The sequence below is a fragment of the Ptychodera flava genome, chromosome 6 (genome assembly GCF_041260155.1).
Source record: "Ptychodera flava strain L36383 chromosome 6, AS_Pfla_20210202, whole genome shotgun sequence".
In the NCBI taxonomy this organism is placed as follows: domain Eukaryota; kingdom Metazoa; phylum Hemichordata; class Enteropneusta; family Ptychoderidae; genus Ptychodera; species Ptychodera flava.
Genome location: NC_091933.1, coordinates 47,075,383 through 47,147,471, shown reverse-complemented (window position 1 = coordinate 47,147,471; position 72,089 = coordinate 47,075,383). Strand labels below are relative to the sequence as shown.

Here is a 72,089-nt window from a genome sequence, read left to right as displayed (position 1 = left end):
TACCAGCTTGCGATACCTGCCAAAAAAGCGTTTGAATGTAGAGACAAGTCTTGCTCTGGTGTAACCTTGATTTAACAGTTTGTAAGAGAGATGGCCATGTCTCTCTACAAAATCACCATATGAACTGCATGCTCTTGCATATCGAATAAGCTGGGAAATGTATACCCCATAAGCAGGTGAGAGTGGAATATTACTGATGAGGTGTGGAAAATTGATTATACTAAAGTTGAAATCATCTCTCTTGTCATATAGCCTAGTAGAAAGGTGACCATTAGAGTCAAATTCAAGTAAATGTCCAGATATGAAGCAGAAGAGGCCGTTTCTGTAGTTTCTTTAATCTCCAATTCTGGAGGATAAATCATAGCGAGATATTTACTGAATTCAGAGTTATTCAATGAAATAACATCGTCTATGTATCTAAATGTAAGGTTGAAAGTACGAGCTACAGAGACCTTTTTCTGCTTGATAAGGTTCTGGATAAATTCTGCCTCGTATGAGAACAGAAATAAGTCGGCAAGTAAGGGAGCACAGTTAGTGCCCATGGGAATTCCTATACACTGTTGGAAAATGTGTCCTCCAAATTCAACAAATATGTTGTCAATGAGGAAGTCAAGCATACTGATAATGTCTTTCTCGGTATAAAACACTTTAGCGTTAGTAATATTTTTAACAAAATATGTAGAATTATACCCTAATACCACATATTTGTAACGGCGTGAACCGTTTTTGTAGAAAAATGCTTGGTTGATGATGTTTTTCAAGCGTTCTTTCAATTTATCATGTGGTATTGTGGTATACAATGTGGAAAAATCGAAAGTTTTAATAGATGTTATTTTTGAAACAGATCTTGATTTCAAATTTTCCAAGAGTTCCTTCGAATTTTTTAATATCCACATTTGATTTATACCACTCCGAGAAAAGACAACATCACAGTATGCCCGAAGTCCCCGTTTAACAGTACAAAGAACAGAAGTCAGTATCTTCGATAACTCTGTTGTTGAACATTTTGAAGATCCTGCGATAAACCTAGCTTTGTAAGGTGTTTTGTGGAGCTTTGGTATCCAGTATAAGCTAGGCAACTTATTATGGTCATCCTTTGTTGTAATATTAAAATTATCCATGAATGACGTATGGTTTGCCAAAATTTCAGATTTGTTGAACATTGATTGTCTGTAAGTGGAGTTGGTGGAGGTCTCAGTTACACCAAGTTTGTCTATAAGATATTCAAAATAATACTTCTTACAGACAAATACAGTGTTATTGGCAGCTTTATCAGCAGGGACGACAACATATTTGTCATGGATATCATTCAAACACTTAACAGCATCAGGATCTTTAAATACAGAATAGGGTCTTCTGCAAACATGTGATCTTAGTCGACCAATACGGCCACGCACTATTTTCCTCACAGATTTGACCCATTCTGACAGTGTGTCCAGCTCTACATCCTCCCTTTTAGCCCATTTCCTGGTATATTATTGAAAGTCATTAAGCATTTTCTCTTCAGCAGTGTTTCCGCTCCCCGCTCGCCAAATCGCAAATGCGAGAAAAAAGTACCGTTTGGCGAGAAGATTTTGGCAAAAGATAGCCAAACTTGCGAATCGAAAATTGCACTATGGCGTCATCAGTTTGTCTGCGCGCACATATCCTGCATTCAACTTGAGACGTAATACGTATCTCTGTGCATCCCCGACCTTTGTAACACATACAGTATGAATAAAATTGTAACGAAATAACTCACAAATCAATAATACCGCAAGTAGGCCTATATCATGACTAGTTGACTAAAATGTTGCGAAGTTTTGGGTTTGACTACACGCAATGTGTGCCTACAGATAACTCCGTGCAGTGACAGCCATGTCATCGTCAACACTGAATTGAATTGAAGGATCGTAGTGACGGTGAAACTAAGCAAAACTGCAAACTTTCCTTTTTGACTGTGGCTGCTCCACCAATATGGGGGGGAACCACCCCTACAACACACATTTTAAGTGCAAGTAAAGCTATGAAATGGAAAGAAAAATTATGATCAATGTAGGAAAGTCGACCGTGAATTTGGAAAGGAAGGTAGCGGCATGCATGGTCAAAACCCGGGGTCAAAAGCATACGCATGGCATTTTTTAGAACGTAGAGCGAGTAAGGCACTCCTGAATAGCGAAAATGTTCGTGGTGTATTGCTGCCAACAAGAAAATACCTTTACTGGCGTTAGAAATTTGTGTGAATTGGCTCCCTTAAATATAAATTCGCGACAATTTTCAGTGCATCACGGACCGTCGTGTATTGTGACGTGACATCGTAATACAGACTTTCAGAGAAGCGCTCGCTCGTCCGCCGAGTGGGCCTAGTTCCGCGTTCACAACGTGCAAATAAATACGCAAGTCTTGTCGCGATATTTGAGCATTTAACTTGATCGTCAGTGAAACAAAAAGATGTTTCTCCATATCAAAAGGGTATATATTTGATATTTTACGGTTCTGTATAGACGTGAACATTTGGATTTATGATCCGTGATTTCCGCGATCCTTGGCATGATTGAAGCTGGCTGTGAATACACACTGACGTCTTTGATGATGACCCCTGACCCAAGCGCCATTGATACGCTGTGGGCTGTCTGAGCTTCGCTTGCTTAACTTCAAGCGTAAAGCAAATGTATTGGAAGTCTAAAAAATGCACATATTTCTCAAGTCTGAGAGTATTTTACTTTCGAACTGCTACGAGAATGGATATCTGATTCGTTTGAAAAAACTAGTATGCTGAACCAGGTTTCGTGCCGTTGTCTGTAGCGATATGTACAGTATCGCACGATAGCGATTTCAGGTTTGTTACTGAATAACTTTGCATACGCCTAACCGTGGATGGACATCCATGGCCTAACTTTGGACAAGTGTCGCTTGGAATTCGGACAAATTTTATGTTGTATGTGTGGCTGATGTTGGCACCTTGTAATCTGAACCATAAATTGGTGTTACTTTTAGTATCCATAGTAGCACTATAACAGGGTTTATTTCCGTCATTCTTACGGAAAATGCAGACAAATATTTATTTTTGCATATTAATGAGAAAGAAATGACGTCATTTGTGATCAGTGGTATCGGCTTGGCTAATTGAATATCTGGTTTGGCGAATAATTTTTTAGGTCTTCTAGCCAAATTTGCTACAAGATTTTGGAACCCAGGGGAAACACTGCTTCAGCCAATTCCTAATTTGCATATTTAATGATCTTTCCTAATTAGAGATATATATCTGAATTGACTTGACCAAAGTTGACAAAATTTGCTACACATATTGCAGAGACCATGATAACTTCAATATATAATGAAACACGTGAGCATTTACAGTTCATATCTGGTAGTCTGTCAGTTGCATGGTCAGGAACTCTGCCGTCGATCATCGGTTGACGTACGACAAAGCAAAGAATTATTTTGTTCAAAGGCTAGATATTTAAATGACTGAATATTTCGATAGTCTGACTGATCTAAAGGTTATTTTGATACGTTAAAAGTGACAGAACCAGCGTGATTAACGATGGTACACGCTGTTTGGAATACGTTGTGGCTGCTAATTATACAATGCAAGATCGAGGTACATGAATATTCCACATTGATTAAGGGTCATTAGCATAGATTTTAATACCGAAACAATGCTCATTGGTGTAATCTGCATATTTGAATATCATTATACCTCGCATCTTGAACTTATAGCTGGTAATAGTGCTATGCTGGCCGGCATGAACTCAAATTACCCTTCATGCTTGCATCCTGACGCGACGTATGTGGTCAATGTTTCGTACGATGCTTGCAGCGTTTGTGCTAGCAAATTTGGAATTGCGGAAAATAACGTAGACTTACTATAATTATATTACAGTAGTCTCTTGCACACACAGGGATGGGGGATTTGCAAGCATCGACAGCAGGAGCTGGAAAACCACAAGGGACTGTCCTCATCCGCTGCGACTTCAACGACAACAAAAGGGAAAACCAAATTGTAACCTAACGCAGAGGAAATGACTGACAGGTGAAGCAGGACATAGGTCACGCAGTCACGGCATGGCCGGCGGGAAACAGTACATCAACACAACATGCCGACGGCAATGGAGCTTGTGATTGCTGATAGTGATGGAGCTTGACTACAGCAAAGTCTTGGAGGAACTCTGATATTTGTGCTCCAAAGACTTTCAGAGACAAGTTATTAATGGTTATGCCCACAGTTGCGAGTGGAGTGATACGTACCGGCCGCCGCGTACTATGCATATAATAATTGTATGATTTGAACTTGGTCATACTAAGACACAATACAAAGCTGTCTCCGGCCTATTCTGTCTCTCTCTCACCGAACCTACCCCCAAGTGTGTACCCCACATTTGTTGCAATTATTATATGCATAGTACGCGGCGGCCGGTACGTATCACTCCACTCGCAACTGTGGTTATGCCACTCCTGCCTCTGCCCTGTTCTCAATGTCATACAGCTACATATCTCATAATTAATGAATAGCAAGCCAAGTCCTGCAAGTGAGGACAATCCTTGTGCCTTCAGCACTTGCAGTAATACCTGTGGCATTCCCAGCTCCTGCCTTCGGCTCTATACTTGCAAATCCCTGGTACATCAATAACAGACAGGAAAGGTACAAGGGACTGTTGACAGTCTAATACCTTACATACTGTAAATACACACACACACGCATATGGTATATAAATACATAAATATATACTTAAATGTGCACACCTCAGACATGAATAATGTGTATGTAACACATGACACTGTACTGGTACAGTAACTCCCCCAGTATGAAAATTTCTGTGGAGAACACTGTAGATGGAACTGAATGTATCAATCTTAGATACCATTCTCTGATATTTTTCTTTGTTCAGCTTAGAAAATTCTAGTGACATAATGACCCTGTCACCACAGCAAGTCAAAGACTGGTAGTGACATGGTTGTCACGTCACACATATTTTCTGAGCTCAGTGAAAAAACAAATATACTTGGCAATAATATACTTATCTATACAAACAAGCCAACCATTCATTATTTTTGAAAAATAAAAGTTTTTATCTGAAACTCTCCCGTGTTTGAAGTCTTGAACTACTTTTGGAATAACATTAATACACCTCGCCTCATGTATGCAAAGCTGGGGTACGAAATCTAAGTTCCATACACTGTATCTTTTTGCATTTTACTATGATAAACATCATTCAATATTCAGAGAGGTGTTTTTGATTCCAGTTATTAAGCCATGCTGGCTGTTACCAACTGCATATTCAAAATATGCTGTTCGGTCAGTACAAACTACCAGTATACACAAACCCTATCCCACGTGAATCTTTTCATATGATGCTGCAATCATTGCCATAATTTGAGGCAAATATCTTAGGAAAATGAAATGTCCAGAAATGACAAATATGTAAACTAACTGTTGAGAGAATAATTAACTTCAGAAATAATCTACTACAGTATGTTTTTATCTGTAACAAGGGCCAAGTGCATGGCAAAAACTCTTGGTCCTGGAGGGAAATGTCTGTCTCAGACCACACCAACCTTACTGTAGCATGCTGCATTTGACCTGTTTGCAACCAGTACTTAATCTGTCAACTGAAGACTAATAATGTTTTATAAACAAATCTCTGGTAGCAGCTTGCATGGTTTTCTGCTCAGAAAACTTTAAATTAACTTCAAAAGTTACTATTTGAAATAATTTTGGAAAATCTCTGAAGTGTATTTTTCGTGTGTTTGCTGACATACTGTGTGTTTTTATGTCTACCTTTTTGTTATTTCTATCCTCTGAGCTGTATGATGATTATCCTTTTTAGGACAATAAAGTATCATGATAATAATAATAATAAATGCCAGGCTTACACTAAAAAAAATCCAATTAAGGTAGAACATGCCTCGGGGACAGATAGTCGGACTCTCAAATTTCTACAATTCTATTCTGATCTACCACTTGAGGAGGTTCATTTTAAAGCTCTTCGTCTTGGTGTAAGAAAACTTTTCACTGGCTTAGTTTTTCGAAATTCGAAAATTTCTTTTTTCTCCAGAGTTAACACAGGGCTGGCAGCCATTTTGAATTTTAAATATCTGTAAATCTTGAGTTATTTGTTTATCTAGTACCAAAACTGCACAAGAGAATGGTTGAAAGATTCCTTTAGGAAAATTTGAGCAAAAGTTTAAGTCTTTCACTTTCGAGGTGCGAACTACCTTACATGTAATATGGAAATGTATGGATTATCTCTAGATTATGGGAACAATCATTCTCCAGATTTGGTGAAAGGCTCTTGCTCCTATAGGATGGTCCATTCATACAATACAGATTGTTACCACTCTCTTTATTATCAAGATATTCTGTTAATGAATCATGGTTAGATTTATGCATGTGTAAATAATACAAGAAAAAAGATTATTGATTGGATGAATGAGGTTTACAACATAACTCCTTCAAGATGAGTTCTGCAATTACAGCTACTGCATAGACTGTTTTCATTCTATTAATTGCACACACATTACACTTATTATCATTCATTTGGCAAACAGCAAAATCCTCTGAAGTTCATGGAAATACCAATCAGAAAGAGCTCCTGCTTCAGTTTTGTTCTAGACTATTCTTATTTCCTTCCTTTCATATTGTATATATTACATAGCTTGGCCAATAAGATGATGACAGTAATGAGCAGCTAACTTAGGTATAGGTGGAATTAGATCTCTTCATCTGACTGTTTGATTGATTGATTGATTGATGAAACAAACTGTCAATATATTGGTACTGATTGTTTATAACAAGCTACATTATTAAGTATGACACATCTACCTGTAACATCAAAGTACCGGTACCATTCATACATTGATATTCATGTATCAATACATAGTGTATAGATTGCCAATACAACTTACACAACAAATCAACTCACGTTTTTCCACTGCATGTCTCACAAGTTCTACATCATGTGTATGTGATGTGTGTCATTGTTTCCTCTTAGTTGTGTTGTTGGTACGGACTGATGCAAAAACAATTTATGACATTTAATGTTAATTAAGGGAGCTCTGGTGAGAAATACATACTGTATATACTTTTTTATAATTTTGGCAATAAGATTAGGAAATATGTAGTGTGCCTGCAAACATTTGCTTGCTGCAACTGAGTTAAGAGTAGAACATTTACCTCTCCTGCTATTTGAAGGCCCTACAAAAGCAGAGATGCTGTGAACAGATTTTTATGGATTAAAGCTGCTATGACATAGCAAGCCAAGCAGGTGAAAATGTATATGGTTTTTGGCACCACACCACTTTTTACTGACTTGGCAAGATGATGGGGAGATGCAGGAAAAGGGTTACGACTGTTTCTGTAACCTGTCCTGAGCCAGTCCTGTCACCTACCATCTGTGAAATCAGTAGAAAGGTGTTCTGAGCCAAACCACAATTTTCCAACAAAGACTTGGTATGTACATGTATGTTAATGTTATGCCTCAATGGTTTTGACTAACTTGACCTATAAATAGTGGCAGATGAACTTGGTAGAATAAGTGTTAAAGGTGTTGACAAATATGTGACAGTGTGAGAAGTAGTTCATACTTAGATGTTATATCAGCATGCGTGTCATTTGTGCTGAATCTGACACAAGATGAAGTTGATTGTCTGACACAACAAATGACACACATGCTGATACAATGCAAGGAACAGACAATATTGGGTAATGACTGATTTATCATATACCAATGCTCAGAATTTTAGAACTGATAGGAAAACCTTTAATTTTGAGGCTTACTTTTCTGCCGCCACTCTCATAAGCATGTACTGTATTCTATATTTGTGTACACAGGCTTCATTCATAAACTATAAAAGTTTACAAGAAGTTTACTGGAATAAACCATGGGACACCATAACAAGATTCAACATCATTCCCTCATTTAGCTAACCAAAATATCCTTGTTCCTTGAAGCCCTTAAAATTATTATGTCGGCAACATGGCATCGTAGGTGTCTCATTGATCAGCTGTAACAGTGCGTTGTTTCTGCTTTGTTATCGTGTTTACTGTTTTTCTCTTGTACGTTTTCTGTTATGTTGTTTGTTTTAATACTTTAATTGTATTTTAAAATATTGTCAATTTTTATCGTCGACCTTGTGAAAGATCAGCCTTATTGGCAAAACAAGTAATTGACAGTAAAGTTTGATAATAACAGTAGGTGGAAAGCAGCAGCCATCTTGTTTGTTAACTTTGTTTACTATCAAATTGCAATGTAGTTCAGGAACACTCCAGGACTGATAACATTAATGGTGTATATCTTGACATTAATTGTAAACTATCATGGCTGATTAATTTCACAGTAAACGTCACCAGGATGGGGTGATATGGGCATGGGTATATATAATACTACATATTTCTGGTTGCATTCTAAATTTATCATTTCCTAGAAATCCTGACCATTTTGCAACTTACTATTTCTACAGTGAAAGTGTCTTTCATTACTGACAACTGAAAATTCTTCAATTACTCAATAATGAAGCACATTATTAGATGTTCATAAGCTGTGTAAATATCACACCTGTCTTTTTGTTTTCAATTTACAAAATAATCAGTATGCCCATGACAAAGATCAGTACCTTCATACAAAGTCCCATGACTATCCCTCCCGTTCTTCGAATGTTGATAAGTTTTATGTGCCTAAAATAAATTTACCACAAAATAAACATCACATAAAATATTCCGCAACCAACAGCTGGAATTCTCTCCCGAATCAAACAAAAAGTATAACTAGAAGACATATTTAAAGAACATTAAACACTTACTTAATGTATTAATAGTAGATATCGTAGTTTACATTTCTCAAGTATTTTGTTTGGCATGTAATACTTTATTGAAATGCTATAAATCTATTATTGTGTTTTTCAGCATGCTATTTTTATTTATAAGCTTTGATGGTGTAAATTCTCTTCATTACATGTACGTATTTCCATTTGTTTATAACAAAAGTCTGGGTATAGATTCTTCCAAATATTTAGTGACTTCCATGTTCTCAGTTTGCATCTCTTGTGATTGTAAACATCAACAGCTTACAAAGATGTGCAATTCTCCAGTTACATTTTATCACAGGACTAGCTATGGGTCCATAGCTGTGCTGTTTTCAGACAGTATTTCTGCCTTTTATGGGCTGGTTTTGACTTTCACGTTTTTAACTCCGCCACAAAACGTGAAAATCATAACCAGCCCGTTAAAAAGGCAGAAATCCCATTCAAAAACACAGCTATGGACCCACAGCTAAGACTAGACTAGTTCAGAGAGAACTATTTTCCGAGACCCCATTAGGCTGCGTTCACAAATAACGATTAGGGGGGGGCTGGAGGAATCTCGATTGAAATCTTATTTTTTTTCAGATCCCCCCCCCTAAGTACCCTAAAAAATTTTCAAATGCCCCCCCTCTATATGGTCAAAATTTTTCAAGTCCCCCCCCCAACTATCACAGGCCCGCATATTTGTAAAGGATGTGAGCGCAGAAAAAATAAACATGTATTACGCCGTTCTGCTCACAGGTGTTCAACACTACCTGTATTAGCACTTTGTATAGTCATATTCCCAAGGCAAGTTCTTTAAATGCATCAGTAAATTTTTTAAGATTTATTGGTCTAAAAGCCAACTTGAGTTAATCCAACTCTGGCCAGGTCAATTGCTCCTGTAGAAGAGCACTCAAAATGCAATCATGAGAGAGTAGGAAAATTGTGAATTCTGGCTAATTGCCGTATTGCACAGTGACCTACCAAAAATTGTTTCAAACCTACAAGACCTATATGAATTAGATGCTACTCAAAATTGACAATACCAGAAGGTTAAAATATTCCATCAAATAAATGTTTTAATCTCTGACATTTTGGGTGTGATAATTGCAAATTTGGTTAAAAAATAAATAATTCCATTTGGTCACATATTTTTTCTTTTAGTCTTTACTATTCAAAGTTTTACTTCTGTATCATTTTATAATAAGAGTGTGAAAATTTAGAAAATCAAGCATGGTGACCCCATCTTTTTTCTTTAATATTTGATTATTCTCATATGCCAGAATTCAAACATTTCTATGTTTTCTTCCATGTGTTGCTCTCTGGCCTGATCTTGTGTACTAGTGAGTTTCACTGTCATGAGTGTCATTTAACCAAAACTCTTCTTCAACTACCATGTACATCAGAGTCAGAGCTGTCTCTGTCACTGTTCAGGTACGCAGTGACAGTGACACTGCAGTAGCAGGGTAGTATCTGATAGTAACACTACCCGTAGGCAGTAGCTGTATTAACTTTGATAATTTTGGCAATATTTTTGTTCAGTTTTACAACTGCGTTCTTGTTCTACTCCCTACAGTATGTTGAATTGTCCAGTATTTAGCTTGTTATCACAGCCTATGTATGTGTACCATGCATTTGTATCACTGACAACTGACTGTCAGTCTGGACTCCAATTAAATTATCACCATATACATATTTATATTTATATATACAGGCTTTGTCGACAAACTAAATATTGTGTGTTTGAGCATGCTGTAGGGAGATAGCAAGAAACTGTAGTTGATATATTGCATAGAAATATTGCAGAAATCATTAACAGTTGCAGCTTCTGCCCTGTTACAAGGCTCAAGTTTGTTTTTTACGACAAATCACACGTTTAGATTTTTTCGAGATAAAAGTCATGAAATGTGACAAAATGGTTCTAGATTTTGTTAAATTATTACTAACATTACAACATTTTGATGACATAAAAAATGCTATTCATTTTTCATTGAATTACCTACAAAAACTTGGAATTGGAAAATGTAAAACTCAAAAGGGACCCAAAAAGTTTCAAGTCCCCCCCTACAGGTAGAGCAAAATTTTCAAGTCCCCCCCCCCTCCACTACCCCCAAAATTTTCGAATCCCCCCCCCTGAATTCCTCCAGCCCCCCCCCCCCCCCCCCCCACCATTTTTTGTGAACGCAGCCTTAGATTGTGTACTTTTTGACATTTTGATGTTTTGGTACTTTTTTGTTTTTGTCATCTGGTGAAATAATTATACAATCCAATACAATACATACCATGTGTAAAGATCTACATGACAAAGATATTTACCCAATCTCGTTCAATGGATCGGTGTAATATAACCCTAGGTTCCTTTCATTTATCTGGCATGCACCAGATTGTGGTACATGTTTTCACCGTCACTTCCCTACACACTCTCTGGAGGGCGTTGTTCATTGGTAGCGTGATTTGTGATTCAAGGGGAAGCAATCTACCCAAAGCAATCAGAACCAATCTACAATGAACAAAGACTCCAACTCTACACTTTTGACTGAACTGAGGTATGTTTGTTTGCCAAACTATTGAGTCAGTAACGCTCAATCGTAAAAGATTTTGAACATTCTGTCACGGCGGCATTGATTGTGTGTATGTGCATAATAGCAGCAGTACACTGCAGTGGCTTGTTTGGCCGAATCTGTTATGCCGTCCAACCCACACATAGGCAAACTCCAGCATGACGGTAAAACCTCCGCGTTTACAACTACACTTAGGGACGGAATAAGGAATAGCACTTCTTCCGTTCCGTTGACTATTTCCATGCTATTTGTAAGGAGGTCTTACTACCTTCCATGTAGCAACGATTCACTCTGGCACTGACTACCCGGAAACTGAGATGTCATGTCACGTATCTCAATTGAGTGCGCGATTTCAGGAAGTATCACACTTAAATTTCACAACTTCGTAAGACGTTTCTAACTTCGGGGTAGCATAGTAACATAATTCCACCAATAACTGAACACGGCAAGCTATCTAGGTAGTTTCATAAAAATCTGATAAAGTATACAACACAAAATTTGCTAAAATGGCAAGGTCACAGGCTCGCCGATTGACCTTTCCTGTACGCGACCACAGATATTATAACAGGGTGAGTACACTGTATTCGGTAATGTGTACGCCTATCACCAACTGTATGAGCCAAAACGAACATTCAATAGCTGACAGTTACTCACCGAAATCAAAGGTAATAGCTACCGAAGAAAGTTCAAGCTAAACAGAGTTGGTCTTCATCGGCGATACAGTCCAGAGTCAGGTCCCCGTCGCGTTGTCGACTGCCACTGCACACGGAAGTAAACTTTATAAAAGCGTCAGGCTTCAGGCTTGTCTTACCCTTTACCTTCAAACTTCGCAGTGACCCACAATGCACCTGTTTGGACAGCGCAAGACATTCATCAGCTGGCGGCTTCGATCGCACACCCGGGCACTGACCAAAACTAGACTTTTATTCTGCTGTGACATTTCTTTAATTCTCATCGATTAAAACGGGTGAGTAAACGGTGTGACTACTCAGAAGAGCTTCTGTCGAGAAAGGTCCCTGAAGAGACAACTTTGAGAGCCAGGACGTGGTCGTGACACAGTTATACTGTGCGCCCAATGCAGGCTTAGCTTGGAGAGGGTACAGGGTCATTAATTGTTTGTTTGTCTTTTTGTGTGCTCGTGTATTTGTTTATTTTTCACATACGATTCATTCAGTATATACAATAAAGAATCAATTGACTGTTTTTGTTGTTTGTTCGCTCACTCACTTTTTTGCCTATAAAATTATTCAACAAAATGGTACTTTATCTCATACAATCCCTTCTCTTTGCTGAGAACGTAAGCTTTGATATTATTGGCGAGTACAAAATCGATGCACCATTTCAAAATAAACAAGATGGATGTTTATACAACACACTTATTTAATTTCTGTTTCCGCCACTGACTCTTGCTAAGCACACATTCTGTTCAAAAATATGCATTTAGATGTGTTTTGGGGGAAGACATTGAATAGTTGACTGACTTTCTAAATTGAATGATAGCAGTATGAAGTTTAGGGACATTGATAAGGGAAATAGCATGTATAGGGCCTGTATTGTTAAATATTGGTATTTCCATACAGTCACCTGACTCATAAAAAGTGGTATTGTCGGAGAAACAATGTGCAGTCGGCTGTCATGTCATCTTCTGTATAGCGGACTTGCTGTACAATAAAATGCGGAGAATTATCGGACAGTGTGCATTTTCACTCCAATTTAATTCATTGATTCATTTTCATGAATAAATCAACATTCGGGCTTCAACGCCGCCTTCTAAATGCATGAACTGGGGACCAGCGAATGACCAGCGAATTCTGTGCATATGCAGAAAGGGACTCGAGAGAAATTATAGGAAGGGAGGGCCAGTATTTTTCAAAATCACACTGCACGTAAATTTGTAACATTAAAAATTGATCATTCAAAATTCTGTAGGCCTACATTGATTTGTAGACCAGATGTTAAGGTTGGTATATTGCAAATATCTAGGTCCTATGGTGTCTATCGAACTGTGACTGGTATGGGCGTAAGCCTATTGACAGGTATCAATCAAAACGTTGCAAACAGGTTTATTTTGTGGACAAGTCCACCATCCTGCCAACTTGTATCAATCAAAATGTTACCAAAACGCTGTATTTCGCACGCGTGCAAGTAAACCACAGTCCCACCACAACACATAGGCTGCGGGCAGGCCTACCATGAACGCGATAGGCATACTCGTGTCAGGCCAGGTCAACATTGATTTTCGAAACACGATACAGTCTTGGCCAGTCTTGGTGTCCTAATCACGGGCAAAAGACGACTCTCACTTTATACCTCCATGCGTAAACAAATGCATTTCCAGTTAACCACTGTGACGCTAACCAGAGACTTTCCTTTCTTGTTCAACGAATTTCAGGCTGGAACCACGGTCCCTCCACAAACGTACATGTGACTGAAGGGCCCACTATCGCATAACGGTGATAAAAGCCTGTCGATTCGATGCATTTTGCAGGATCAGGACTCTGCCTCAGCCGATTTTCAGTGCAGTGGCGTTCCAACGCATAGGGCGATACTATTCGTTAAGGGGCAGAAATCAGCACGTGTTGCAATAAAAAGCCGCTAAAATTAGAAATGTCATATGGACATTCCCATAGAACAAAGAGAATTTTCCCCACTCCAGACATGCCGCATATCAGATCTCGGGGGAATACTGTTGTTGTAATTCAAACTGGATTAAGGGATGGACCATTAGATCTTGGGAAGGGGTGGTCAAAAACAGGAAAAAAAATTCAGAGCAGAATGTTAGGAAAAACAAATCTTCAAACTAGTTTGCAAAATAAAAAAAAAAATAAGAAGACAAATGCGTAAAAAAAAAATCTGCAAAAATTTTTAAAATCTTGATTTTTTTTTAGATTTTACCGACAGGAAGCAACTTTCTGTATTTTTAGTACATCCTCCAGGCACATTTTTAATTTTAATTTATACATTAAGACTGACTGTATCCCTTATACTGGAAGTTGTGATTATCTTATCTTTTCAGGACTTTTGTATTCTGATCACTTGAAAATTATAAAATTATAGAGCCTGTTTTCTACTTGTTTCGTGCATACAGACCAAGCAGATACACTAGGTAAAACATTGAAACTATGGTATGGTTATCAAGACAGAAAGTTATATCAAGGTAGACAGATGCAGGCCACATCAGGTTCATTTTTTTCACAGCATTTTATTGCAATGATGAATGCAAGAATGGGTGAACAAGTAGAAACACGTCAATAATGATAAAACAACGTATCAAGTCATTATGTATTATTTTGTTTTTAAAAGGCATTTTCAATTCTTTTTTCTCAAAAAACAGCCTCAAAAAACAACAGCAACACATTTTTTAACATTCAACAATACACTACGTAAAATGCCATCTATCCAACAAATCCCAACACAAAAACACACAAAAGGGTTGAACTTTGAAAGTTTCTCGATAACAAATACTGAATAAATCTGCATGAATAATCGTTTGTGTGTAGCAAATGCTGAATGACAATTATCTGAAGAATTTTTCCACCACAAAAAAGAGCATGATTTAAACAAATCTTAAGGGACTTATATAGCAAATTTCAAAGAAATTGGACAAGCCCTTTAAGAGAATACAGATTTTTTGACCATAAATGGCATAAATTGCCCTAAAAAGACAAATATTGAAATTTCACCACATCTATACACATCCAATCAATTTGGACATGCTGCTACAGAGAAATAGATGTTTTGATCAAAAAAGGGTAACAATTGCTCTAAAAACACAAATATGCAAATTTCACTATATTTTCCAAACAGCTTCTCAGCTTGTCAAAATCAATTGTAAATCATGAGACATGCATGATGTTTGGTGTTGGTGTGAATGTAGGCATTTCACCACGCAGTAGAAAGGGAAGCCAGGAAACCAAAATAGTCAATTTTCAAAACTATAGGAGCTACTGAGGGGCAAGAAGACCATGTTTCAGAAAAAGATGTGTAATCTGGAAAAAATGCTCCCCAAGTGCCACCAAATAACACCATTTTAATCTCTCTTTTTCGAAAGCTCCAACGGTAGGAGGGGGGACTCCCGTCCTGACCTCCCCCCCCCCCCCCACCACAAAAATACTCCCCAAGTGCAACCAAATAACACCATTTAATCTCTATTTTTCAAAAGCTCCAACGGCAGGAGGGGGACATCCCCCTCCTGACCTCGCCCCACAAAAATACTCCCAAGTGCCACCAAATAACACCATTTTAATCTCTCTTTTTCGAAAGCTCCAACGGCATGAGGGGGGACACCCCCCTCCTGACCTCCCTCCGCAAAAATACTCCCCAAGTGCCACCAAATAACACCATTTTAATCTCTATTTTTCAAAAAGCTCCAACGACAGGAGGGGGGACAACCCCCTCCTGCCGTCCCCCCGTGACCACTTGCGCGGTCGCTTGTGGTGCTTCGCACCACATCTTTGCCCTCTTTATCCTCAGACAGCGACGAACTAAAAAAAAATTATAAATCTGAAAATTTACTCTGAAAAAAAAATTTGCACAGCTAATCTCAATTGCAAAAAAAAATTTTTAGAAATTTACAATAGTAAAAAAAAATTTTCACAATTTCATTGTGACCACCCCCCTCCCAAGATCTAATGGTCCATACCTAGGTAAACAAAGATAGAGTGCGTCAGTTATCACGGTAAATACAGGGGAATGTTGATAACAACACCAAGCGGTCTTCCTACATGAATGCTGCTCTCTTCCCTTGCAGTCCATTGGACGTTATGGAATACGATTTTCATTATCTCTGGTTTTTGAGGCCGGAAATATTTCTACTCTGTTTTTGTCTCGAGTAGACTATTTTGTGTTCTAAATTTTAGCATGGCTAGTAAGATTAGTGCTTGTGACAGAAAATCCATGGCTTCAAAAAAAAGCCATGCTGATGGTTTGCAGTATTCCACAGAATATGCAGCGTTTTGTGACGCAAACACGCAACATTGCGCCAAAGGCGGGAAAATAGAGAAAAACTAAAATTATCAGCCAATAGTATTTCACTTTGTCTTTTCGTCATCGACTTTGAGTGTGAATTGCTTCCGACCTAGCGATCACGTGAACGGATAGCGTATCCCGTATGTCTCCATCTATAGCCAACTTTTCTACTACACACCGTGTTATTACCGTAACATTTGTTGTTCCGCATTACTTCAATTTACTTTCTGGTAATGAAAACAATTACTGACACCCTTTCCCAAATATCACTGTGATTCACCATCAGTTTGTCACAAAGATCGCGAAGGTTTTGCGACAAAATGCACAATTGTACCAGTCTTTACATGCCAATAAGTTTGAATACAATGAGAACACGGCCGTAGGCAAACTTCTCCGCTCTGCGACAACTCGGCTCCGAGACAAAGTCGGCCTCTCTGTATGTAGAGGTGTCGAAATTGGTCAAATTCTAAAGACTTTATTCCATCTAATTAATTTCAATCCCCGACTTATGTAAGTTTGGCGAAACAAAGGTAGTGTTGAGATGGGTATTGTGGTGTTGCCTGAATATACTCTGGGCATGTATAAACTAACGCAATTCCTAGATTCCGTATACTCTTTTTAATTAGGCCCTCCCTCCCTCCCTATAATTTCTCACGAGTCCCTGGCACGCGGCGCGTGGCGCGTGGCACGTGAATTAGGCTTACCCCAGATTTAATATATACAGTTACTGGTCAATGTAATTTTTTGAGGGTGGATATTTTATTTGTTTGGTTTTTTAGCCATTTCAGAGGTCTGGACTCCGGCCTCACACTTCTAGACTACCCATCGGCTTTGAATACTGTACCCCAAGGTATGTTGGTAATCGACGAAAATTAAAACATGTCTGTCAAAAATACAGTCGCACAGAGGCAGTTCCGAAGACCCCCCCCCCCTCTCTCTCTCTCTCTCTCTCTCTCTCTCTCTCTCTCTCTCTCTCTCTCTCTCTCTCTCTCTCACACACACACACACAACCACACACACACACACACACGCACAGAGTAAAATTATGACCTGCCGAAACACAAGATCACTCGAGAAGCCAGCAGTGGTCGTATTAACGGTTCCCCTTTTTTGTTTTAAGACATGACACGACGCTATTGAATTTCCCTTTACACATAAAACATAACAAGTCGAGCCACAATATCCTAAAATGTTTCCGCATTTTATTGAGTTAGAACATTTGTCATTGACAGATTTATGCTTGCTGTCGAATTTTCATAAATATTTGAGTTTACAGCGTCATAACTATGAATACAAGCAAGCCTTTATCGAGTATTTTTAAATAACCGGGACACACTGTACAGTAACATTACGGTGAAAGCTGAAATATTCACAACTGTTAATTTGTACGTTAACAAGTTTTCGCGTGATATAATGATTGTCAGTCGATGAAGTGAAATATGTTTAAATTCGAACTTGTTCGTTAGATTTCCTGCTCGTTCAGAATAGTGAATAGCCATTTGATAGCGAAAGTTTTCTGCGGAAACCTGTGATAATTGTGAAAGTAATATTCGCCTCTGCAGCAGAGAGAGAGGTTTTAATGAAGAAAGTCTTTCTCTTCCGCGGCTCTCCCCATGATGCATTGTAACCAAGCTACAGACCGATGTCATAAAATAATGTAGGATAAAAGAGAATCCAATAATCCACAGGAAATTCACTGAGGAGACTACAAAATGCGTTATCCGGCTAGCTTTCCACCGAATATTCAGAGTATTTACAATTAACTACTGATATTTATATGATGGAATAAAATTACCATTGAATAATATAGCTTACTAATAAAAATATAGAAAAAATTCCTGAGCGTTCCCAAAACTGTCTCCGAGATGCTATGTTCACGTCATTCACGAAAAGCATGGCCGTATCATAGTAACCATTTGCAGTATTTGTTTTCTACTTGGTCGCTATGAAAAATAACTTCAAACCGTACTCGATCCCAAATGACTGTGTATGTCCAGGGAGCATGTTTTCTATATAAAATTCCGAGAGTAAAACCCGCCTCCCCTACAACTGAATTAACCAGCTCTATTAAAGAAGACACTATCAGATAAAACAAAATCAATAGAATAACGGCCACCATATTTAAAAGTATAGTAAAATTTCTGTTTGCTTGTTTGTTTTCTGTTTTGGGTTTTCCGTCTTGTTTTTCCCTCTTGATATTACCTTTGTATTGACCAAATGGTTTATTCGTCATGGCCTTGTAAGTGTACATGGTAAAGACTCTTATAATTGAACCTCCGAATTGCATTAGGTCAGTGCAATAATCAGTCTGGGTGTCTTGGAGAACATGCAGTCTACATCATACATGTAAATCAGACCGATTCGGACGAAATACCAGTACCCTACCGAGAAATAGTATCCAGAATCTGCCCATGATTGAGACTGTTATGTGTGATTCAAAAGAGGCCGTTTGAAGCTGCGTCGGAGTTCAAAATAACGATGGTAGACTTGAAATACAGAAGTTAAGCCTGGACTTAGTTTCTGGTTTCAATTGAAATATAGTATGTGGAGTCGGTGAACTGATTTCATAGGAAGGGGAAGAGTTACGATGACAATTAATAGCACGAGGGATACATCAGAGATTTTGTGAAGTGTTTTTATGTGATGCTTTTCTGTGGTCTCTTTAAAATGATAACCTCTCTTTCTGAACTATCGACGATATATTTCAACAACACTTCCCTGCATGACCTTCCCTGATGACGTTCTTGGCTCTGAAGGTTGACTTAAATCCTATACTGTGCCAACGAATAGACAGCAGACAGTAAAATCTGTCAGACTGTCAAGATTCAGGGGTTTTTGCGAATATTTAAATTCGACATCAATGATCTCAGCATAGAAGTATTTGCTGTAAGGTCGATTCAGCGATTTACAACGTTAAATTACCACAGCAAGAACGCATGGTCTACCACGAATAAGCATCTTTTATACCTAGAGACTTATAATAGCTTGATGTGAAACGAAGGATTCTGGGAGCACTGAGTGTTCAGTTTATCATCACAACTGTTAACAGAAAAATGGACGCCGGTACTTAGGATTCGACAGTTTGTTGCATCATCTTTGAGTAATAATTTCTACGAGTTTTGAACATCATAGAATGTAAAACTATTTGAAAGGCGTATTGATGCAGAGAAACTGTCTTATAGGAAGTGAAGGTGAAAATTACATGAGAGATGTCATCACTGAATTGTATTCATCGTCACTCAGTCTCTGCTATAACACGTTTTCCTGCCTGGAAGTCCTGTATTGCACTGATATGAACTGAGTGGCATCTTTCATTGTTCCACGAGTATTGTCGTCCATCATGGGATCATATTTGCCAAGGCATTCACTGGTGAAACGTGACCAATTCTCGCCGCGACTGAAACAAAGATTTACCCATCGTAGACTTCATATTCACATCCGCATTTTTCAGAGACAACGTTTAAAAAGTTGAGTTATGTTTTTATGTGTTGGCGAGAAACAGAGAGATAAAAACTGAGCAGTATTTAACATATATGGTAAGCTAAAGTAAAGTTCACCATCAGTTTCGGTTATATATTTATTTGTCACTTAGGATATCCCAAGACAAGAACCCAATCCTAGTATAAACGGGGATGTGGCCCAGTATCGTTTGGCTGAAACTTATACAGTTAGTAAAAAGAAACGCAGTCTGCCACGGTGAGCAACAATGTCAAAGGACGATGTATTCATATTCTTGGTATTCTCGAAACGGTATTGATACAATTACAGACAACATGCGCCCACTTCACCTGAAATAAAATCTTAAAATATTGAAATGATGTAACGATAGAAGACACTCATTTATACCCGTTCTTTTTCAGTATGTATTATGAACTCCCTGAGACGCTGCATCCGATTTTATCAAAGTGTTAACCCTGATCCACAACTTAAATAGAATAATGTGGTGAATCGTATTCAGGTAGTCTCAATTTCATCTCCATGTACAGTGCGTTCGGCAGTTTCCGTTGATCGTAGCGGCCTGTTCGGAATTTTTCAACAGCAGGACCCAGTCGTCAGTTGGCGTTATAAGGGATTTCCAACGCTGCAAATGAGAAAAAGACACGATGAGTAATTAATTACATGGTATTTGTACTTACGAAAAAGGAAAGATGTCCAACGTTTTCGTATTTTCACCACAAAAATTCACGATTCAGGAACAGCTGAGAGATGGTAATATCAACAACAAGGCGTGGGACTGGGATGTTCATAAATCACGCACAAATAAAATGACGTACTGCACCTATTGGTTTATTGGCGCTTTGTAACAAGTATAATGGTAGGAGTTGAAGGGTGAATAATGTGGTAAAATGGCTCAGTTAGGGGTTGTCCCTTGAGCTGCCAATAGTGCCACAGATTTCCTATGTTAAGCCGTATCTTTAAAAGGAAAATAAGTTTCAATGATAATATTTTATCGGTAAGCAATGGTCACATTCGATGGTCCTTTTTTTTCGAATTGAAACAAATCAAACAAAAAAGATTACGAGGAAATAAGAATTCGGCGTGCATAATTTGTTGGCGTGATTGAGGGCAAAACAAGAATTTAGCTTATCGATTTTTTTAAAATCATGATTGTTTTGAAACAGTATTGTGATCGACTGGTAAGTTTTATGGATTCTCCGTGAAATTGCAACAAGAATGTGCTCCACTTTTGGTCGAGTCTTAATTTAAGGTCATAAGAGTCATACATGGGGCTAAGCTTTAGTCCAACTATAAGTTTGTGTCAGTTTTACTCTGATAATTTCATCAGTACATGTAGGATTTACTATGTAAACGACATTATCTTATTGAGACCAGGCTGCTCTAATAACCCTTGGATGACAAACAGTCGTTGATTTACATTCCTGCAAGCAAGTGCCGTAGAGTGAGCATTTTTGTTCAGTGAATGCTCCGTCGTATAGCATTGTAATATTTTCTTTCAATACAGGATTTATTTCCTTAATATTATATAATGTATGTTAGCAATATGTTTGCTGCCGAATAGGTCATATTCCAATTAATCGGACAATATACTCAAAGCAGGAAAAAAGTTCTCGCCACTCTGTCGCCAAACATTTCTTTCACGGAGAAGCTAAAGATTACACAGAGAAGCTACGTTATAGTAACGATTTATTACACACGCAGGCTGTTTAAGCCAGGGTCTGATTTTAGGGCTGCTTAACGTAGGGTCCAATTACAGGCTGTTTCAGCCAAGCAACAATGTCACAAAGATCTATGTTAGCTTGCCGAGTTCAAAATCACCGATAAATCATGTAAAATTGGGAAATTATATTCAAAATTGTTGAGACTTCTGTAAATAAGCTTTAGGGCGTGTTCTCGATGTTCAACAAATAGGTAAGTTGTTTATCGGATGCACATATATACCCTTAAAGGCCTATGATTCGGAGGAGCAATTTTAAATATTTTCTTGACAAGATTCCATGTGGCATATCGACGTCATGGCATCGATTAAAGCAAGACGTTCGCACGGCAGCAGTGAATCGCGTGACCTATTCGCGTCACGGTTCTGGTTTGTCATTTAGGGGCTTAGCACCTACTCAAAGTGTGTTGGCATATAGCCATAGTTCTGTAACCATGCCGAAATATAAATTTACCTCGAGTATAGCGGGTCAAGGTTTTTATGCCGTCGGGCAATTGACCTCGCTTTAGTGTTGTTTATGAATAGTTTTATATTAAGTCGTATCAGGGAATGCTTGAAATTACTAAATGTAGTTTTCCACAATGACAGCACCATGGTCTTCATAAATTTGAAGTAGTGAACAGCAATTTTTGTGTGCTGTATAACTAATATTATGGTCGATTCTACGACACAACTTCATACAGAAAATGACATACACGGACTATGAAGCCTGCAATGATCCTACTTAGTCACCTACATGTCTCTAATTATGAAAACAGGTCACGTTTTTATTTGTGTGCAGACAATGGGTGTCTGTGTCCAACGAGTACCTAAACTGTAATTCGAAAGACAAGGGGTTGTTCTCTTTCAAAATTGTTTCTCTTAACTAAACAATGCAAAAGTAACTCCACGCACAGACAACATTGACAAGCAATGAACAAGTCAGGGAAAAGATTAATCGTCTTCACGACGAGTTCCTTAAAACAGTTCTGACTAATTTGGTTTGCGTGTGTAGCGAATAGACTAAAATAGCTGCCTAACGTCATTTCTATTCAAAACACTGCAGGGATGTAAAGGCCGTTAACAGGTAACATACCGGTGATAAATTATATCAAGGTAACAAATAAAAGATTTACAAGTGGTTGAACATAGGAATGCATGCTACTTGTACGCGGTGAAAGGGTACAGGTGGGATCCAATGAAAAAATGCCGTCTTTTAATGGGGTTACGATGATAACGCCTATCGCATTGTTTCAAACGCGTCGTTTGTATATTTTGTCGAGTTCTGACGGGCGGAACTTTTGATTTGTCACCAGAGTGACATTGAATCATCGAAAGTCGGCAACGCCTGCCTGCTGTCCCTCTCCAGGTCACCCGCTTCTTCGTGGTTTAATCCTGTGCATGTAGGCTGTACGTTTGTTTGTGCAAAGCTGCTATGTACGCTTACAGAATGTTAAGTACCTATACTTGAATTATGACATCGATGACTTTGCTGTGAAGTGTCGTGACAAGGCTTTATACTCGCAAGTCTTTCAAACAAACTCTACCAATCTATATTACTAACATATTCATTCGTATTTCTCAATAAAAATTCGACAACCTAACTAGCAAAACAATTAAACGGGCGACAAAACTAGTAAACAACACTTTAGTGCGATGAGGTGACTTCACCAGAAGGTCAGCTATGTCACTCTTATCATCGAAATTTTGAAAAAAAAACATCCCACTTCTGCTTTGAGTCAATGCACGTAATAAAAGCCTCCACCTCAGTCTTTCCTGACAATTTTCAAAACTGGAGTTCCGTCTCCTCACCTGGCCGAATGTACTGCCTTCTGAAGAGGTAAAATACTCGACCACCATCCACACCGGAATGATGACGACAGACGCAGATGCAATCATCCAACCAATCACAAGGGACCACTCTGGGTAGAGGTAGCTGCCGTAGACGATTGGGGAGTTGCCGACAAACATCATAATTAAAATGAACTGAAATAAAGCAAAGTACTTCTGAGTTATGTAGATATTCAATGGCGAACCATGATGCAAACGTACTCAAATCAAAATTGTATCCCGACTAAATAAAAGTGTTTATACCGGCGGAATCTATTAGTGAGGATGGACAAAATCTTAATTATGAAATCCCTGATGTCATGTATGTGGATGAGAAAATGTATTCATGTTTGTTACGAGAAGGACATAATCTAGATTACTGATGTGAAGTCTTCTGCACAAGACTGACACATGGCTCAGCGTTTACGATAACCAAACAGTGTTCGTGTATCTCGCGCGACATTGGCTCCCATTAATGATTTGAAATACTTACTGCTGATTCGCCCTACAAACGTTCAGCAATACGTAACCTTGTTTTCTTGCCTACATATCTCCAACGTTTTCCCGTTAGATGTGTAAATTGAAGTCTAATGTTATGAATTGGTGTATCAAATTTTTGCATCAACATTTATGTAATTCAAGAGACTATTTGTAATATTGTAATATGTATACCAAGTTATACAGTATAAATTATCATCCGGTTGAGTCTGTGACTGGTACAACAAAATTATTTTTCATAACGATGCATAGCGGAGAGATTTAAGAGTCAAAGATATGACTGGCTTATGACCTGACTCTTGACAAACAAAAAAAGTCAGCGGATGAGAGACCAATAGGGTTTGCAGAGCTCATTGTTTCGGGTAAAAAGAGATAAAAATAGCAACTTAGTCTGACCAAATTGATAAACTGCTGTTGTGTCACGGCAGTTTATCAATTTTGGTCAGACTTTGATCGCCAGGGCACGTCAATTAAGTGTAGATAAACGTTCCATTGCGGCCAGATAATTATTGCAATGTGATCCTTAGGTGCACCAGCTTATCTACATATACATGCTGTATCGTATTGTTTTGTTTTCCACAATTTCTGTATACCCTGAATTTGAAAACTGATTTGGCTCAAACTTACATAGAATAAATTGCTACATGTGGAGACGTATTTTCTAGAAAGCCTTATCAACTGGGCACTGATATTTAAGATGCACTTACTTTAGTAGTTCTCATATTTCCTCATTGTCTGACCCATTTTCAATGTTAAATAATGGAAATAATGAAACCATCGGCAATAACACATTTGTATGCTATAATTATTGCTATATTTTGATACCCCTTGAGACAACGTTTTTTGCATTCCCCGTTATAATATAATTTTACCCACTTTTTGTGCGGTTCATAATATCAAATTGATTAAGCAATTTCGCCTGATCTAAATCATAAAATATGTCAGCTTTTATGGACATACAAATGCATTAATCAACTCTTACAGCAAATAGCTGTGCGTTGACTTCCCCTTTTCATTCAATCGGTGTCATGGTGTTTTGACCCAGGATTAAACTTTGTTTGTTTCTACTAAGACACGATCTCTTTTTAACACCAAAAAACGCTGTCTCATCATGCCTTAAGTAGTGTATTTTATTGTTCTACGCAAAGGCGTGACTTATTTGAATAAAACCAACATGAATTACCAACATGAATTATCAACATGAATTATCTGTTATCTGTACTGTTCCAACTCCAGAAATACAGTATTTTGGGCAACGCCCAACCACATACAACATTTTACAGACTGATTCCAAAATCCTTCGACATCGAAAGGGCTGGACTTTCAGAGGAAACTGTCCACCCGTCAGACAACGATGACAGTACAAATAATAATTAATATATGTTGCCACCTAAATTCCCCCGCAAGAACCTAAAACCAAAATAGCTTCTCGTTTTTATAACTTCCGGTTTTTTCACACTTACTATTATGGTGAGTGGAGTTATAGCAGCCCAACAGATCTTCCACCAAATCGTCGGGTACTTTCCAAGCATCATTGCGATGTCATCATAGAAGTTGTTCACGCCTGAAATAAAACGATAAGCCCAATGAATAGTGCGCCGCCTACGACGGACATATTTTTTGGTTACTTTTATTACATGAATCCCGAGACCATCGAGTATCTAGCCGTTATCTATAGTTCAATGGCGTTAATAACAACAAGACAGAAACTATGGATTCAAAATAAAGTACAGTGTACCATATCACTGATGTAAAACAAATTTCCATGTATACATCAGATGTATTCTCATCTGTACTGTGCGTGAGACCACTAAGCACACACGGAGGCCAATACTTTTACCGCTGTTTCTGTCGATATTGATCCGAGTTTGCCGACAGAAACAATTAGACTACATCTGTGACTGTGACGAAATCGTCAAGATTTATTGAGAGGAACTTAGACTTTGCAATCTAGGTATCATATATTATTAAAAAGGTGTTTTATTATTATGGCTGAGTAGTGAATTCGATTTTTTTCTGCCACTAGTATTTGCACTGTTCTCCCCAAAAGAAGTGACATTTCAGCTCCCAAACTCAACACATTTTGATGGAAATCCCTGCAGCTTTGGTGGGGTTTTTCGGGGATTCAAAACTCGCAGTACTTTGTGAAAGTCAAATCACAAAGGATGAAAAGGAAATAATGACAAGAAGACAAAGACACTTCCATGTCACGTGCGTTGACCCGAGCTATATTCAACAGGAACTTCCTGTGTGTTCAAAGGCGCTGGTAGACTTCAAAACAGCATAGATCGACATCTTTTCAATGAAGTAAAGTCTTCCAAAGTTCCTCATATGACAAGTAACAGTACGACGTATACAAAGTGTTGTTCAAAAATAGAAATGCAATGCATCTTCAAATAGCTTTTCATTCAAAAATCTTGTACAAAGTTTATCCATGACGAATATAGGCCTACTAGATGTCGGACACATGTGTGAACATAATCTGATCTCACAGAACCATGGAATCCGGCTCATATTTTTAAATCAGAAAGCAAAAGGTTCCCCTTTCACGGGAAATTGAAGTGATATGTATAATTCAGGTTTCAAATCATTTGTTCTTTTGTTGAAACGTTGTCTTTGTAGAGTATCAAATTACGTTATTTCCTTTACAGTACGATATGACATACATATTAAATTGATAACATAGCGGGTTTACTCTGGAAAAAAAAACGTGTCCGACAGACGTTGACCAGATGCAGATGCATCTTGTACTACGAGAACTTCCGTGCATCAATTTGTTTATTATCTGCAATAGAGTTTCAATAGACAAAGAAACCGCCTCTCCACCTCGCACGATATGAAACCAAAATATCGACGTCGACTGCCAGCGATCTATTATTTGCTCGGAGTTTCTAACCAAAATATCAAAACAAACGAAGAATGTCATGTGGTTCCTTGGTATCAAAGTATCGACACGAACGGCGAATGTTTTCCTGTCGTGATTTTTACGTGGAAGGAAGACTGCAGCTAGCAAATCTACGGTTACAACTTATCTTGACGAGTGCACCGTGCTTCTCGGTCACGCACACCATAAATTAAATGAATTAAAAAAAATCATTTGTAGGCGACGTGTTCCGATATTTAAGGAGAAATATTGTTAAAGATAGCTCATTAAATAAAGGCAAATAATCGTCATAGTTAATAAACATTGAACTTTCACACTTCTCGAACGATTTCTGTTTCGTCTCTACAGGTGTAAATTAGTGCGTTGTGATGAGACTCGTATCGATTTTGCTACTTTACTATTCTCGGTTCACCTGGAGTTTTTATTCACACCTTTGCGTCAGCTACATCATGACACAGATAAATATAGACTACGCCTTCCCGTTGAGTATAACTGGTGATTGTGAAAAGGACTTTACGAAACATGAGACAGACAATCTACAATGACGTCACATGAAGGAACGATGGCAACGTTATCTATCTTTCTGACTACACCCCTTTTTAGAGCCATAATGGCAACGAAACTTAGACCCGCTGATTAGTGGAAATTTACACGCGAGTAGACAATAGTGGAACTATCCAGGTACCTTGTATACACTTTGACAGATTCTTCCGGCAACTTTTAAGAAAGTTTCGTTGCAAAGATGAATGCTGACAAGACAATCATGATAGTGCTATTTACGGTCCGTATACGATCCAAATTTATCACATTTTCATCTCACAATATATCTGTCCTAATGCTCTGACGACTGTCCGGTTGTATTTTTAGCACTGAGAGGATTTAAAGTTAGAATGTACAATCATGGTACCTTGTCGGTGATTTTTCTGGGCAAATAAATTACCGAATCGAATTCGATGAATTTTTACCAGCCCACAAGATAAAATTTTGCTGAAGTACCTCCCAGCAAAACCAATGGCAATGATTTTAACGGTGGAGTCATTCATGAAATATCTTTTAAATAGCCGAAGTTTAAGGAACAACGTAAACGAGTTGAGCTCATGCACAAATAGGTAAACAAGATAATTGGAAGGGTGACGTGTGTGTTGCAGAAGGAGGACAAATACGTGTACGTTTCGTCAGAAATCGAATGCATGAGAACATTCCAGGCAATAAATGAAGTCTTTTTTTAAACAATCAAATTTGGAATATTTTGTTTCCTGTTTGTTCATGGGCGCGGTTAGATATCTGAATAGCGGCCATTCAACATGTATTCACAATATTTATGTACAGTATATTGCACTGCAACTTACTTCCGTCTTTTCACATAACTCTATGCTGACAAAATCACTGAGTAACCGCCATAAAAATACTGCCTATATAAATCCAACGGCAACTGTCAACTATCTTACTTCCTCATACTGCCCTGTATCATCCGAAGCCAATATTCATACCATGAGTTCATAGCTGACAAGGGCACTTTTACTCACCGTAGATTACAACGAAAACTAGGCATTCCACGAGAGCAATAACCATCAGTCCAAAGTAACTGATCAACCAATCCAAAATAAAGAGAATGTAATTGCCACCCTGTAAATGAAAACAAGTCGTATTATGTTTCGTATGCTCACTCATCGATCATTGTGACATGCTTCATGGGATGGCCATGGGGAGACGGGAGTCACCGTGTCTTTATGTATTCTTTTCTTCTTCAGAAGAGCGCTCTTTTCAGGTTTTTTGTTTGTTTTGGGGGGGTTTGTTTGTTTGTTTGTTTTTGCTGCGAAGACCAGTTAGTTGGTCATTGACCTATCAGTTGCAAAATGACCGCTACGCCATCCAAAAGCTGGTCAATTGATCAACGACCGGGTCGGTGTTCAAAAATTGCCGGTCATTCTTCAATCGCTGGACAACTTCGCAATGACTAGCAATTTTACAAGGCTAGTCAATTGTCAACATCTGGTCGGTTGTCCTATGACCGATGAGCTGTCTAATGACTATTTATTTTAGATTGTGTGCTCAATAGTCCAGTAACAACCACTGGCGAGCTGTATAATGGCCGGTCGGTTACTAAATGACTGGTGTGTCGTCAATTGACAGGGAGATGTTCAATGACTGATGTGTCATATATGACAGGGCAACAATCAAATGAGCTATGGCTGTCGATGAAATGGTCTGTTATCAAGTTAGTTGTCAGTATTTAGTAACTGACCAGTGATTACCGATGCCTACGTGTATATTGCAGCATGTGAGAGTGTCAGTGGACGCAGCATGGATGCAGTGTAATGTGCGATTGTGTGTAGTATGCAGTGTAGTGTGTGAGTTGATGCAGTGTTTGAGTGGATGCAGTGTTTGAGTGGATGCAGTGTATTGTGTAAGTGGATGCAGTGTACATGTGTGAGTGTGTGTGGTGTATGAGTAGATGCAGTGTAGTTTGTGAGCTGGTGCAGTGTTTGAGTGGATGCAGTGTACATGTGTGAGTGTGGTGTGTGAGTTGATGCAGTGTGTGAGTAGATGCAGTGTGTGAGTGGATGCAGTGTAGTGTGTGAGTGGATGCAGTGTGTGAGTGGATGCAGTGTGGTGTGATTGGATGCAGTGAACATGTGCGATTGTGTGTAGTATGTGAGTAGATGCAAAGTGGTGTGTGAGTTGATGCAGTGTTTGAGAGGGTGCAATGTATTATGTAGGTGTACGCACTGTAGTGCGTGATTGGATGCAGTTTACATATATGAGTGTGTGTAGTGTGTGAGTTGTGATGTAGTGTGTGCGTGCAGAGTGTGAGGGTGCAGTGTGTGAGTGGATGCAGTGTTTGAGTGGATGCGTGTATCAAAGAGAGAAATCTGTAGTAATTTTGTCAGTACTTTATATTCAGCTATTCTTCGACGCGATAAGTGAAATGCTTTTATGAAATCTTTGAATCTTTGAATAACTCGCTCCGTCAAAGCGAATATTTACCCGTTGAGTGGTCATACACATGTAATTACATGACTAAGTTGTGTGGCATCTAATGTACCGAATTAATCATTCACGACAGGCGATTAATCAGTGAAATTTAAAATTTCTGTCGGTTTTTTATAACACAACAGTAAAACCTGAAAGTATCATTGCGAGCTTTCAGAGAAGCTGTGTATCCATGGTAACGATTTGCCAATGGGTGGGTAATAATGATAAAGAAACTTACTGGAGTTGTCATTGGTAATCCCAAAATGTAACACATTACACAAAGTCCAAGGACAAAGAGAGTCCTCCTCTTTCTCAAGACCGGGAAACAGTCAACGATGGCACTGCAGACGCCCTCAACCATAACAAACTGGGAAAGACAACGTGAAACCTGTTGATGCATATTATGCACGACCGTAGAGGGCAGACTGTCGTAAGCTCACAACGGGGTGGAGGTATTACAAGCTGGAAGTAACGAAGTTGTCACTCCTTCGATAAAAGTTGTGCTCATCTAAATCTAGACGTTCAGACTCCGTTAAGTAGTAGAGAGTAATTGCTCGCAGTTAACAGGTTTAGTTTCCTGTCACGGAGATTGCATATTTATTTATTTATTTATTTATATATTTATTTATTTATATATTTATTTATTTTATTTATTCATTCATTTATTTATTCATTTATTATCAGTGCTAGTTTTGCGAGATTTATTTGATGGACGAGTCAACCCTTACCTTCACCGATGACTTAAGCCCTGGTTTTAACAATTCATCTCAGAATAGGTAAGAAACATTACCTGACTGTCAAGTCCCATGGTGAGCATCATAAGAAAGAACAAAGCCGACCACAAAGGTGCTATCGGAATACGAGTCAACGCTTCGGGATACACTACAAACACAAGACCAGGTCCTATGGGAATAGACAGATATTCAGTGTAAGGTTAAGTGACGTGGCTCTGTTTGATTGCTTGGTTTTACTGACTTGGAAAGCTACAAACTGGAGAGTAGCAAAGGTTCTCATTACTACGTTTTATGCAAATGAGATGACGCCACTTGGCGGAAGATTGCACCTACACACGTTAAGATCATTGAGTGACCTAAACTGCATGGACTACCTGCTTTGACGACGTTTTCGATTGGTAAACCAGTGTCTTGAGCTAGGAATCCTAAGACAGAGAAGACAGCTATGCCACAGTAAATGCTGGTTGCAGAGTTCACAATGGGAACCAGTATAGAATCCCTGTTAAACGATAAACAAAAGTGAAATGCCGATAATGTTAGAAGTTTAAACTTCAGTGGTGATAGGGGTGGTGGTCATTATCCTGCCTTGAAGACACTGACTGTGTACAGGCAAGTCAACATTACGACGGAGGTGAGCGGATGAAGTTTTATCTTTGAGATGATGGCACAGACTGTGGGACATTACAGCGGTGAATGGAAGGCAATGTATGTCCTGTGATAGTTTTGATGGAAGTCGACGAGATAAGGATTAATTGCCGTGGCTGTGGTAATAGCTTTGTAATGCACAAGTATGAAGCCTTCCAATTAATGAACTCTCTGAAGAAAATTAAGCTCAAAACCCCATCAAAGTATATATTTTCTGAAAGCTTATATATGGCAAATACTGTGTTTTATATTATTTGGCAATTGTTGACCGTCATTTTGAATTACCTCTTAAAAATCGGTATTTTCCTTTCTCTGCACTAACGCTGCAGTATGATAAAAAGGTGTCGTGTCAATCTTTCAAAGAGTGTCTGGGATTTTTTAATCTGTCCTACTTTTTATGTTACATACTTTGAAAGGTATTGGACCATTGCCTAAAATGCTAGTGTCAGCCACAAATTTCATCATTCAGTTGTATTTTTCGGCGCGCCCTTCGGGCGCGTAACTTTAATAATCAGTCATATTTTTCAGCACGCCCAACTTTAACATATCAAGCATACATACATCAGAGATATCTGTATGTTCAATATTTTTCAGCGTGCTCTTCAAGCTCATTACTTCAATATATCAGACATTTTTCAGCATGCCCTTCAGGTGCGTGACTTTAATATACAAGGCATATATATCAGAGATATCAGCATGTTTCATATTTTTCGGCGCGCGGGCGCCATACTTTAATAAATCAGAGATATCTTGATGTTTGCTAAGTGAAAGTGTACCATTATGAAATCTGCATTCCATATGAAAAGGATGACAAATTCCTGATACTTTTCTGTTCTCTCTATGAGAATTCAGTATGAGAAAGCAACATGCACAAATATTTCACAATATATATTTGATACAGTGACTTATTTTAGAGATAGAAAAATGACAAGATATCTTATCTTCTTATTGATATAATTATTTTCCTTTGTGTCACAGGTTTTCTGTAGAAAGATGCTTTTTTATGAACAAAATAACAGTTAAAAAAGGCAGTTTTGTCATTATTAGCTGTGCTTTTATGGTTTCAATGTTACAAGAAAAGGTCATCTCAGACACTGTACACATCAGATTTGGCTAAAAAAGCTCTCTATGGCTCCTCAGGAGATTTAATTGGATGGTTGGCAAGTCGTAACACCCATCAAAGTTTTTGATTCACTGCTTTTTCCTCTTTGATATTAAAGATTGACATCCATTTCTGTACAACAATCAGGACATCTGGTTAAGCATAGAAAGTGTGAAATACATTGAAAGCTCATTCAAAATGTACTGTATTCAAACTTTAAGATTGACACGTTGAAATTCCTATCTTACAACTGACATGTCAACAATTTCATTAAAACATAGAATGATTATTTAAAATATAAATATATGTAAAATGTAAAATATAATATATACGTATATATATATATATATATATATATATATATATATATATATATATATATATAAATATATATATATATATATATATATATATATATATATATATATATATATATATATATATATATATATATATATATATATATGTCCACCTTTTGTTTTACCTATGTCGCGCGCCGGGGGTCACCCTGTTTCAAAATTTGGAATACTGAGGGGGTCATTCTCTTTTTGACGTCGGCAAAAAAATAATCCACCGCCCCCAGGCCCCCAAGTAACTGACCAGTCCCTATGCTTTCAGAAAATATTTACTTTGATGAAGTTACGAGCTTAATTTTTTGCAGAAAGTTCATAAATTGGAAGGCTTCAATACTTGTCCTGGTGGTTGTCTGGGGCTGGTGATTATAAAACGATGATTGCATCATTGGCATTAGTAAACTGTTAAATACAATAGTTCTCTTGGAAAAACATATTATAAGTCGCTTCTGTCGTCTTTGTAACTCATGATTTGTAGAAAAACGAAGGAACAACAAAATAACAAATCTCAAAAAGTTGACAAGCGAAGCTACAGGTTCTATATTTACAGCGTTCAGACAGTCTCAGCGTACTGTCTACGAAAACTCTACCTGAGACAATTATGATGAAACTTGTTGTAACTAGCCATCGTGAGAAGTCCTCCCCAAGATGGTCCCAGTGAGAAAAATATTTGGCTGGCGGCATCGCTCCATACCTGGAAAAATTAGAGTTACGTGGATTATGACAATTACTTAGCAAAAAAAAAACTGTTCTTTTTAAATCTACGTAATTTTTTCCCAGACTTTTATGTCCAAACCACAATTTGAAGTACAATCCCATGCTACACTAACATGACGCGGATGACGGTAATGGCCCGCCTGCTTCCTGAATTAATGATCAAACTTGTCCACTTTTCATGGAAAGACCAAGAAATACTCGTAAAGTTTTATATCGCGAAAAATTTCCGTGTTAAATGAAAGAATATATATAAAAAAGATACATTTCTGCTTCCAGTAACGAAGCGCATTGTCTTCCCATACAGAAAAAGGCCAGTAAACACTTCGTATATGACCCATTTTGTTTGCGTGACTCCTGCAAAATGTAATATCGCCTGGCTCTGTTGAGATGACCATCAATATTTTTCGGAATCGTCTGCGTGTATATTATGAGAGTAAAAGTACTATGCTAACCTTTGTAGATTTCAGGAGTTCCCATCTCGGAATGAAATAGAATTTCAAACCGTCCAGGGAGCCAGGTAAGGTGACACCCCGGATAATCAGAATAGTAATGACCAAATATGGAAATGTTGCAGTAAAATATACCACCTGTTGATACAGAATGTAATGATACGTACATTAGACAGAAAGACAAACAGACAGACAGACAGACAGACAGACAGACAGACAGACAGACAGACAGACAGAACTAAATTTACCTTGGTCTTCACTCTATGGTTACCATTTATACTCTGATTTTCGGTGAAGTTTAAATTCGATAAATGATATTTGTTTTGGTGGTTATATTTTGAAACAACTCAGAGCGTTTCTTTATCAGTCTTGAAAAAAATGCTTATTTTGCCCCTCATGAATAGGGACCAGGACTTTTATATATTATTGCAAATTATTGTCAGGGAATCGAGTTACTCTAACATGAGTGGCATACGTAACCTATAATTTGTGTATGGGACATATATAAATACGTTGATATACGTGACGTATATCTATGCAGAACAAGAGTATATTTAACGCAGATCTTTGCAGGCCAAATGACACACTGTATTTGTACATTTTATTTGTAAACATACGTGTGTATACAGAACGTATTTGACAAATGGACAGAATCAGTATATGTGTGTACATTGTCGTATATCAAGCATTTTGCTTACATGGTAGTCGAATTCGGAGTTACTGACCAGTTTGAAGTCGCCATCGCCCTCTGAGACAACTAATTTTTGTTCTTTTACGGGTTATGACAGGAATACATGCTGTGATCTCTATACAACGATGGAAATACATAATTCAAAAGCTAACTATTCTCAAATAATAAGTATCATCAAAGAGAGTTTCGATACAATAGTGAAATACAATACATCTATAGTAAAAAGACATGACAGGCACTATTTGAATAATAATAATAACATTCGAATGTTGACATTCCATGAATGCCTCAGGACAAACAACTCATACACATGCTTAGTACGTTATTGTTATTATATTCAGTTGACTTTCAGCTCAAGTTTCAACTGTAATTTGAAGTCTATATGCATTTCATGCGATTGATAAATAAATTATATCTCTCACCTTTCCCGATGACTTGACACCTTTACAAAGACATAGGAATATGATTATCCAAGCTAGCAACAAAACCAAGGCTAAGTCCCATTGGATCGGTCCCAGGTTCTCCAAGCCGTCAGAGATGCGCAGAACACGATTACTGAATTTGACAGAAAATTTTAAAAACGTGAAATGTACAGCTCTTTGCAGGTAAGACTATTAAGGTGTTTATTTGATCAAAGCAAAGAGGCTGGAAAGTCTATACCTTCGTATGATATGTTATATCGTCCAACGTAGTCGTCTCAAATATTTTCAGATAACGCGATTGGAACTAATTTGGGATAATTGGATTTTCATATTTTGCAAATTTCTCAAAAGTGTTAGGTGCCATATAGCTGAATATTGCAATTTTGCAAATAACTCATAAAAACAAGTGTGTAATATAAAAGAAAAGCAGATGAGATAACATTTGTAGATTAAATCGACATTACTTCACCATCAATTATCCCAAATCTATAGTTCCAATCGTGTTAGATTTGAAAGACGTGCATACGAGAGTAGAAATTACGATTCCATTCCATGTTTTGAGTGCAAATTGGTCAGATAATAGGAAGACAATTTTTATAATCATGTAATAAGTAGTAACCTTTTGGAACGACAATTAAATATCATTTTTAAATTGCATTGTTACTGATAAGAATGACGTAAACACCTATGGTTAATAAGTATACCCTGATATACTAACAAATAAGCACTAATTATCGAACAGGGGTTGTATTCTCTTTTTTAAGCGACAAGGAGTTTTGGTTATTCCCTGGCGTTTTAACAAAAACACCTCGTTACATGATATGAGAGTGGCATTGGCCATTTGAAAGGACAGTAGCAGTAATGTTTGATTGTTTTTCACTCTATTTGTTTGTATGTGGACTGAAAGTTATTGCTCTACTATACTCACAAAGCCTGTTGAAACGCATTCAGATTGTCAAAACAGCGTCTCAACGTGTAAAATGCGCTGTTATTGTTTACATTGAATTTTATTCCGAGCTGATACAATATATTGCAACATGCTAAGAACAGAAAACTGTAGCTGACAAAAGTTACGGCTACAGTCCCTTTAATCATTAAAAGCTCCATACTTCCAGTATTCTTCAGCTGGAGTGACGGGTTTCAAGATTTTGTCGTGTCCGGTGATGTTAGCCATCGACGAGTTTGATACAGCACCGTACAAGGAGTATGAAAGATTTCTGACAGGCGCAGTAGTTGTGCAGTCTGTGCAGTTTGAACTGTTTACAGCCTTGTGAAGAGACGAACATGCCTCGGTGTTCCACCAATTGTCACATGTCGCCCATGGCAACGACGGAATGGCAGTGAATGATGCAATGAAGAAATAGATGATGTACAGGAGATTAACGTTGTAATAGATAATAGTCAATCCAGTTATGATTGTCATGCTAATGCCAGCTCCTGTATAAACATAAGGAAGGTGATATCACTCGATCAATGTTTGTAAATATTTTACCCGTGCCAATCCATCCACCAATGATGTCATCCACTAAACTAACGTATTTCTCAACCCATCCATCCAGCCATAGGCCCATCAGCCCGGCAAATCACCCATTCATCACCCGTACACCCACTGGCAGTTGTGTCAGCCTAACAACCCATCCATCAGCCACAGGCCCATCAGCCCGGCAAATCACCCATTCATCACCCGTACACCCACTGGCAGTTGTGTCAGCCTAACAACCCATCCAGCCAGCCACAGGCCCATCAGCCCGGCAAATCACCCATTCATCACCCGTAAACCCATTCGCAGTTGTGTCAGCCTAACAAACCATCCATCCATCAATGGGCTCAGCTGACGACAGGACTGCGTGCGCAATCTCCAATTGTAATGAAAATTTGCGATCCTCACCTTTGAACAGCCTGCATACTTTCCATGCAGTGATGGGACCTTCACTGCAAAACTGACCAAAGGCAACCTCCAGGAAGAAGAGAGGCATCCCACACAACGCCATGAATAAGAGGTATGGAATTAGGAACGCTCCTAAAGGAGGAAATGAGTACTAATTTAGGAGTTGGAACTTATAAATCAAAAAAATATTTGAAATATATGGAGAATTCTCTTGAAAAGATGTAATAATTGTAACATGCTATGTTGACACCAGCAACACCATCTTGTATTTTCCCTGTGAAGCATTCTTGGTCCGGCTGTGATAATTAATGTAAACGTACATTTAAAGGGACAAAGTCGGCCATTTTTTCATGTATTTTGTTTGTATACGAGACACTATTTATATTGTTTGACATGTTGAAAGATACCGAGTGAATGGGTGACCATGAGTGTATTCGACCTTGGTTTTAGACAAGTTACATGAAACCATCGTGAAAATGAATAAATGGTCATGACCATTAATTCATTTTCGCGATGGTTTCATTTAATTTGTCTAAAACCTAGGTTGAATACACTCATGGTCACCCATTCATTCAGTATCTTTCAACAATATAAATAGTGTCTCGTATCAAACAAAATTCATGAAAAAATGGCCGACTTTGCCCCTTTAATGATTGAAGAATTTGTATGAAATAGTTGATAACATTAATCCAGGTCTGGACCTCACATCATCCACTGTAAATAAGATCCAAGACACAGCAAACATAACCATATTTAACGAGTCGAATACAAGGCCATGCATCGCGCTGTGATATGTCTCTGACAATCATAAAAAAGCCAATGATAGGCAAATTTCGTTTCTAAAGTATCAATGTTGTATATTTCGTTCAATTAGAATTCCTGCAGCATATCGGTGTCTTATGGAACCCATCCAGGCAGACTTACCACCCCCATTCCGATAGCATAGGAAGGGAAACCTCCAAATGTTGCTCATTCCAACGGCATAGCCGATTAACGAGAGTATGAAATCCAGCTTTCCCGTCCAGTTGCCACGTTCCTTGTTTTCATCCCCATTATCGATATCAGAGGGACTAGGAAGCTCTTCAGCTTTGTAAGTATGTGCCATAGCGCACAGATAACATGTACTGTGGTAGAAAGTCTGTCACTGGTGACAAAAATACGTATTAAACCTGGTTCTCAAAAGCCGTGCGACACACCGAGTCACTGGGAGGGAGTGGTCAAATCTTTACTTTCTATGACTTCTTTTATAATCGTTTTTACTTTTGTGTTGTTTACTATTGTTCCGTCAATAATTTTGACAAACGACTGCACTTGGGTAGTTCTGAATTCAATTCATGATTGTATTAAAATATTAATGTCCAGTATGCTAGGGAGTCTGCATTGTAAAAAACGATCCTTGTCATGAAAATTTGCGTGTTATGTCAACAACACCATACTTTTGTTCATTGTTCACATTAAGTTTATTCATTAACAAATCACATATAATTTGAATTGAGATGACAATACGACAAAAGTTGACAATGGTCGTACAAGGTACATGTACATTGAATGATAATGGTTACAAGGCGGCATTGATGGACGTTAGTCGTTACAAAGCATCTCTATTCTGGGCGATTCAATTGTTAAATCATTCGTTGTTACTTTTCATAGTTATCATATCTTCAAACGACTCTACTGACTGCCTTAGCCTATAAGCAGCTGAAGACACCTGCAGAGCAATTTTGGTATAACCATATCAGTTCCATCCTTCAAACGCCCCTTCTCTTTAGTAGTATCGTTATATTCTTATACAGTGACCAATGGTTCCCAATTTTGGAAATTTTCAAATTCTGTGCACAGTTATGTTGTATGTGTGCACGCGGGTGGGGGGCAGACGCACGCGCGCGCACACGCACACACACACACACACACACACACACACACACACACACACACACACAGGTGTGTCAAGACTTTTTCAAGTTCGTCAATTCTTCACAATATATCCAAAGCCATTCAGAAGGTACTGTTCGCGATCCCTGGGATCGCCTTTGTTCTAGTCTGTAAGAGGATTATGAAGGTCATAGCCTTTTGTTTTCCATTCAAATTACATCTACTCACTGATGCAGTGTGTTTTCTCCAATTTGATTGACAGCTAGTGGTTCATACAAAGTTTGTCCCGAAGCTATTTACTTGGAAAACCAGTTGTGAATAGACAACACGCCATTGTTTTAGTACATCATATATGCACAGTTTTCCTTTAAAATTTACTCCCGTTTTTCTATGATATGCCCATGCGTTATTAAGATCTCTTTACCTGTAAAGGTCATGAACCCGCAGTCATTCTTGGAATATCTGAATTAAGGACAATTAATTATGCAAAGAAGCATTAATTATGCAAGCCACAACTTCAAAACACTTTTAGTAATCGATTCTTGCCATTAGCGATTCATACGGCCGTTCTCGATTTAGTCTCCTATAATCGCAAAAGTTCATCGAATACGCAAATTCGAAATCAACTTTCATATCACCTCTTCATATCTTTCATTTCTGTAACATTCTAGTATGATCAATATTTGCAGCAAGTCTCATCAAATCTTGGGCAGCTGTTCTTGATTTATGACTGTATTTGAAATCATCAATTATGGAAATAAACATCACCATGCAAGCCACGCCACTACAAACTCATCAAACTTTTACCATTCCCACGCACAATCTATGAACCAGATTTGATGAATATCCAGTGAAATGTTCTTTATATATAAGTTCACATCCATGAATAAGAAATTCACGTAGTGTTTCCTCCAGCTTGAAACGCTTACAAAGGAATGTTTGGTTTCTAGAGTAGAAGTGGACGTTATTGCAATTTCTAGTAGTACCTAGTGAAGCGTAGACGATTTCCTTACTGAAGATATTATTACATAATCAGGTTTTCACTTGTTATGTCTATCTGTAAGTGTTATCGAAACAAATGTAATTTTAGTTACAGACAATCTCGCATAATTAGACATAATTACACAGTTTGCCAAGACCGTATCGATCGTTAATATTCCCTTATAGTGGTGTGAAAACCTATTTGCCCCACTGCCTCAAGCATGGAACTATGCTGTCAACCACTTCGAATCATATACTTTGGGTCACATTTTGGCAAAATATACGCCAAGAAACTTCATTAGTCGGGCCGTATCTATAACCGTGAAAAACTTGTAATTCAACAAGAACAACAAAATCAGGATTTGAAGTAGTCGATTTGAAAATCAACCTCGAAAATATTGTTAGCGGTCGAATTGATAGAGAGGTCAATTTCGAAATTTCATACAAAACAAGTGTTTGTTTCTGCGGTACTTCATGTGAGGTGAAACATTCTGAGATCCAGACATCGAAAAATGTTTTATGACCTTTTTTTATTCAATCATCCAGTAGACATACGTTGCTTTGCATCGCAAAAAATGTTCTGCTTGATACCTGCTCCCAGGTTATAAATTGTATTTGCTTGTTAAAAAGGACAATATCTTTCTTTAAAATAAATTTCCCTTCTATCGTATCACAGATTCTCTGTCGTACCAGACTCAGGCTATTTTGAATTTGAAAGGAGGAAACATGCCTATCTATACGACATACTATGTGATAGGAATTAGAGTATAACCATTTGATTTCTGGGGTAGCAGAGGAAAGGGGTATGTCAGCAATTTTTTGTCCAAAAATCTTCCTTTCCCAACCCCGAAATCAAACGGTTCTCCCCTTCCGCATAAACATCAACATTGTACAACAGTGTTTCCATCAACGAAGAACCATAAACATGTTAGGTTCTCCGAAGTTTATTTTGTCACTGCTTATCGATGCACGGAAATACAACTCACGACTTACAAAAAAAAGCAGACACGAAGCTACAACGGGACGACAGCTAAATCTTACTTCATGTAACATTATAAGGAATTTGTTATAGAAAGTAAACATGGTTTCTTATTCTCTCCCTAAATATACTGTTATTAAAATTATAAGCCTTGCACATAGTGCTTTCATTGATATATCAAACATAACGAATTATGTATAATATGCACTGCAATATCGTTGATAAATGAATTCTTGTCTGAACTCAGTTCAATCGTCAACAGTGGCGTCGGATATTATACATAAACAGATGTTGAAAAGTTGAAAACAATGCATTTCGACATGATCTTGGGAGAAGAACATGGGACTGAATTTTACGTAACAGATTTTACACAATTTTAAATGACGGAATATACACCAAAAGATATAGCTAACGGAGCTTTGGTAACTTCTAGTTTATTTGTGTCAGCAAAATGCCCTGGATTGACTAACAGGTCAGAAATGAAAGGAAAAGGCTGTTCTTATGAATTCCTTGCAATTGTCATGATACACAACTGAGCGATACAGATCATAATACTAATTGTTGTGATAAACAATTGAGCATTTAATTGACATTGTTTTTCACGCCTTTGTCGTAAAAACAAAGCCGAATTTCAATTTGGAATTTTTATTCGCAGCAGTTTCATGAGAGAATACGCTCATTCCTTGAAAAAATGTCATGTATGAGCGTCAGTACAATGCCTCGAGATATTTTTATAACCTCTTTTGATCGAGGTTTGATTTTTTCTTCAATTGTGAAAGTTTGTTCTGCCATAGACTCTCGAGAAAAACCATGACTAGTATCAAAAAACCCTCAAATTCTCTGTGTCATTACTCGGAACGTGCCATGCAAGAGCAAAGTGTACATTTTCAGAACGTCAGTTTGATCGATAATGAGATTCAGTGTTAAGTACGAAGTATTATTGTCGGGGACGGCTTGGCAAATAAACTTTAATGTATTCCAAGATAGATCGCACAAAGAAACCTCAGCAGTTGCCTGTCCCGTTTTTCTCTCGAGTCTATGGTTCTGCTAACTTGAATTTGTTTGACTCCACTAACTGACAACAACCTGTAAGACTAACACCCCACATTCCTTGCCAGGGGACACATTTTGATACACGTATCAACTCGTTTAGCAGAGCGCTCAGGATCAGTAAACTGGAGTCAAGCACGTATTTTCATCAAAAGTTTAGCGGTGCTATAATTATAAAGTTTGGGATGTAAAATACAAAAACATTTGAAATTCACCTTAAGAAAAAACTGCAACACCAGAGAACAAAATTATTGTTTCTCAAATTTTCTCGACAGTTTTTTTCTCTTTTGTCACAGTGAATTTATCTCTGATTTTTAGGACATGGAATACCCATTCATACTATCGTAACGTTAAAAAAATAAATAGTGTTTTGATAATGTTTTTGACAATTCTTTTATGGTACCCTGAAACAAAGGCTCCGGTCAATAATCAAAAACTAAGAGAAACTTAACTGCGGAAATGGGTGATTTGCGTCATATTGAGGGGAAAACACCCTAGTTCTCTGCGACCTGACAGATACGTAACTGGCTCGTTCGTATCTAACATTTCAGATAATATTCAAATCTAAAATTTTAGTTAACAGCAAAAGCGAAAAGAGACACTTCCGTCACGAAAATGTGACCTAATTACATTTCTTATGAATTACACTTCTAACACGCATATCCTTGCCGCTTCCATTCCTGGAGGAAAGCATGACTGGCTGATATTGGAACGACAGACACTGCAGGATCAGGACAGGCAAATATCATAATACTAGGGGGCCTTGCCATTCTGGTGATCAATACTCTCTAGATGTAGCCAGTCGGTTGAAACAAGCCTTAGGCCAATTAAAAATTGTGCGTTTCCGGAAATATGTGTCCGAAACTTTGGGTAGGTCGGAATAATTTTTTGATCTTTTCCTTTTAGTTTGCTTAGACCGTTAATTGTACCCATTCTTTTGAATTTGTGTTGTTTTCATGGTATCAAGAGCGGTCATATTTACTCAAATTTCGTACAGTAAAATTTGAAATGCAACGATGGATATAAGAATATTTTGTCGTTAGGAGTTTGGGGAATGCTAAAAGCTAAACGGTCAAAAAAACCTCTGATTTACGTAAGTCTGTTTACATTTGCTAGTATCTGAAATACACTTCTGAACCTAAGAAGTCGGCATAAAGTACAAATCAAGATCTTTCAGCTTTGTCTTTTTAACGCAAAACACAAGGATATAAAGCACAGGATAGACGACACATCATCTCTCATTTTGTTTCAGATCCCGGGAAACGTCTCTTCAGTTCCATGTAATGCACCTCTGGTTTGATAGTATTGGCGTAGCGGCCCCTTCGATATTTTTCCACAGCAGGGCCCCAGTCGCTTGTCGGCCGTGTCAATGATATGCACCTCTGTAAAGATGTAACAGTGCAAATATTATCTCTTTTAAAACGATGGAACAATAGTGAGTCGATGAAACATAATATGTTATATAAGGTATCCGCTTCAATCTTTTACATATTTGTATTATTACGATGACAAATACCACTAACTCTGCATTTACCATTCAGCCAACAGTGCTTTTCAACATCCATATGTCCCTGGTTGAACACTTGCACTATCGTCGATAAGTTACTCTTACAGCGTGTATTTCTCAACTTGTATTTTGCAATTGAATTTTTTTATGAATTACTAAACATTTAATGTATACTTGGGGTTTGGTAGCACAGTGAGATCAACTAAGTTTTTTGATAGGATGAGCTTTCGAAGACTACAGTCTCCTTCATCAGATGCTGAGGTGGAATGAGCAGGCGAAGCAAAAGTCAACTTTTGCTTCGCCTGCTCATTCCACCTCAGCATCTGATGAAGGAGACTGTAGTCTTCGAAAGCTCATGCTATCAAAAAACTTAGTTGATCTCACTGTGCTACCAAACCCCAAGTATACATAGGTTTGAAGATCAACACGGCTACACCTACTATTGTAAACATTTAATGAGAATTACAAAAATTTCGGGCATTAAGCAAACCTGTGGAGCGGACGTCGAAGAATAATACAATGCTGTGACTATGAAGTAGCTATGCCCAGGTTACGTGAACATCATATATGCTTGGGTTATGAAGTGAATATACTTAGGCTATGAAATGACAATGAAATGGTTATGCCAATGCTATGCCTAGGCTATCTTTTGGTTATGTTCAGGCTACACTCAGGCTATGAAGTGACCATGTATAGACCAATGATAGCAATGAGCAATGTTTAATCACGGGTATTGCAGACAATATTCGTCTATAAGAGTTGTGATCAAGAAATGTCATGTACTAAACTTTTTATGATCCAAGCTTTACCTGTGTCGTTTCTGTGTCTATTACTTTACTCTCGCTATCTCTGTATAGTCGCGGTCACCATGGTATTATAGTATTTCGAAGAAAACACCCTTCTCAATTCCCTTTATTGTTTTATCGATCAACAACCCAGAGGTGGAGAGAGGGCTTATCAACCTGACCAAACTCGTTAGCAGCACATAAGATAAAATGAGGGTTCTGTTTTCTTTGAAATACTATACAGAGATGGCGAGGGTAAAGTAATCGGTGCAGACACGACCCAGGAAAGGCTTCAACTTGTACATCAAAGTTGAATACGTGACATTTATTGATCATAACTCCTAAACGAATATTGCAAGCAAAGACTTAATGCATTACTATTACAACACATTCAGATGCAATAGTTACATTACCTGCCAGAAGGTGTCTCCTTTCGACGAGATAAAGTACTCTACCACCATCCAAACAGGTATGATGACGACAGAGGCAAAAGCAACCATCCAGCCAATCACTAACGCCCACGTAGGATAGGAGTAATTGCCGTAGAGGATAGGGGCGTTCTCTACAAACATCATGATGAGTATGAACTAAAAGTGGGAAAATCAACATATTTCGTTTTGAGTCTGCCACACGGTACTGATATATATTTACCCATTTATCCCTATGATATCTCTATAGGTAATGAACAACAGAATTTCGTTGAACTTCAGCGCTGAATGTTATGGTCCCACATTCTATAAACCATCGAGAAAAATTCTTGGCCACGGCAGTTTTCTTCTGTGTGCCAGGCAAAAATGTAACCACGAAAAAGAGCGATCTTGACGAATGCCTCGTGTGAAACTTTGTTTTTTGTTTGTTTTTTTATCTTACCACGATAATCAACGGAGTAACGGCTGCCCAGCAGATTTTCCACCATACACTCGGAAACTTCCCAATCATCATAGCGATGTCTTCATAGAAGTTATTCAATCCTTTGAAGGAAAACAGAAAGATTGTAATTGGAAATGATAAATCAAAGTATTGCTTTTATGACACTCAATCTTTGTAAATGGGCAATCTGATAGCAATTCGGATGGACCAAAGCTGAGAAAGTAAAATGAGCAAGTTTTATTCTGAACACAGATACCGAAAATGTCCACGTCGACTTTTGACACTGATAATGAAAAGGGTTTATTAAACTAAGAATTACGATCCGCAAAAATTTAATCCAGTAAAACTTATATCGATCAAAGTTCTCTGACTTAAATTGACAGACTTTCAAAAACGATATTTATTGATTACGATGCTTGTGTGTAAGAGTGATACCTTGGGATATGCTAAAAGTAAAAGGTTCTGTTTCCTTGGACGCGTCGATCTAGACTACCCGCGTCAGCTTTTCCGTTTTCTTTTTTGCACGTTCAGTCGGAAACGAACAATAAATAACAATATGTATAAAAGCTATGCCCTGTGAAATTGTAATACGTAATATCGCTAGACTAAACAGTTCTAAATAGCGAAGCTTTCATTGTCATCTTTCAGCATGTCAGAATTAACATATGTATGTTTAACAAAAAAAAAACGAAAATGAAATAATCTACGTCGCCTCATCATGTTAAGACCTACGATGAGTAACGAACTGTTGATTTGTTTTTGTCACAGTCACTTCCATTCATAGTCCGAGCAACTTTAAATATTCGTGCGCAAAAAATGTACAAATGTTCGCATGTACAGGGTGACTTACATATTAAGCTCATCGATGACAGATGTTGACCTTGACAGTGGCGTGGCATTATTCAGAACAGAAAAATATGCATGGCATCATTAGACATGTCTTAAGAAAGGCTTACCGTAGATAGCGACGAAAACGAAGCATTCCACGAGAGCAATAACCATCAGTCCAAGATAACCGATCAGCCAATCCAGAATAAAGAGGATGTAATTGCCACCCTGTAAAGTAAATCACGTGTTTTTATGAAGTTAGATAAGTGAGATAAAAATAAACACTTGGATTTCCTTGCCGTACTGCCCATGTGAGCTTTAAGTTCTAAGAAAGTTAAACACTGTAAACAGCTGAAGGCTAAAGCTCCCTGAGCCGGGTTGCATCAAGGTTAAAATCAGGGTATACGAACGCCACGGTAAAAGTGGCGTACGTTAGGCCGTGATAGAGTTCAATAACCTTACAGTCCGCCGTAGAAACAATGAATGACATTTCCGTAATATCCTGACCTCCCTCTTCAAAATCCTGACAAAATATCGGGAGAAAAAAGCACAGCTTCGTTCATCCATTCGAAATTGTGACTTAAGCCATGAAAGTCATCATTGCATCTCCAGTATAAAAGGAAAGGAAATTGGTCGAAAACAAATTGGAACAAAAGAAAATGGGTGAGACTAAAGCATACCAACCAGATCATACAAAATAATTTTCAAATATTGATAAACCTAGAGGTCAAGCTGCTTCACTTTGGCAAATGTATTGGAATGACTCTATAAGAAATCCAATGTTTTTCATGGCGAAATCTGGGCCCAGCATTCTTCAGGTGTTCCGAAGTTTCATTTATTTCAGATGTAGATTTAAACCGACTTACCCCCGTTGTCATAGGTAACCCGAGAAAATAACACGTGACACAGATTCCTAGAACAAAGAGTGTCTTCCTCTTTCGTAAAACCCTCGGGTAACTGTCAACTATGGCACTGCAGACGCCCTCAACCATGACAAACTGGAACAAAGATCGTCAAATACAATCAGTTAACGATTTAACTCTTCTTGCGCGCGAGAAATTTCATTCAATTTACAATTTGCATATCATCTATCATTTTGGAGAGAAAAATTGATGGGGTCTTACGCGTGCCTTTCCATAAGAGTCAAGATTTAAATCTCTTTCCAATATGACATAACAAAACACGAGTACGAACTGAAAATGAAGATCACCTGACTATCGAGTCCAATGGTAAACATCATTATGAAAAACAGTATTGACCACAAAGGGGCTAGCGGAATACGAGCCAGTGCTTCGGGATACACTACAAACACCAGACCAGGTCCTATAAATAGGAAGATATAGGAAATAATTAGATTCGGTCACATGATGTGCGCTTGGTAATCGGATACATTTCAATGCATGAATAACTATTTCTTCCCCTCTCTATATCAGATTGCACCTATGGGAAATGAGGTCACGGTGAGTATAGAGTGCATGGGCTACCTGCTCTGACGACGTCTTCGATCGGTAAACCAGTGTCTTGAGCTAGGAATCCTAAGACAGAGAAGACAGCTATGCCACAGTAAATGCTGGTTGCAGAGTTCACAATGGGAACCAGTATAGAATCCCTGAAAAGTGTGAGAATACAGTTAGAGGAGGAGACGAAGATGCGATCAGTCCACAGTCTTTTCCGCAGTACCGTCGTGTTATGTTGCCGGCACAAGATGGTTTTCAGCTCCATTTGCTGTCAGCGAACTTGCAGCTGTTGGTGTCGTCGACTATAAGTCTGCTTGTGCTGATAAACAAGATTTAAATGCAGTTTTACAAATTTGTTTCTGATGATGTATAAAGATAGGAAAGCAATTATGTGGATCTCATAACGAAAATACTAGAGTGCCGTCGTTATCAAGCTTACCTGAGACAATTATTATGGAATTTATTGTAGCTAGCCATAGTGAGCAATCCTCCCCAAGATGGACCAAGGGAGAAAAATATTTGGATAGCTGCGTCACTCCAAACCTGTCAATACAATTATTGTAAATAAAGTTTCATTTGCTTAAAGCCCAAGAGTATGCCAAAACATGTCCCGTGTGGTACTGAGAACACGACTTATGTAAATGCCTTATGCGATAATATTTCTAAAAATGGCAGGAAAGTTGCATCTGTGGGACTTGATATCACGTTAAACCAGATTCCATGTAGTAAAATATTACACCTACTTGGCTTAGATAATAGACTGAACTGCATTCCATGCGCATCGACACATAATTATGATCACATGTTTTGTACAGAAGATGGTGATCAAGAAAGTTACCTTTGTTGACAAGAGAAGTTCCCATTTTGGAATAAAATAAAATTTCAACCCTTCTGCGGCACCCGGTAAGGTGACTCCACGGATGATTAAAATAGTAATCACCAAATAAGGCAGTGTTGCAGTGACGTAAACTACCTGTTGAAACGAAGTTAATAACATAATGTCAATAAAATAATTACAAAAGGACGTTATCATGTACAACCACCTGTAAACAGTGTGGACATTGTTGCACTGCACTTGGCATAGCTATAAATAAAGAAGAAATTTATCAAGTGATACATACGTAATTGTGTCATACCAGTATATTGATGGCGCAAATGAAGCGATCTGATTGGTGAAGACGTGAAAAGAATGGTGGTATATTCACGATATACCAAGGTTGGCACACGCGCGAGCTCTCTTCAAAAGCAAACATCCTTTTTTGAACTTCCATTCTAGAATTTCAATGTATTGTTATGAGTATAAGGTCATTATAAAGTTAATTCTTTGTTTGCCATCATTGGATTTTTGAAAAACCTACCAGCCAGCAAATAAAATATAAACAAACACAGAAAAAACACAACATAGATCAATCGCATTAACTTTGACTTTCCATTGGTTACAAGTATAAAAACTCTACTATTATATTTACAATGTAGGGTTTCTTGTGCTCTACAATAAGCACGTTGAAGGCAATGCTTGGAAACACAAGTTATACTCGTATTGGTACAACAACCATACCTATAGTTAGGTGACCGTGAGTCTGAACAAAAATATATATAGTAAACACCATACAGTGTGATAGTAATCAACTGGTTGTGTTACGAAGATAGTTTGTCTCTGACGTAGGTTTATGATCTAGTTGGTCATAAGCACCAGCAAAATTATTAATTAAAATAACAAGATCTCAATAATGAATACAAAGCATATTTGCGACAAATACTAAACACATGCTAATTACTAGCTGTGATATCGCAGCGGTACTTATGGCGTATATCGAACGCGCTCGGGTCAAGGTTCATCGCCACAGAAAGCTAGCTAATTACGTATTACGAGCATGTTTACGAAGTTTGGACGAAAACAAGAATATATCTGAATTATATTTAGAATGATAAAGGTAGTAAACAGTACACTTAATGAAGAAACACGAGAATTTCCCGCGACAGGTTTGAAACTTATTACAGGAACATTTGACATTGTACATTTAAGATCGAGACTTGTATTGATGTTTACGATTGGACGTGTAATTTTATCTTTAATTCATATCTATCGTATGATCAAAGCCACGCCTTAAATATAACGTTTAAAATCCCATTCTAAAATAATACGAGAAAGGGAAAACAAAGGATAAGAGAGAACAATACAACAGGCAGGGCAGGACAGAAAGACCAAGAGAAGTCCAAGGCATTTAGAAAGAGAAGTTTATAGTCATTTGAAGATTCCCACTAACCTCTCAGCAAGCCAAGGCCAGCCCATTAGTAAAAGCATGCCAAGACGAGATAACGAGATAAACAACACGAGAAAAAACGAATAGGTATAAATAGCTGTTTTGACAACCTGTAAGTACACTATGAATTTCAAAATGTTGGGGAGAAACAAAATTGTCCTTTCAAAACCTGAACATTTTCAAATATTAAACTGCAAAAGTTACTGAGTATAACAAAGTTATGTTATTTTCACTCAGAAAGCAAATTCTAAACATCTTGGTAAAAGTTGAAACTACCGTCTCTTTCACACAATTATAATTTTTGAAGTAAGAAGAGTGGGCAGCTAAACAAATCATAACAGCCTTGAGTGTAAATCCTCCTTTTTAAGTGTCCCAAGTGTAAAATAATACAAGTCCCAAGCACAGTTCCTGTTGAGTTAAATGCTCCACTAGCTGTAGCTTTTGGCTGTTTATTCTGAATTCTGAATTCTGTGTATCAACTACTTTTTAGCCTACTTCCAATAGCGCTGATCGTGATGTCAGATTTGTTACTAAATATAGCTTCACGCGCGCGACTTTGGACACCGCTGCCTGAAATTCGGACAAATTTTGTTGTTGCATGGGCGGTTGCTGTTTAAGCTTGAAGTTTAGGCCATAAATTCATATGAATTAGTGTAACTTTTAGTATGCATTGTAACATTAGCAGGCTTCATTTTCATTGTTTTTGCGGAAAATGCGGACAAATATTTATTTTTTGCATATTAATGAAAGAAAAATGACGTTCAGTGATCAGCGCTATTGTATACTAAAATGCCGAATAACATGTATTCTGCTTGTCAAGACAGCTAACGCGAACGGCCATTGCTATTTTTGAAAACTGAATTCTGATCTGGACTTATGAAATGACCCAATCGTTTGTTAGCAGAAAAAATGTTCAAAGTAAGAACAACTTCAACTGCAGATGAACTATTTGTAGCATTCAACAACGAACATTTCACGGTACCTGCTTGCCCCGGTGCAGATCCAATATCGTGATCAATCGCGTATCGCGGAAAAGCTAATGGAAATTCAGTTCCATTCCTTATTTGAAGCCAAACCATTCAATAATTGTTTTCAATCCGTCTTTTATGGAGACCAAAATAATTAGACGCCCTTCCGCCGACATGAAAACTATGAGGGAGAAATCAACTTTTGAAACGGTTGATCGATCGTACGGTACACTAGTCCGCTACAACAGGAGGTGCACATGTACACTTTACGTACAGCAGCTGATGTGCCCTTTTACGATTTGTATTGAAACGATCGTACGACATCTGCGTTTTTTCGTTTTGTTTTTTTGTTTGTTTTTTTTGGGGGGGGGAATTGTGTGTACACTTTGTTTTTTGAGTTTTTTTGTTTTGCTTTGTTTTGTTTTGTCTTTTGTTTTGTTGACATTAAGTTAACTGTAGACCTGGTTCGAGTCGGTGAACTTTAAAAAAATAAAATCATTTGTAATAACTTCCCTTGTGTCTCTCGTATTTCATACAAACGTATTTGGAATTTGGCAGCCCAGGCCAGGTTTTCCTGGCGATTAAGCACCTTACCTTTGAGTCTGCGCGGTAATGATTCCGGGAGAAACTCCCCTGTATAGCGTTCACCCCACTCACGCGTTTCAAATGAAAACAGAACACAAATAATCGCGTTCAACCCACTCAAACATTAACAAATCACAGACTTGAACCAAGTCTAAGTAAACTGCTGCGTGATAGCACTCTTAATGTATCATTGCGGACAAAGGAAGGGAACAATGCGCCGTATTTTCTAGCAGACGATCTGTGTTTGTTTTTCAGATTTCGCCCAAAAACCTACCCGCACGCGGACGGCAAGCATAATTTATTTTACGGCGCCTAATAGTAATTGAGCATACCCAGTGACTGTATACCACGAGATTTTGACCAGTTCACTTCATATAATTCGTGAACTGGTCAAAATCTCGTGGTATACCGTCGCTGGGTGTGTTTTATTGCTTTAGTATAATATAATATAATATAATATAATATAATATAATATAATATAATATAATATAATATAATATAATATAATATAATATAATATAATATAGTGTGTGTGTGTGTGTGTGTGTGTGTGTGTGTGTGTGTGTGTGTGTGTGTACAAAAGTACATAGATGTCCTCATGGGAAATTACAGTACTCGATGCCAAAAGCAGAGAGTAAACTTCAAGTACAAAGCAAACCTGTTATTTATATATAATATCATCTGTGTTACCTTGCCAGAAGACTTTATGCCTCGACACAAACATAGAAATATAATTATCCACGAAACCAATAACAGCCCAGCCAATTCCCATCTTATTGAACCAAGGTTTCCAATTCCGTCTGTTATGCCAAGAACGCGGTGACTGAAATATGAAAGACGACACACAATGTTTCATTATTCTTGTTGATTGAGTCAACAAAAATCGCACCCAATAAACGAAAACGCCGAATCAGAGTTTTGGTAAACTTACTTCCAAAATTCTTCCGCTGCGGTAATTACTTTCATTTCTGTGTCGTCACCGGTGAGGTTGTTGGAGGTAGAATTAAATATGATGTTGTATACATCCTCGGTTACATTGCTGTCTATGTCAGTGCAATTATCTACGCTGCAATTTACAGCCTTGTGAAGAGAGGCACATGCCTCGGTGTTCCACCAATTGTCACATGTCGCCCATGGCAACGACGGAATGGCAGTTAATGATGCAATGAAATAATAGATGATGTACGTGATGATGACATTGTAGTAGATAATCGTCAATCCGGTTATGATCGTCATGCCGTATCCTGCACCTGGTGGGAGAGTCAGCAGTAAAGTCATACAATGTAAATATAATACGATGTAGATGTAGGAAACCTATCACATATTTACATTTCAGCCTCGGCAAAGTTCAAGAAAGTAACAATACAAACAAGAGGCGAATATTGATGTATATTAAGAGAAACGTTGAACTCATGCATGCTAAGTTTGAACGATTCTGCTGTGCAAAGTGCGACAACTTTACTGCACCGTAACATCCTATCCGAAGACAAGACTGTAAAGCGGCCCCTCTCTTTGTTACGGAGGTCATTCACTTTTATGTCACATTATCATAATACATCTAGACTTGTTACTTTTCACAGCTGGCCGATATGTCATAAGCTTAATTCTACCTAATGGCCAAAAATGGAAATGAAATTGATGTAACAGACGAAGGGACAACATCTTGAGAGAAGGAACTACCTGGCAATAAGTAGCACCCATTTATAAGAAATAAACGGTGTTATCTTTGAAGACTTGGAGTCTCTACGCTGTTTCTGTATCCCGATATCCTCTCGCATGGTGGTTCCCCGAGGAAGATAATTAACGATGGTAATATCTCACTGAGCTAACCATTCAGAGACCAAACTAACACAACTCGTCTGTCGCACTGGGGACGTTCACATCCTAAATGCGCCGTTGGCCGAAAGTGGAGAGGCAAGTTTGGCTGCTTGTCGTCAACATAAGAAATTAGTTTATCGCATTGTGGAAAACTAGAATTTACCGACTGTAAACTTTGACATTTCGACTACAAGCACCTATAGAATTCTGTATTATTTTGCATACCCAAAAATATACCAAACAATGAGCTTATCGATTAATTATAATCATAATATATGCTAATTAGCATAACGCAATCGTTGAAGGTTTTGTCAAATTTGAAATGAGAATATACCGTGTACGAGCAAACACCATCCTCCGACGGTGATTCCGGTTACCGAGAGTATTACGACTCACTGTCGGGGATAGTGAGTTCGACACTCGAGCATGGCGTTATGCCCTTGAGCAAAACACTTTACTCCTCATTGCCGTCTGTTTGATGATGGCTTGAATAAATTATGAATAAATAATACAATAAATAAAAAAATTAGAATTTAATCCTAGATGCATATTAGATTATTTATTCGATGAAAATTGCAATCCTCACCTTTGAACAGTCTGCATACTTTCCATGCAGTGATGGGACCTTCGCTGCAAAACTGACCAAAGGCAACCTCCAGGAAGAAGAGAGGCATCCCACACAACGCCATGAATATGAGGTATGGAATTAGGAACGCTCCTGACGATGGGAGAATCAGCGGTAAAATGGATAAATAAAAATGATAAATCAATGTGAATGGCAAATAACGATTTGAATACATTTAACGTTGAGTTATTATTTAAAGAGGATAAAGAGTATTATAGTATGCATAATGAGCTTTCGAAAATAACCCCGTGGACGGAAACAAAAGTAGAAACTACCGACATCTATACGTTTCGCTCTAGCTAAAATTAGAGCTCCAACTTTAGAGCGAAATGTTGTGTATGAGGTATAATAAATACGTTTGGAACCTAACAACCAGGTGTGGCAGTGTGCTTCAACCAAGTTTGTTTGTTTGTCTGTCTGTTGCTAAGTTTAAGTTTGCTTTTAAATCTTTCAAAGGACATCTTTGACAAATGCTTGTAAGCATAAACAGGTTTGAAGAGACAAAGTCGCTCTTTTTGTACCATTTTGTGATACCAGAATTACAATGGAATACTTGCATGAAGTAACTGAGTGTACAAATATGTAAGTGATGTTGATGCATAACCGAATGCAAACATATGAATTTGTTTGTGACCCCAGACAAAATGAACTATTACTCCATTTCCAACTTTGTTTCCCGTGAGAAATAAGCATTGACACAAGCTGCTATCCTCTGATACCGATCAAGATCTCTTTAGCGTAGCATGCTCCTCGAAAGTGAGAGACTTAAACTTTCCATAACGAAGATTTCAGCCATGTCTTAACAAACCAAGATTTAATATCCAGGGTCACCGTGCGAAGTCTGGAACCAGAGAAATAAATTACCTAATATTTACCGATATTTGATATTCAAAATGGTCGCGATAGAGAAAAATATATATATATTTTTTTTATTTTCACGGAAATACGAGAGTGAAAAGTGCACTTTCTCCAAGAGCTTTAAAGTAAGCCACTCGAGCGGTAGACCAGACAAGAATTGTAAAAATTTGATAGTCCGAATACAATTCCATGAGGCGCATTCTACCAAGGTTACATGAGGTCAAAACTTTATGTAATAGACATGTATGATGAGAGTTGTAAACTTAACTTGATAACGGTTAAGACCCTGAAATGACGGTTTCTCTATAATATGTTTATCTTGTTTGACTGCAAGCAGGGTAGAGGTCATTGCCTAGTCATTGCCCTATAATGTATAATCAAGTCTTGTTTAGGTTTACTACTGAGCTGCATTCACTCATGGTCTCGTCTAGAGCCTTCGTACAAAGCAAAGCTACTCCGATCAAGGATGATCTGTAAATTAAACAACTTATTTTGCTAATCCGCAGTTTCCATCCTTTCAGCTTTCTATTCACACTTGAGTAAAATTAGTGTGGAGATTAATCATCATCAGCCGTAAGTTGAGTGTGAGGCACAAATTGGAGATACTTAAGTGACCTGTAATCTTACGATTCTAATATTCGAATATCTCTATGACATGACCTACGACATAGCTGGGCATTCGGTTGCGGAGTGGGTAGACTCGACTAGCCTATGGCCTATATTGGTTGAACTCTTGGTCTGACTTGTGAGTGACCTTTTAGGATATAGGTTATCTTCGATCAGTCAAACAGGCAGATCAGCGTGCTCTGCTTTTCGAATTCGATGTTATGTGTCAATACTGAAACATTGTTGCAAATTTTCTGGGCAGCTGCACGTCTGAGTTCAAAGCAGTGAGCTGTGCCGGATTGTTATTCTAGTATCATGGTCTGTCTACACAGATCCCGTGTCTTCTGTTTGCTTGACAAATGAAGTTACATGTACCTTCAAATATTGAAGTGGTTTGCGTAGAACCGTTGGCAATACTTAAAGCGCAGTGGTCGTCGCGCTGCGCATCCTCCTGAGGGGGTCCCCCTCTGTTGTAAACAAATCCAAGAACGCCGCACATGTTACGGGTTGATTGTAATGTTTGCGATATTGCCGCTTGTTAAAATGGCGGCTGATCTGTCACAAGCATACCAACTAACCAAATGTAACACGCAATAAAAGGTCAATTAATCTAAGTTAAATATCTGCTGAATGTTGAACAATAATTGCACGCTGGATTGAGATCACATTTGCTCATGATTTTCTTGAATCAGTTGAATGGGGCTCGGCTACTGTTATCGCTCGAGCTATAGAGCTAGACGTACGCATGACGCATGTATACGCCAACAGACTATCAACGACCGGGCTCTAGTTTTCGACATCGCCAGCAAGGACCAGAGCTTTCATTTCAAGAGGCCCGACAGGAGTACAAAGACAACAACCTAAACTACAGAAATCTACAGCTCGCAGGGCAATGCCCGCTGCAGCAAGAAGCATCTCTGCATCTGTTCCGTTCCGTGGTCTGTATGAACGTCTGTGTCAAACCGGGTATATGGCGCGCTACACTCGGCTGTGGAGAATCCAACTCAGCTACAAAGTTTACCCCGTTTGGGGTGCAAACGAGAATTCCGAGCACAGGTATCAAGTCAAGAGAAGGACCTTTCATAGGTCTTCTTGTTATGTGGGGGTTATCTCACTTGAAAGAGGATTCAGACCTACCCGGCAATCAGGAGGTACAACAACGAAGTTTGCCCAGCACCGTAGGCCTACACCAGCTAGCTGTTGGATCACTGCCATGACCGTGCACAGGACCGGGGCACAGGATCTCTCGATACGTCTATGCACGGTGTAGCCGTGCAATTTTCCTGCCAAATGCCGCGAAAACCGCTCGTTTTGTCTATTGTTTCCTGTCATTTTACTATTTCTTACCACGTAATAGTAGGAGAAGTAAGACATGGTGATCAACAGTTGGTTGTGGGCCAAGTCGTAGCGGGCCGGTACGTTGTGGGACCGGATTCTCTAGGCCCCTATATCCGTGTACGTCAACGTGGTGACGGTCTCCCAACAACATCTCCCGTGTCCTGCTCTGGCTTGCCGATCATGGTCTTGAGTGTAATTTTTGTGTTAGGCATTGTGCTTGTTGCTGGTCTACATATATAGGCAATGTTGATCATTTTAGTTATGTATTTTCACTGTACTGTACATAGCATTGTGTACAACCAGCGTGATCGCGCGCGATCAAACCTTTTTGTCCACTGTGTCTCTGCGGTGCAGTAAACTCAGCGACATAATGTGCTGAGTGTAGTGTCCCAATGTTCGTAGCTCTACACGAGTTATAGATAGAAATACACCACTGAAGTTCGTTTCCGATCTTATTATTTTACTATTGCATGATGTTGAGTCTTACAATGGCCTTAACAAAGTGGGGGGACTGCTCCCATCTCACTCCTATTGAAGTTGAGAAGACTTATGTTTACAAAAATGTATGTTTATCAACAAAAAATCACGCACGCGCAGCGCGACGACCACTGCGCTTTAAACTAGACACACCGTCCAAATTGTGGAGTTGCCAACGCTGTCAGGCGTAAGGCTGCGTTCATAAAAACAGTGAGGGACTGAGGAGGCTGGAGGAATTCAAGGGATTCGAAAATTTTGGGGGTAGTAGAGGGGGACTTGAAAGAATTCATAGCATCGAATGCAGCCAGGAATTCACGATTTGCAAACTCGCTCACGATCGTCATTTTGTGTGCTCTTCAGCAGATGCCATTGACCTGGCCAGAGTTTGATTGACTCAAGTCAGCTTTGACTGATGTGTTTAAAATGAATCACAAGTTGCTTTACAATATGGCTCTACAGACTGCTAATTACAGGTAGTCACTAGTGTCGAAAATCTGCCAGCAGAACTAGCCAATACATGTGTGTTTTTCATAGCGTGAATCCCTAAAAAATATGTAGCTATATGATAATTGGGGGGGGGGGGGCTTGAAAAAATTTTGAAAATATAGACGGGGACTTGAAAAATTTTGAGGGTATTGAGGGGGATCTGGAAAAAAAGATTTCAATCGCGAATAGCGTAGAATCAGCTATTATAGAGTTACGTCTCGTCATCTCGAAATTTATTCGGTAACAAAGTGGCTAACAGTGAGGTTACGTTTTTCACACCATCATACCTAGGATTGTCTGTTATGGTTGGATTTGGGAAAGTATTTTGATCGACCAAAAACACTCGCTCCGAGCTTGAAGTTGAAAAGACGAAACTTTGTCGTACGTGTTTACGTTTGCGGGGAGGTGACCTTACCACAGTATCACTGTGTCTCTCAGACGCAGATAGCGGTTTTATCAAAGAGCGGGCGACAGCTAACAGCTGGCTACATGTGTCGTTAGGAGGGGTTGTTAAATCTCGTCAGTGTTTGACAGTGTTGACGTTTGTAAACAATATAAACGGTGCTTCTTGGCGTCCATTTTCGTCTCTTAACCTTGATGGAAGCGGGAAATTCCTAGGTATTACTAAAATGGAATGCATACATTCGAATGTGTTTAGACCAAAATGTAAATATGGACAAATTTCTTGCTCTTATTTGCTCTACCCTTTACCTACTTTACGTTATCAAATTATCAGAGAGGAGAGGAGAGGCGAAACGATCAGTTTGTAAGATTAAGACTCACCGCCTCCGTTTCTGTAACAGAGGATAGGAAATCTCCAAATATTACTCATTCCGATGGCGTATCCAATCAGCGAAAGTATGAAATCCATCCTTCCGCTCCAATTTCCCCGTTCCTTGTTTTCGTCACCGTCATCGCTTCCTCCGTTTTCGTAAGTCTTCACAGAGTATTTTTCTACCATTTTTGTTTTACAGCACGTGCGTGGAGTATGCAAATCCCGCAGTATTCACCTGTGTGATATTAAAATTAGTAGATTTGCATATTCAAGACAATGTATACTAAAATGTATGTATTGAGGTGCATTGTTAGGCTATGTACACACTCATGGCTAACGTGATTACCTTTGGACTTACAGAAGTGTTGACTTGCGTCAGCTGATTGCTTGCAAAGTCAACATGACTAAATCAACAGGTTTCCACTTGCAGAATTATTAGACCCAACACTCATAAGCTTACACTGCGTATCGTTATTACAGTTTCAAACGACGACGTTTGATGTAAAATCTAAGCTTATAGGCCTAATCAGCTTAGGCCTTTAGCTATTATTATGGCCTTTGGAATTTTATCGACATGAAATTATTTTAAAAGGTAGATGCATAAATTGAAAGTGCTGCTTTTTCAGAACGTGGCATTTTTATAACAATTACTTTAACCTTCTACCCGTGTTCACTGTACAGATATCCAACCGTTCAATTGAAATTAACAGGACTAAGATCCTATAGCAAAGTTTTGGGATGAAGATGGTCTATTTATATTTGTACTTTCGATGAAAGCTAGCATTTATTTGGTTAATTTGATAGTTTGAAATAAACGGTAACCGTTTTTTTACTTCATTTGATAATTGCAAAAGACAGTTACGGTATGAAATTATGGTACAAATACCATACATATACTTTTCAAAAAACTTCGAATAAAGGCCATGGTTGGCTTAAATTTCATACTTGCTGTGAACCACGCAAGACAAGTTTAGTTTATATCAAAACCATGATTAGGATAATTTTGAAGACAAGCAAGCCATCGTAACACCATTTTCTTAATTATTCTTGCCAAGATGAAATATTGATGTTTCTACATTGTGTCTACATCTTTAGTGTGACGTTATCATTGTACAGAGAGGACTGTTAGTCTGTGACAGATAGTACAAACACCGCGGTTTCCATCAAAACTTTGCATTCAAACCTACAAAACTCGCTCAGTAAAACAAAGAACGACAATTTTGAAAGAAAAACCAAGGGACAGAAAGCGTACATGTTTGTATGATGCCAACCACCGACAATTCGTCTATGTTTTTTTTAAAAGTTGGCTTGCAGTGCTTGCACAAGATGAAAAGTGAACATCCAAACAGTGTGGGTTACACACTGTAATCCTGGCAGTGTTAGAGTGACGCTTTGCAAGACTTTGACGAACATGCACTAACGAGACTTAGATAAAGAAAGAATGGTAAATTAAAAGTGTCTCAGAAGTGTCGTTTTTTTTTGTTAAAGACCCTTGAGGCGCATCCATTTGTAATCAAATGTCATCAAATAATCGCTAATTTCCCTGGTGATAACTTTTTACTGCCTAACAACATTCATTTGTAACGGTTACAGAATGAGCAAGAAACTTTGATAATTTACTCCCATTGCAAAATTTTTCCACAATTTTGAAAATCTTGTCAATCTACAAAGGAAATGTAGAATTAAGTTTGGAAATGCAGTGCCACATTTTCGATGAGAGACATTGTTTATCTGAGATTGCAAGTGCGAAATGCAACTTGTTCATGGGTATCGTCTTTGTGTCGATGTTCACACCGGTTTCAATGACTAGCTTGTTAGAATTTCCACATGCAGTTCGTGTCCCATGGTTATAATACTTGTATTCACGTATTCCGAGGGACAAAAATCACTCTGTTTCTTGCTTTCCTCATGAATTTTGCTCGATATGAAAGTCGTTTGAGTTTTTTTATCCTCTTGAAAGTTGCTAGAATACCGGTCAACTGTACACAACCTCAATTCTGCTTGCAGCCAGACAAGATCAAGCATTGAGTGAAACATTTTACAGTCTGTACTAAAAACTCAAGTTCAAAAATTCAAAGAGTACAACTCTATGCACGGCTGAACAAACCCTGTTACATACAGTTTTGGATCTCATGCAAGTTTGTTTTTGTAATGAAATCATAATAATAATAAGCGTGCCTTTCATATAGATAAGGATAGCAGCTTTCCCATAAATTCTGGCAATGTTTATTCGTCATGGGAAAGCATCCTGGAATAGGAAAAAATCATTTGTCTACTGGTCACAAGCGAAATCATATGGTTGCATTCAGCAGCGAAGGGGTTGCTGCTAACACCAGAGCGCCCTCAGTGTTAGCAGGGAGATATGGACACAGGCATACAATTTAAGAACATAAACATGGTTTTATGAACATAGACATAAATATTTAGAACCCGAACATGAAATTTTAGAACATAATCATCAAAACTTAGAACACGCAATTTTTTTATTTTTTGCAACACTTGGCTTGCCATACGTACATTCCCGGTAGTTCACGCGTTCACGTGGAATCTCGCCAGTGGTTATGTTGTCAGTGTTGAACCGACATACTGCCGAGCAACTTGACAAAAAACTCACCTACCTTCGATACACTTATTCCCACGCCCATATGTTTGTTTAAGATATAGTATGCGCCTCGAAAGTCAAAGACTTAAGCTTTCTTCCGTATGTAGCCTGTATTTTTAATACCTTGCCTATATTGACCTCGTCTGTCCTATCAAGTCTTGTCCATGTGTCCAAGACACATGACCTGACCTCATTAAGCTTATATGACCCTGAAGTGTACTTTTTACCCACAGACATCAAACCACATTTCATGACTGTTACGGGGAACTTGATACCGTCCTCTTTTTAAGAGTGGAAAACATCATTTGTTAATGTCTGCTTGCTGACAATAGGCTTTGCGATATGAACACTGGCTTTTTCTGTGGCCCTGACAAAATGCCTAAACAAATCCACCAGTAAAATTGACCGTGGCCGAGACGCTACAATGCGCGTATGTCATGAAAAAGGTATGTATGTTGTGTAGACTCAAATGAAATGTTATATACAAAAAATCAAATAAAAAATTCAACTAAATGGAAACTTGTAGTAGCAGGAAAACTATTGATTTCCGGATACTATGGACTTACTTTAACAACTCGTGCCAATTTCTTTTACGTCCTACTCTTCAGAATGCTATTTGAGCAACGAACAACGGGTATTTCAACTCGCGACTCACCACATGTCGCCATCTGGTTAACAAGCTATACCCGTGCAAACGTCATAATACATTTTAACTAAAATTTATTATCACAAATCAGAGCTTCACATGAATTCCTTTGTCCTTTATGTGTGGAGATTAAATACAAAATATAATGTGTATGTAGACACAATCAGTCAAGATTTGTTTCTCCTCGTCAGCTTTTTTTATTAAACTACATGGAACTGAACAAATGTGCAGACCTATGGCCTCTGTATGAGTAATGAAAGACAGAGATCACATCATCTGTCACCTCTTCCATCGCAGACTCGAGCCGTTTTACATCTTCCTCGACCAGCTGTATTTGAAATTCCGTGGTTTACAAGTCCTTCGCTTGTACATAGATGCGCTCCTAATCGCCATGTGCTAATGGAGTAAACATTGCTATCACTCGTCAAACATACATAAATACGCAGACATATCAAGTTTTGTATGGATTAAAACATTGTTCATAGTTTGCACCATAGACTATCACATACAGTGAAATGACACTTTTAGGTGAAATTCAATGATCAAATTTCTTCCTACACAAATGCGTTATAAAACACCGTACACTTTTGTGAGTAGACTATGTCTAAAATGAGACAGATATGGTGACTGAAAGTCAATTGTGTTTATAGCTTTTCTAAGCTCCCGCTTTATGTGTGTGTGTGTAAGTGTGGGACACATATACACCTACCTTCCTTCCTACCTACCTACCTACCTACCTACCTACCTACCTACCTACCTAGAAGTCTAAACAAAATCCTTTAGAGTAGTCATGATCGGGACAAATATTCTGATCATTACAGCTTCATGCCGTGATTGTATTTTCCTTCCAAAACCAATGGAGAGAACATTTTATTTCTATGGAGTGGGACACCTTTGTAGTTATGCAAGCTCAGTTTCTTAGAGTTTTGATACCATTTACTTCCACAAGCGCGATGTTATCTTCCGCATGTAGCTTAGCTGTCCTTTAAATACCGTGCCTGTATTGACCTCGTCGGTTTCATCAATTCTGGTCGTCACATGACCTGACCTCATTGTATGAGCCTGGAACCCGCCCTGGAGTGTACTACGTTTACTCCATTCATCAAACCACATTTCATGATTGTCATGAGGAACTTGAAAACGTTGATAACGTTGTCTAAAAGTGTTAAAACCATCATTTGATAATCCTGTTTGCCAACAAGACTACGAATGAAAAGATATACATATAAAGAACAAATAAAAATTTCAACAAAATGAACACTGGAAAACCATTCATTCCTGGATACTTTCTTCAAAAATGCACTTCCTCTCGTGTCAATTTCTTTTACGTCCTACCACGCCCCACTCTTCAGAATGCTGTTTGAGCGGCGAACGACGAGTATTTAAACTATACGCGATTCACCATACAACCACCAGCTGATGAGCAAACTATCAGGATGTCTTGCGACACGAAACACGTTAATCTATGTTCATCGATTTGCCCACATCGTCAGAACACCTGTTAGCCTTAATTTATTATCACAAAACACAGCTTCAAATGAAACTTTGTCCTTTATGTATGTAAATTAAATACAAAATACATCTCGTGTATGTAGACAAAATCAGTCAAGATTTTTTCTCCTAATCAGCTTTTTTAGGGAGCGTTCAGTTATTATGGCCGGGAGCGGGCCGGCAAATTCTTCCTGGGCATCAGTCAAAAAGTGAACCCCACCTACCCATTGCATCAAAAAATTGATGACTCCCCTTTTAAGATGACAAAAATTTCATGACCCCCTCCCCCCCCCCAAGATTGCTTGAGTAAAGCTGCACACACATACACCTCTGGGGAGGCGATAGAATCCAAAAAAAGATTCTCAGATTTTTTCCAAATGACCCTCCTTACAACTCACAAGGTGTTAATGTTGACTTGCTATAATTTTGAAATTACCCCTCAAAGGGATTGGACGGAAATTTCAGGTGGATCAAATTTTTTTGCGCAAGCGTGTGCGAACAAAATTTTAATATTTGGATTTAATTGATACTATCAGCTGTTGATAATGTTGATTCACTATACAAAAGAGTTTGTTTCGGTCACGACTCCGTACATCGTTCTCTCTCGAATGTTGTACGACACAAAATGAAAATTACTTGACAATGCATGCGAACTTGAGGTCAGCCTGTACAATTGCATTCGAAGGCGCCGCATTTTATGTAACTGAGATACCACTTTTATGTTCGATGTTCCCATTGAGACAAATACATGGTGTTCAAATTGGGCTTTAAAGAACGCCATTCCGTTTAAATCTTAGATTTTAAACAGAATACACCCACGCTGTCGTGGGAAAGGTTAATTACAGTCGGACATCACTTACCGAATAACAAGTGATTCAAGATTCTCGCGTTCGTTGACTTCTGGCAGATGCTGGTATTATATGCAGATACCAGAGGTCAATATCAGTAGGAATGTTCTGCGATGTCAAGTGGTTACCTCTCAGTTAACTCAACTGAAATTGTCGTACTTGATGCGATGTATGTTGACACAGACCTTGGGTGAGACAGAGAGTTTTACATACATTAATGCGACCGTGTGGTGTCGACTCTGTGACATTTCAAGACTATACCATGGTGAACTCGATGCCCTTAACGTCCATTTTACTTGCTTCATAATGTGCAGGGGTGTGCGTACAACATGTTGCAATGAGATGTATGTCCCATTTTACAAGTTCATTTGATTTCTGCCTTTTTATGTATGACAGCGAGAACTAAAGATCATCAGCATATTGCAGCAATTGTCCGATGAAGCCGTTTGACGTAACATCTGCATCCTATACGTAACTGAAGGCACATCCCTTTGCGACTCTCGGACCATCCCAATTGAATTGGATTGAATGGGACCGTTGGGTGGCTTGACCTCGGTATCGTTTCTTAAACTCTTGTTTGTGTGTCAAAACAACTGCGGGGAACATGCGTCCCCCAAAGGTAGGCCTCAAAATACATCACGTTTCGGGATAGACTGCGTCGACGACAAACAAGAAATCCGATACGATGGCAGAAATTTAAGTACCAAGTCAAGGCACCGACATCGCTTTTTACGTCGGTCTATAAAAACGCCATTGCCCGGCCGTTTTCCCGTAAGGTGGGAAACATATAGTGTAATCAAATGTTAGGTTTAGGGACTGGTCATTTTTTTCGGCCTTGGGGCCGGTGTATTCATGGTGGAGGTCATCCTGTTTTTGACTTTGGTGATGGGGTCACCATGATTTCGAAATGCCAAGGGGGGGGGGGGGGGGTCAGTGTGTTTTTGAATTTCGACACGTCTCATACTTGCGTAAAATGAATTGTGCCAGCCACAAATTTCATCATTTAGTTGCATTTTTCGGCGCGCCCTTCGGGCGTAACTCTAATAATAATAAGACACACACACACACACACATACACACACACACACACACACACACACATACAGATATATATATATATATATATATATATATATATATATATATATATATATATATATATATATTCATAGCAGCAGCAATATATTGTTATGCAACAACTGTCAATCTCAACCAAAATTCCACCACCTGTGTAACCAGCGATATTTAGCCCATGTAGAGTCACTCCTATCCAGTCAAGTCTCCTGATGAGTGAGTCTCGCGACTCACGAAACAACGCTGTAGAGATGAAATTGTAAAATCAATTCTCCAGCAACCCTTATATATATATATATATATATATATATATATATATATATATATATATATATATATATATATATATATATATATATATATATATATATATATATATATATATACACTGAATTATTCAATTTATATTCCACCTTTTGTTTTACCAATGTCGTGCGCAGGGGGGTCACCCTGTTTTCGAGGAATGGGGGTCACCCTGTTTTTGAAAGTTGGAATAGGGGGTTTAGCCCGGCACTTTTTGACGTCGGCAAAAAATAGTCCACCGACCCCCCCCCGGCCGAAGACACTGACCAGTCCCTTAGCTCTCATGAAGTCTAAGTTGAGGTTTGTTGCTAGTAGCTCATCAGCTCATTTGAAATTCGCGTATTCAAAATTTGTCAAGTTAACAATTTCACTTCACTTATTGCATAGCACTCGGAGGTTTGGATGTCGAGCTGTGGTAAGGCTACGTTCACAAATAACGATGGGGGGGGGCTGGAGGAATCGCGATTGAAATCTTGGGTTTTTTTCAGATCCCCCCTCAATACCCTTAAAAATTTTCAAATGCCCCCCGCCTCCTCTATATGATCAAAATTTTCAAGTCCCCCAACTATCACAAGCACGAATATTTGTAAATGATGTGCGCGCAGACAAAATAAACACGTATTGCGCCATTCCGCTCGCAGATGTTCAACATTACCTGTTATTAGCACTTTGTAAAGTCATATTTCTAAGGAAAGCTCTTAAATTGATTCATTTCTAAACGCATCAGTGAACTTTTTTGATTTATCAGTCTTAGCCAACTTGAGTTAATTCAACTCTGGCCGGGTCAATTGCTCCTGCCGAAGAGCACACAAAATGACGATCATGAGAGAATATGCAAATTGTGAATTCTGGCTGATTGCCATATGTAAAATTTGTTTCAAAAGTAAAAGACATATAAGAATTAGATGCTACTCAAAATTTACAATATTGGAAGGTTAAAATATTCCATCAAATAAATGTTTTGATCTCTGAAATTTTGGGTGTAATAATGGCAAATTTGGTTAAAAAATAAATAATTCCATTCAGTCAGATATTTTTCATTTAGTCTTTACTGTTCAAAGTTTTACTTTTGTATTATTTCATGACGTGACTATGAAAATTTAGAAAATTGAACATGGTGACACCATCTTTATAGTATTACTTTAAAGTAGCTGTATTAACTTTGATAATTTTGACAATATTTTTGTTCAGTTTATACAAATGTGTTCTTGGTCTACTCCCTAAAGCATGTTGAACTGTCCAGTATTCAGCTTGCTATCACAGCCTGTGTATTTGTACCATGCATTTGTATCACTGACAACTGACTGTCACTGATTAAATTACAGGTGCCGCCAACTAAGCTGTTCGTGAAAAGAGGTGTTCGTGCGAAGTTTTTCAGCGGGCGGGCAAATTTCAAAACTAATCAGCGGGCGGGGAGAAAATATCGATATTTACTGTGGGCGGGGAGAAATTTCATTACTTTCAGCGGGCGGGGAGAAAATTTTTGACAGTGGGCACCTGAAAATACGTAGAGGGAGGGGAAAGCGGCGTGGTTGATAGAACTTGAGGAGAAATTAAGCGCCTAACTTAGAGGGGAGCAATGTTCCAAGTATACTGCTAACTACTGGCATGGTTTTGTGTTGATCTGGGTTGCCTAGTGGGCATCTAGTTGGCAATGGGGAATTTTAGTAGTGGGGAGAGGGCAGCGGGGAGCTTGAATTGTCGTGGGGAACGGGGAGCGGGCAGACTGTAGATACCAGAGGGCAGTGGGCATCAAAATTCAGTTGGAGGGCACGTTTTCAGTGTATGCCAGTGGGAGGGCAGTTACGAACAGCTCTCACTTTCCCCTCCAAATTTTAGGTCAAGGTCAAAAATAAGAAAAATCGGTATATCAGCCTTCAAAACATGTTTTGTGATGATTTTGCGAAATTCATGAAATTTACCAGTTGGCGGCACCTGAAATTATCATCTAATACATATTTATATATACACGCTCTGTCGACAAACTAATATTGTGTGTTTGATTATGCTGTAGGGAGACAGCAAGAAACTGTAGTTGATATATTACATAGAAATACAGCAAAATCATCAACAGTTGCAGCTTCTACCATGTTACTTGGCTCGTTTGTTTTTTATGACAAATCACACGTTTAGATTTTTTCGAGATAAACGTCATGAAATGTGACAAAATGGTTCTAGATTTTGTTAATGATTATGTTACAACAATTGGATGACATAAAAAAGGTATTCATTTTCATTGAATTACCTACAAAAGCTTGGAATTGGAAAATGTAAAACATAAAAGGGAACCAAAAATTTTCAAGCTCCCCCCTACAGGCAGAACAAATTTTCAAGTCCCCCCCCCTCTACTACCCAAAACAACTCCGAATCCCCCCTGAATTCCTCCAGCACCCCCCCCCCCCACCATTTTTTGTGAACGCAGCCTAATATGTCAATACAATGTACGATGTAAACAATCAGAAAAATCTGTTTGGCCTTTGGTTTCAGAAGTGGTATATTTACAGTGTGATTTATTGGGAGTGAATAAACACCCCATCGTTCTGTTTTGTTGTTCCTGTATTCGCACAGCACGTGTCCAAACACCTGCCCCCTCAAGTTAGCTTTGAAATCTCCGATCACTGTCAAATATCTTGATAAGTAACTTCCTTTGAATCTGAGTCTTCTGAGTGTTATCCGCTAATCCTTTGATATATAGTTGGTGGCTATTACAGTTGACCTTCGTAAACTAGGGAAGTACAGGCTAAAGTTATCAAGCGATCAAGTGAAAGAGTACGGAAACGTTCTCGCTAATTTCGATCAAAGTTTGTAAGTTACTATTTTTGTGGTTTTCTAACTTATCTGTTTGTTTTATTGTGGAAGTTGTAAACCGAAAACCTTCAGGTCAGTACACCATTTGACATGTTACTTCAAACTAAAGTTTAAAAAATTAAAAAAACATTCTGGATTTCTGGCCATAAATAGGTGTTCTCCGAATAGTCTTCGAGACCCACATTTCATTGATGATAATTGTTCCATAAATGTAAATTCAGTGAGACGTAATCTAGGGTATTGCTGAGATAAACACAAGTCTCTTGATGCGCTAAGTGTAACAATCAGATGCACTTCTTTCAGTACCATGGAATGGTAGGAAACAAAAATAAAATTGGAATGTGTGTGTTTCTGCTCTATCTTGGTTTGAAAAAAAATCATGAAAATGATTTTATACGATTCATATAGAAAGGTTTTATTATTCTCGCAACTGAAAGGCATACGACAAAAATCATAAACAGACGACAAATTATGATAGTGTCTGTGGTATATTAACCAAAACTGAGAGTTCTTCATTACATATGGCATAAGTAAAATTTCCTAAGAGCCAAAGCAAAACCGAGGACACGAAATTGGTTTTGAAAGCGTAACGTGTATGACCGCCAACCGATAAGGTGATCTCTCACAAGGACATCTGAAATGGAGCGAATTTGACAGCTAGTTCATTTATTGAATACTTTTTGCGTGTATTTTGCCTTCACAGCCTGACACAGGGGAACTGACGTTCTGTTCATCACCTTCCCAAAGTCGATTACAATTTACATCGCAAGTCGATTACAATTTACATTTGATAAAAAGAAGCCCGCCAAATGTATACGCCTGTATATACTTCAAATCTGGGAACTAATTTATGTACAAGACCATACAGGGCTCGAAATTAGCGGTTGTCCCGCGTTCACAGACTACCAACTTTTCCCTGGGGCTACCAAAAGGTGTGCAAGTATTCACATCAAATGAATAGAAAATTCACATGGACAGAATCTTGAAAAACGGGTCTTTTCCTGCCTGGTTAAGGGAAAAATATCCCTAAACTACAAAATGCATGGGCCACCAGCCATTGTCAATGGGCTATCAACTTAAGAAAATGGTAGCCCAAGTGGACTACCAGGGAAAAAAGTTATTTTCGAGCCCTGCCATATAAAACCAAAAAAAATGCTGTAATGTACTATTCATATATATGCTTTGAGATGCACATATGACTTAATTAATTATTCCTGAACATACCCGGTCACCAAACCCACAACACCACAGAGGCAGTGAGAAAGATACATCTCTAACAGTGTCAGTCACTCTGAAAATAAAGTACCGGTATTTTATGTTTCTTCGCAGAATTTTGGCTTTCTTGTATCACCCTGACTGTTTTTGCCTTGTGTCCGTGAATGGTTATTATCATATGACTGTAAGGTGGGCTCTGCGATTAATCATCAAATCAAAAGAGTAATAAGAACATTCCCACAAACTGAAATATGTACTCAACTCGACTTGATGGAAATCCAGCCTGAATATGAATATGAGATACGGTGCTATGCAGCAGTGCGCCAACTGCTGTGCAGGGCTGATGCTGTTCGTGCACGTCACGTGAGAGTGTACTCAAACGACTGTATAACGTGACCAGCTATGCTAATTTGAATCCTAGTAGTGATAATCACACGGCGGCCGGTGCGTGGGTGAAGAAACAGAAACCACGGTGTGGGGCAGAGTAACCGTGCAGAAACCAATGGAAAATGATTCTGAAGATGCAGTGTTCGCATTTATTTTTTGCAAATGAATACACAGATGAGAGAACTAACATTTGCTGATACCAAAGCAAGTTAATCTGTATACATATTTCAATATTTACAAAATAGTACAATCTCTGTATCGTTTCCACGTGAAATCATTTCTAGATAAGCAAATTAAAAATTATAGAAATATACACCATCCTATATATGTACATAAATTCACAATGAATGTATCATGTAAATATCAAATAACCCTGATTCGATTATTTCAAAGCTGACATTGGACAATTTTGTAGGTCATCATAGTACAAACTAGCGACAAAATTTACGTGAAACCAGTCGTCATATTTACAATATTTTCGAAGAAACATTATTTCTTCATCGTCAAAACATTATCTTTACATATCTATCGAGAAAAAAATTATATTGAAGACTTCTGTAAATGTTCAGTGAAAGAAAATGTTTATCTATGTCTAATCCGATACCAGAATTCTTTGGTTTCGAAAACTCAAATCAAAACACGATTGCAGGCAATCCGTGATCATCAGCGTTTCAGATAATGGTTCACATTCTGTACAGTAAATAAATTGGTGACAATCGGTCACAACGAAAAATCTTGGGACTGTGGCAATAGAGAAAGACGGGTGGTATTGACTGATGACGCTATTGATGACATCACTGACTGAGCATATCAAAGGTAAGAACGACGACGCATGCGCCCTGTAGGTCATGATGAAACGTTATGTATTCCTTCAATCGAAAATGCTACTCTGTGGGAAGCATTTCATGACTAAATGAAGTACTTGAAAACAAATTAAAAAATTAAAAGACTTCGATTTTTTTAATTTCAACTATTTTACCTAGACAATAAACGATTAAAGGTACACGCATCGTTACAGCAGCTGAAGCCTGAACTTTGAGCATTAGCCGTTCGATTTTCATTTGTAAAAACCCTTGGCTGTGTTATATAGTTAGTTTGTCATGTAAAGCATGCAAGATTGTCTGATCATTATTATGACGTGTTTGGTGAGATCTGGTGTTAGTCTATCAATTGCAACTTGTATAATGTACATGTATTTCATGGAAGCTCGTGGTTTTTGTATATGACAGGCTGTATTAGTACTGAAGTTGTCGTGTAGGCTTATGCATTGTATTCAGTGATGACATATCCCGAAAGCGTGTTGATGTGGCAACTATCGTCATATTTTACGTTATAAAATGTGATTAAAAATCATGTCTTGTAGTATCAAGGGCTACGTCTGACTAATTGCAAATCCATATCAATTTTCCGTGTAAATAAAATAATCGGGTATGCATTGTCAGAGCTTCAACACTTGTAAAATAATACAATGACTCTATAGCTAGTGTAGGAAACTTAATCGGCTATGTGATCATTGTTAATTAATCTTTACAGAACACGAAGACATCAAAATACAAGATCAAACAGACTAGTTCTCTTAAGACAAAAATGCTAACAAATGCATATCTTTCAAACGAAATCCATCTGGTATACGTTATTTTAAAGCTTTCTTTCCATTATTTCATAAGAACACGATTGGAACTAATTTGGGATAATTGGATGGTGAAGTAACGTCGATTCAGGCTGCAAATGTAACCTCATCTGCTTTTCTTTTCAAGTTTCACACTTGTTTTTATGAGTTGTTTGTGATATCGCAACATTCAGCTATAGGGCACCAAATTTTGAGAAATTTGAGAAATATGAAAATCCAATTATCCCAAATTAGTTCCACTCGTGTTTAAGGCACATTCGTAATACGATTGCGTCACGTCCGTGACGCGATTACGTCATTAGTACTGATCGATAATCATTGAATGAAATTGTTGTGATATCTATGTGATATCAATTGTATGAAGGGACGGAATTATGAAGGGACGGTATTTCTATCGGGGACGGAATATTACATAATACAATGATTCTATAGCTAGTGTAGGCAACTTAATCGGGTATGTGATCTCTAAGTAGCATATCACTTCTTGTCCTAATGACTTAACTATGAGCTTATTGGTCAATCTGTTGTATGGTTAGGAATTTGAACATGTAAGGAATTGTGGGATTGATTTTAGGACGCAACATCGCCCGGTACATTGACGTTGGGGTTTTCTGTCACTGTAGATAACCATCGGCGTTGTCCGGTCCGGCTGTTATATTCGTAGGGACGCCCAGTTGCTGTGAAGAAAACGGAAAAACGGTTTTCGTGTTTACGCGTTACATTTCGAGTTGTACTTGAAATCTGTTTAAAATATCGATGTATATTGACCGTTCACATTTGATGCTTGACGATTCATTTGTCATCCGTTTCTTTGCCAAACGTAACGCCATCAACGTTCGTAGTGTTTTGAATTATATCACATTATTACCCATTAACCCCATCCATCCCCCATAGGCGACCCCCCCCAAAAAAAAAACAAACCTGTGTGACGTCACGGTATTAAAGCTCCATAAGCTGTATCTTTTGGCTATTTTTTCAGAACTTTTGTTTTGTGGTTTCCCTACGCGTTCAGCAATGAATCCCTAAACCGTAATTTAATGCCAAGTATTTAGCATATATACACAACCTATATAGGTATAATCTACATTGATATTGTTGAAAATTGTATTCAAGTCAGGACTAGAATTCATTTGTAAACAATAAACAATGATCACTACACATATACAAGCTGTGTTGACAAAAAGAATACTCAAAATTTCAGCATGACAAACGGATTAGGGTCAGACACGGTAGTTGATATACAGAAGCAGAATACTGAAAAACTTGCCACAAGTTACAGCTTATGTTCCTTTAAGAGATTTGATGCAAAGTATGTTTTGT

The 72,089-nt window shown here is 38.2% G+C and overlaps 2 protein-coding genes and 1 pseudogene across 2 annotated transcripts in view; all 3 read right to left on the bottom strand.

Annotated features, from left to right (window-relative positions):
- Nucleotides 1–19,994: 19,994 nt before the first annotated feature.
- On the bottom strand, nucleotides 19,995–37,868 carry LOC139135994 (sodium- and chloride-dependent glycine transporter 2-like; annotated as a pseudogene).
- Nucleotides 37,869–42,473: 4,605 nt separating this feature from the next.
- Nucleotides 42,474–63,868, bottom strand: LOC139135992 (sodium- and chloride-dependent glycine transporter 2-like). Its single transcript, XM_070703813.1, has 14 exons — nucleotides 63,365–63,868; nucleotides 57,774–58,000; nucleotides 53,187–53,318; nucleotides 51,714–52,032; nucleotides 51,473–51,605; nucleotides 47,804–47,938; nucleotides 47,405–47,508; nucleotides 46,993–47,117; nucleotides 46,719–46,831; nucleotides 46,375–46,506; nucleotides 45,637–45,736; nucleotides 44,681–44,781; nucleotides 44,224–44,397; nucleotides 42,474–42,900 (listed from the first exon to the last, which is right to left on the bottom strand). The coding sequence occupies exons 2-14, from the start codon at nucleotides 57,949–57,951 to the stop codon at nucleotides 42,757–42,759; spliced, it is 1,890 nt and encodes a 629-aa protein (XP_070559914.1). The 5' UTR covers nucleotides 57,952–58,000; nucleotides 63,365–63,868; the 3' UTR covers nucleotides 42,474–42,756.
- A 5,394-nt stretch (nucleotides 63,869–69,262) lies between these two features.
- LOC139135991 (protocadherin Fat 4-like) overlaps nucleotides 69,263–72,089 on the bottom strand; it is an 11,492-nt gene continuing 8,665 nt past the window's right edge. Inside the window, 1 exon segment of the mRNA XM_070703812.1 lies at nucleotides 69,263–71,446. The gene's annotated coding sequence lies outside the window, so the exon portion shown is untranslated.

Bases quoted from the DNA above. Each gene is read 5' to 3' on its own strand.
- LOC139135992 (XM_070703813.1), bottom strand. From the start codon at position 57,951: ATGGTAGAAAAATACTCTGTGAAGACTTACGAAAACGGAGGAAGCGAT. The intron at 52,033-53,186 runs GTGAGGATTGCA...CTCTCCCACCAG, and splicing joins AGTATGCAGACTGTTCAAAG to GTGCAGGATACGGCATGACG. The intron at 47,939-51,472 runs GTAACACAGATG...TCGTTTCAACAG, and splicing joins GCATAAAGTCTTCTGGCAAG to GTAGTTTACGTCACTGCAAC.